Below are 72089 nucleotides of genomic sequence, written 5' to 3'. Positions count from 1 at the left end.
GCCAGTCCTTAAGTCGCGTACGCCACTCTATGGTTGTGCACTCAAGTCAATGTGAGGATTGATGCCTTGCTATTTTATGTATTTCTTTTCATATTCATCACAGTGAAGCATGTTAAAATCGGTTTACTGCTTTCCTTTGATAGAACTGCCAGTTTTAGTTTCAATATTAATATCTGCTGCAATAGAATACCTTTGGGATCTTTCTGAACATGTCTCAAAGCCCAAAAAATGCAAAGCCAAGCACCCGACAAGTGGCCCAAACTGGCGCACCGCAGTGGTTTACCCACGTACGCCAGTCTAGCCCTGACCAGTGGCTGGCCTTTGCATGGTAACTAGGCTTTGGCCTTTGTTTTATCCCCACATTATTTATAGGGTGTTTTATTTGTTTTATGGCTTTGTAGCCCTTTTACACTACTTAGAACTATATATTATCTGTTATATGAATTGTTTGGTTTGTCCTGGGTGTGCACTGGTCATTTCCAGAGCCTAGAGGGTTGAAAATAAGAACTGTGGATTTAGGCTTACTGGCGTACGCAGGTGTAATCAGCATACAGTGACTTGATCAGTGCATACCGGTTTCTTCTTGCGTACATCACTCCTAAACAATGTCTTCCAGTTTGCTTAAAACTCCTACAGAAGTTTGTTTTCATCTTATATTAATTATTTCAATAAAGCTAGCATGCCATTTATCACATCCTGCCAACATGTTACAGTTTTAATCCCCTTTAACTGCTCTCCTGCCCTAATTGGCTAAAAATCGATTAATGAGAGAGAATCAAATGTTTTACAAAATGCCCAAGTAGAGACCAATCTCCGGATTGGGCGAGAGGGATGCCTTAAAACCCTTCCCCTCTTGTAACTTGGCTCCTGAACCTCAGATATCAAGGTGACGATGGACCAGTCTACGCTTTTTCAAAATCAAACAGCGTAGCAAGCTTTTCAAGTTCGGTTTCTTAGGTGGCATACCACAAAAACCCGAGTGGCGACTCTAAATTGAGCATTTTGCCGCGCTTTCCAAAAGGGCGCACTCAACAAAATACGATTTTTAGTGGCCACTCTGAATTGAGTGTTTCGTTGCGCTTTCCAAAAGGGCGCACCCGACAAAATACGATTTTTAGGGGCGTGTACCCACATTGACGACTCTGCTCGGGATTTATTGCATTAGTCTATACTTGGAAATTAATACTTTTGAGAACAATCCCGTAAAAGTCTGTCAAAACAGTACGTTTCGCGCTGCTGAAGAATGGAATGGTGGCTTAATAGGATCCTGAATCCGACCAATCCGAATTGGGACTTTTTCAATTGTTCACTTGTGTAATTTTCTCCAAGTATCGATTAATAAAAGTGAGCCACATTTTAAACATTTTGCAAACGTTGCGATTCTCTCTCATTAATCAATTTTTAGCATTCTTCATGTGCATCGATGTTGGCTAGCCCCGTTGAGTTGTTTTGGGTAACCGGCACAGTTTCTGGAGCCCAGGGTCCTTGAATGCCCAACAACCTTGGATGATTAAGTCATTTTGCCATTCGACTGTTGCACCACAATACGCGGGCAACGGGAGGTATATCTTGGCTTAGTCTGAGGAACCCCCTCAAACCAAAATCGGCCTCTTCATATACAAAGCTCTAGAAGTCTTCACCCTAAGACAGGTAACCATAGGGTAAGATTACTTGCATCTAACCCCCATATGCTGTCTATGTGTTACCACTTTCCCTATCCCATGCACTGTACACACATACCGTTTTGCGTAGGAGCATGATAGGGCGGCTTTTAGGTTGTCTCTTGTCAAGTCTGTCTTATGCCTATTAGGACGCTGCCTTGGCCCGATGAAGAGTCGTGCATCTCGATAGTGCACGTTGTCAATTTTCAAAGTCCTTAGATCAACGAGACTTTGGAAAATCAAGACTTTTTAAGTCCTTGCCTAATGCCCAATCGAGGTCTCAAACAGAAAACAAGGAACAATGGAGAGAATGCCATGATGTTTACACCACCTTGGTTATCGTGCGAAGCACGTACACCGTTTAGGCTCCGGCGATGTGTCATCTACGCCGTCCCGATTCTGGTATCATGTCACAATGTTGCGTGTTGGTCCCAGACCTGCGCGCGCTGCTACAATTCCAGTAGCAGACAGTAGCGATTTGCTACTGCCTCCAACTTGTCATTTTCATTTCCAAGGCCTATTTTGCACTTATATCTGTTCAAGCAAGTCACAAAGGGTATATAAGACTGTGTCAAAGCATCGAATCCAAAATATCACACTTAACGAAGATTTTGGACCCCCGGGGGCATATTTCAAGTTCAAATCAAGGTTTTAAAGGCTCAAAATTCATTTTAGGGCTTTTTGCCAAGTTTTCTCATGCCGTGCAGGTCATATGGACCTAATGTGACTATGCGGGGGTGTCGATTATGTCCATTTTTTTTTGACATTTTTTAAGTTTTTCAGTCTATTTGTCATTTCGGGATACTTTTCTCAGTTTTGTCGATTCATACAGGTTATTGTACATCTATTTGACCTTACACAAGTGTCAGTTTCACCTGTTTAGGGATATTTTGAGTTTTGGCTTATGAATGCCTAAAATTTCATTATTTTCCGTGTGTTTAAGAGTTCATGTCGTATCCTGGGACTTTTCTTTCTTTTTCATTCGAGCTAGACAAGTCTATACATGTAAATGCATCTGTTTGTCGACTCAATTCATTCGTCAATGCAAGTTGGATGTTAGTGGTTGGTTTATACTTTCTTTTATCAATTTTCAAAGAGAATTAATAAACCAGAAAATGCAACTTTTATATACTACTACTAACAGTATCCATGGCACAACGGTGGAATATCATGAACAACGAGGCACACCGGTCCAAAGCAAAAGCATATCTACGGGGCACATCCGCCTAAGAGTCAAAAGGGCGCGCAGACCCAATACTACTACTACTAATGTCAACTAGGGCACGGTGGCCCGCTCAAAAGTCTATCTACGTGGGCGTGCAGGCCCGAATCTCAAAGAAAAGCAAAAAGACAGTTAAGTAATGAGGTTCAGTGATAGTCCTTAGTCACCAAACTCATCCTCATCATCCTCCTCCTCCTTCTCGCCTTCGTCGTCGTGTGGCTCTCTCTAATCAATCTTGTACCCAGGGTTTGAGGCGGAGTCGTCGGAGCTGCTATTGGTAGACGAGTGCCCCTCATCCTCCTCGTCCTTGCTCTCCTCCTCAAAAATTCGAGGCTTCGCTATCTTCCTTTTCTTCTGAGCTGACTCACTTTGGCCCGATCTCTCTCACAGCCTCCTCTGGTATGTCTCCTCTGTCTCCTTGACACGAGTCTCACTCTCTACACACCTCCAGCTGCGGGTCATGTGGTACTCGTGTGTCTCTGAGCTGTGGCTAGAGTGGCAGAGGTACTCGGTGTAGCTCTCGCGATCGTCTGAGGCAGCGCCCTTGTCGTCTTCCTCCTAGGAGTCACCCTACTCTACGCATGCATTGTCAATTTTTACATTCATTTAGTATACACTGTGCATATTGTATATCAAATGTTGAAAGCAGGAAATATCTATCAAAGCAAGTCTATCAAGCATATCAAATGTTGAAAGCAGGAACTAACTATCAAGTGTTGAAAGCAAGTCTATCAAGCATATCAAGTATTGAAACAGGCCTACCTAGTATCGAAAGCAGGAAATGAACAAGGTTTTGGGGATTATACCTGAGGTCTCGTCAAGTCCGGTGTAGGAGTTGGAGCCACCGCTCTGGGGTAGTGCAACTGCAAGGGAAAGCCACTCGCCGCCTTCCGTATCTCGTTCTCCATTGCAATCATCAAGCGCACGACCTCCCTTGCCCACTCCACTGGCACCTGAAATACATTTCGGGAATCAAAATACAGTTCAAGTACAGTGCAAAGGAATTGAATGGTACGAATGCAAGCTATACCTTACCGGACCGGTCATTAGCCCAGGCTCTGCCTTGGCCGGGGTAAGCTGGACTATGGCACGCTCTCCATATGTGTCATTTACGTCCACCGTCCAAAAAAGCTGGGGAGGTCCACCTCTCACCACACCACCTCTCCTTTGCTTGAGGCGAGTAGGATCCCCTTTATGTCTCACGGCTGTTGTACGCCTCTCGTTTCCTGCCTCAAGGGCCTAGCCCAATGCTTGTCCAAAGTCCATCACCCTCAACGGCCCTGCCAAGTACTGCCTCTGGTAAACGGCGTAGTCACGACTAGGCCTCAAGAAGCACGAGAGGTCAGTAGCCGGCGTCATGAACTCCTGCAGCTCAGTCAGCGTGTACTCGCCTGTGTGCGAAGCACGGGGCAAAAGTGGCCCCGAGACCTGAAACTCAGGCAAACCAAGTGATTGTTGCGTCACACAATCCAGAGGTCTAGAGGTTGACAGGGATGGCAATAGCCTTAAATAGGTTTATCAGCAGGTCAAATGATAAGTGCAGGCCCTTTTTCCAGTTACTGAGGAAAAGAGAAGAGACTGAAGAGTATGAATGGGGAGTAGAATGCGAACAAGCTTTTGAGGACCTAAAGAAGTACTTGGCTGCGGCACCGCTCCTATCCACCCTAGAGCCAAGTGAGCCTTTGATTTTGTACTTAGCCATTTCTAAGCATGCAGTGAGCACAGTTTTATTGAGGAACAAGGGACCCAAGCAAATCCCTGTATATGACGTGAGCAAGACGTTGTTAGATGCAGAATTGAGATTCTGCACATTGAGAAGTTAATCCTAGCATTGAGTGTAAAGGGAAAAATCCGCTCTATATGGAACTACACTCTTTGAGATCCTAACGCATGTGACAGCCTCATCGGATCCCTAAAACCTGTAACACAAATACAGTGAGCATACCTCTGCCTCTCGTCATTAAAGGCCCTCCGATGCCTAAGTTAGTATTCGTACTAAACCCAAAATTTGTAAGAAAGACAACAAGTAAAATTATAGCTCAAAGCGTACCTTTTCTCATTAGGTTTATCTCGTATTTATAGATCTCGCATGACTTGCTTTCCAAGTATCCTCGTTGCCCTAGGTTTCCTATCCTGTATAGGAAACCCTTGTTTTTTCGAGACTCTTTCCTCTAATGAGTCGAAGTCCTACTTTCGTTATGAAACTCCAATCATATGGAATTCGTTCCATATAGTAACTCTTATCTCTACCTTTCATGGCAGAATATATATTATTCCCTTATATGCGGGACCCATCCTTATAACATAAGGAACTTATCCCAGAACACTCCAGAGCAATCCAGCCACCCATCTCGTTGGTTAGCATAGCTCAAGCCAATAGTGATCCTACCCTTTTGCTTGGCAATAATGTTGAGCACCGTTGCTCATTATTGTCCATTGATACCCTTGCTTGGCTTTACACACTGTGACGCGGCGCTGCCACACTGCCATGTACACTACCTCGGATGCTCCTTTCGTGGTGCTCCCGTGCTTATCTCATGGTCAGTTACTATCCCCTATGGTGCACCCCTACGTGGTATCTTATTCCGCACATGTTCTAGTTTATTTCCCCTTGTAACGCCCCGAATTTTAGGAACGTTAAATAGACAATTTTATTGAATATCTAAATAAAGTCTGGCTCATTATTACATCATAACCTCCATAAGATTACTTTCATTACAAAAGGGAGGGAAACTAGGGTTCCTAACTACAGCTCCGTCTGCTTCTCCATCCTAGCCAACTCTTCAGCGCCAAAGGCCTCCAAGGTGTAGAGTTCACCCTGTTCATCTATAAGATCTGACACCAGCATCGCCACCAATATAATATGTCAGGGTCACCTAAAGGTAACACCGTGAGCTACGAAGGCTCAATAGAAAACACATACCCACTAACCCTTAAATTACAAACATTAAATCATAACATTGTCACATCTGCATTTACTATTCAAACTAACGTTTGTGTCCATGATTTTTTGAGTTTCTCCTACGCGACTCGTCGTGGACCGTGTCTCCATTTATCAACATTTCCAAAATCGTTTTAACACACCCAACCTCAGTTCTGCCGTTCCGGTCTCCCAAATATCCTCACAATGGTTCTCCCACACTGGGTTCTCATTGGCACACAAAATTTGCATTGGCTCCTCTCCACGGATAACCAAGCCATTCCTCACCATGGTTCCGCCGCTCCGGGTTCCCATGGGAACGCACACAACCTCACAATGGTTCTGCTGATCCGGATTTCCATTGGAACACACACACACATTCCCACAATGGGCAAGTCCGGCCACATTGCGGTTTTCAAAAATATTTCACCTTTTCAAAACACGCCTTTTCTTTAACCACACCCCAGGTGTCATGTTTCTATTTTCTTAAATTTCGTGTCTCGTTTTCATGCATCGACTCCACGGTAGGACTTTTCACATACGTAATCATAAATCATTCATTGTAATCTTGAAACTAAACTTGCAAGATCATCCAACTCAATATTATACCACAAGTAATACAAGCAATTCATGTATGCATGTTCCTAACCATTTTAAAGATCAAAATACGAATGCTTCCGATCAAGTGTTAACATTCCAATTCTTTTTAAAATTCGTCCTTTCTTCCTTTGAGGGAAGTTCAAATAAACATATGTTTATTAAAGTAAAAGTTGTTTATTCAACATGCTCACACTTCCATTAGCACGATAAACTTGTTGACAAACATGCATTCCAACTATTAGAGCATCTCCAATCCATACAAAATAGAGGATGGATGTAACACATTGAAGGGAGATTTTGTAATTTATTTCACTTTTTCTTCACTTTTTGTACTTTTTTGGGAGAATTTTTGAGGGACCCACCGTCCTTTTTAGAGTTTGGAGGAAATTTGTACTCCAAATTTACTTTTGGTCCTCCATTTTTAGAGGACCAAATTTACTTTTGGAGGACCAAACTCTAAAAGGACGGTGGGTCCCTCAAAGATTCTCCCAAAAAGTAGAAAAAGTGAAGAAAAAGTGGAATAAATTACAAAATCTTCCCTCAATGTGTTACATCCATCCTCTATTTTGTATGGATTGGAGATGCTCTTATGAACGATAGATAACCTTATTATCTACTTAGGGAAAACGGTTAAGGATATTCATACTTTGAACTAAGGACATTCTACTTTCCAACATACGGTTCTATACTATACGTAGAGTTAGTGGACTAGGGACTCTACGTATGCTTAGAGATAGCGTATATGGGACTCTACCTTACTTCTTGGCGGTTGGTCGATTTTGAGAATAGGTCGTCGATTTTGCGAATCGGCGGCGTAACGGCTCCAAAGTGCTTCGAATGGAAGAGAGATAGATTTTCTCTTCCTAGAAACAACTTTGCTAACTAAACTAGGCTACTTAAAAGATCTAGGGGTGGTTTCTGGAGGTGGTTTGGTGGTATCTCTCAAGAACTTCAAGAAAACTCAAGAAACTTGAACTTTGGAACTTGGAAAGCTTAGAAATTCTAGAGAGAAGTTGGAGCAAAGAGTGAAGGTGTGAGTTTAAGCTTGAATGAGCTTGCTATTTATAGGCCAAGGGCTCCCTCTCTCCTCCTCTCACCCGAAATCTCTATCTCTCTCCTATCTTTGATTTTTTTTCTCCTTTTGTCATGTCAAAGCATGGCTTGGTGGGTAGGTTGAAGGGTAGTGTACAAGTAACCATCAATGAAAGACTAGATTTTGTACTTTGGGTAGATTTTAGGAAGATTTGATGGAGGAAGAGTGATGGTTCAAAGATTGTGTGAATAAGTAAATATATAAGGACAATGAAAGTATGTAGGAAGATCATGTCATGGTACCCTCCAAATCTCTCCCACATCTTTCCAATCTCTCCCTCATTCTCTCTCTCGGCCGCTCTCTCCCTCTCTCCTCTCGGCTCTCTCTCTCTCTCCTAGCACTAGTACACACACACACACACACACACACACACACACACACACATATATATATATATATACACACACACATACACACACACACATTATATATATACTATGCAATCTAGGTAAATTTTCAAATCAAAATTCCTTATTAAAATAGTCCAAATTGGCACATGTTCTTATTATAATATTGTACCAGTGTACCTAGGAAATCTAGGGTATTAAATCCATAAGGTACATACACACACATATATATAAGTATATCATCACATGGGAAATCTAGAAAATGATTTATTTAATAAACCCTAGTACTTGTTGGTAAGACTAACTCTATTATCCAATGGGTAATAATTTCCCTAATAGTTATTGACCAATGGATAAAAGGGTGAGGTACTATATATACTAGAATAATACCATATGTCCTTTAGGCATGAGTATATATAACGATATATAACTATATATGGGTACTTTAACAAAATCTAGTACAAAATATCTTTGGTAGAAAATCTAGATTTTCTATTGTCCAATGGATAAAATTTTCCCTAACTATTATTGACCAATGGGTAAAGGTTCATCTATGGTTAGGAAATTATAACTAGGTGAATTGGTAAATAGGTTCCTCCGACTAATCGGTTGGAACCTAGCTATATTAGCCAAGTAGGGCTTTTAATCAAGAAACGAATTTTTAAAGGGCTAAAATCTAATTATGACGGATTTTTAGAAATTAAAAGGGATTTCAAAAGCAATCCAAGTAATTAAAAATAAAAATTCAAATTTTTAGCGAAATTTTTATTTACCAAAAATCAGGGTTGTTACACCCCTAGCTCAGGCAAAACCCCATTACAATTGCTCCCCAGCTTTGCTCATTACTGCTGCTCGGCAGCGAGCAATGGGTAAATGCTCTTTTGTGGTGGCAACTTTGGTTGGGCATGTTTTCAAATGCCTTTGTTTTTTCCAACTTCTAGACTCAATCGTACGCTTTGAGTCAGAAAAAATTCCCCTTCGTGCCATATGGCAAGTCACGCCTCCTTCGCATTTAATGCGAAGTGACACTCCCTTTTCTGATTTCAACCCAAACGGCGTCCTTTGGGTGACATTCTCGATACGTCACCCTACATTTTGGGGGTTATAATCATTTCTAACCTATTTCAGCTTGTTCTTTCTCTCTCTATATTCAGACGAAAAACTTTTTCTCCGCCATTGTTGCTGTTCATCCCCCTCGTAAGCGACTTCAACCACTCACTCTCGAGTCCAACTTCTCCGTTCTTTGTCAGAAAATCTCCATTAGACCTCATTTCCTTCGAGTAAGTCCTTTTTCTCATTTTTGTTCATCTTTTTGAGGTTTCTTTTCAACTTTTCTAGGTTTTATGTTCTTGTTTACACTCAAATCGCCCAAACAATGGTGATTAGGACTGGCCATTTTAGAAGGCTCTACCAAAAGGAAGGCCTTTGTGACCACCTAAACACAGGCTACTAATTTGGTAGGAATATAACCTATGGTTGCTAGACTTGCTTTCATACTCCACAGAGAAAAGTTCATGTCCTATATAGGATAAATCAAAGGGCTGTCCAAATCTTTATTCGGCTCTGTGACACCTCTGAGAGGATGCGGATGTTCAGGGAACACTATGGCATCCCTGATGACATCCACCTAGAACTCGCTCTAGTCGATGCTGATAGGGATGGTCACGACAACCAAGTCCTTCGCGTCTCTATTATGTCCATAGTCGAAAGAGGAGTTTGTCTTCCCTTCCATCTTTTACTCTCCTAAACTCTAAATATGTACTGTATCCCCCCCAGTGTAAAATCAATTTCTTTCATCTTGTTATGGGCATCACTATCCTAAATTGAGTTTTGGGCACAAACCCAGGGTTTTGGGATATTCAACACATGTATAGCATTGTCCCAACCAGGGATGGGGCTCCTACTACCTCAAGGCTTACACTTGACTCTGTTTGGGGGTATAACGATGACTTCCTCATTGTTACTGGTAACTAGGAGGAGAGGGACAAGGAAGGCCAACCAACCGAGCTACACGTACTTCACGCCTTCGGCCACCCACATGAGTCCTTCCTTCCCAATTCCCATGCAACTTTTGCTATTTCTTCGTACCATACTCGTACAGTTTACTCATGTGTTTTTCCATTCTAGTTACTTGTGCAGCTTCCAACAAAAATGACAACCATCGCACCATCAGCTCCCTAGTCCACCAGCTCGATATCCGCCGAGCTCTTGACTACGATGGCATTCCCAGTGTGATCGGTGCTAGTCTGGGCCTGCTCACATCCTTCTCGATTATACCCCGACATACACTGGTGGTATTAGCTTACGAGCCGAGGCCCGTACTCAACATCCTTTCCTGCTCTCTAGCTATACACCGAGCAAGCCTGTGATCCTCCTCCTCCAAACAACCGAAGACATAACCGTCGGTCTTCTACCGTTACCGTTGCTACTTAGCAAGGAAACGTAGACCTTCCTGAAGGTGTCCCTTATGTCCGAATCAAAGACATCGGTGCTTCCTCCTTGAGTAACATGATCGTCATCTCCCCCTCCGACTTCTTTGCTGATCAAGACATGTCACGCCGCTTTAACCTTACGACCATGGTTAGTCGTACAGGCTCAACAACCCCTAATGACTCTCCCATCTCTACTCCTCCCCTCCGGGTTTCAGCCTCTAGCTCTCCGGCTTAGCGTGCCTTGGAGCAGGCTCATCAAAACAAGCCCACACGTCGTAAGGCCTTTGGCTTGGACGACGAAGAAGGCCAAATCTCTATCTGTGAGCTCTAAGAGCGTAACCCTGTCCATGCTTGGACCCCTACTCCTCCTCTGGTCGCACCTCAATCGAGCAGCTCTGAGCTTCCCCCCATCTGGGCTCCATCCTTTCAACGGGGGAGCCGTCCCCTCAATGTGGGAGACTTTGTTGGCTCTCTAGACACCGCCCTTGCTCTGGCCCAAGCCCTCCAACTCCCTGCAGACATGGCAAAGGAGAGAGAATCCACCTTGGAGCACCTAAAGAAAACTTCGGTTTCCCACAACATTAGGGTAAAGTTTCCTTCCTTAGTCTTTACCTGTGGGGCCCAGTGATGAGATATGAATTGAGCCATGCGATGGCAAGGGTAACCTATGGGGCCTTATGTTGAAATGGGTTACCTGTGGGGCTAGTGATGAGATATGTTGTGACACTAACGTATAATACGTCATGGAAAGTTTCTCTTCGAGGAAGAGAATGGGTTCGATGAGATGATTATAGTTAGTGAGACGTTAATGTATGATACGTCATGGGAAGTTTCTCTTTGGGAAGATAATGGGTCCCATGAGACAGTTATAGTTAGCGTGGGGTAGTGGATGTCCAACCCTAATGTACGATACGTCATGAGATGACTCGATCCTCCTGTTATGGTCTTAAGTGAGAACATTCTCGGTACATAACTTAGGTGCGCTCACCTCGGACCCTAGTACAGGATAAGCAAGAGGAAGGGTGGACCCATGAGACGGTTGTAGTTAGTGGATGTGGGAGGAAAGGATCTCGTGGAGATGATCCTTAGATTTCATGTAAGATGATGGATAGTAAAGAAAAAGACGATGTGCTATAATTTTGTACCTCTCGTGTATTATCAATTGTGATATTATTGAATGCTAACTGTAGAGTAAGGGATTGGTAGGAATCGGATTATTCTACTGGGTGAATTATCACTCACGGATACATTTGTATCCTGGTAAATCGGTTGCTTCAGCGATCAATTTGCCAGAGGGTGCAGGGTTCAATGATGGAGCAGTTTGACACAGGAGGAATACCAAGGGCGAAGACCAAGTATGCTTGAGATCTGTATCAACACTAGAGTCGCTTTGAATATGTTTAAATAAATTGTTAGATTTTTGTTTAATTTTTAAATGTAAATTTTGTATAACAACAAATAGGGGTCTAGTAGTTTGTAAAATTCAGTGTATTTTAGGGTTAATGCTTTCGAAATTTTGTGGAAAATCGGGGAGTTACAGAATGGTATTAGAGCATAGGTTCAACCCTCGGCCTTGGATAGATTGGGTAGATCACTTTCCGAGAGCGTAAACCTGAGTTACTAATTGCGGTGATTACTTATTTTAAATCTAAACTATAAGTATTATTTAGCCGTCGTCCAACTTAGAATTCGAGAGCGTACTATGAGATAACAAAGATCTTACTTGTTTGACTTTTATGTGATACGTTACCTACTTATGTGAGGTTACTTATATAGCTAAATATTAGTATGATCCTATATTTGTAATCAACTACTGTACTATAAGTTGGAGGGTACGTTGTGAAACAAACAAAAACAATTGGACCACTCGTTAAAATGGACCTTATAATGTTAGCCTCATTGGATTAGTTTTGCATAAAATCCACCAAGCGATTGAATACAAGTTTTGTTACTTTACATTCTTAAAAATTTAACATTTCAAGAATTTTTCCTAATGAAATGAGTGCAGTGTTGTCGTTTGACTCCAATGGTTTTAAGATCTAAAAAAAAATTGCAAATTTTGAATGTAACAACTCCGATTTTCATTAAATAAAAATCTCGTTGTTATTTCAAATTCCTTATTTTCTCTTGATTGGCTATATGATTTCTTGTTAATTTTCCGATGAACCGTCATAAGTTAGATTATGGTCCGTGGTTAGTTTTCGACTAGAAAACCCTACTTGGCCAATTTAGTTAGATTCTAACTAACTAGTTGGAGGAACCAAGCAACCAAACTCACCCAGTTCCTAAATGAGCCTTTTGAACCTTTTGCCATTATCCATTGGATAATAAAAGTTAGGAAATTTATTACCCATTGGGTAATAGCTCCAATCTTCCTCCAAGTACAAGGATTCCTTTAAATAATCCCTCCATGGATTCCCCATGTGCTTTTATGTATTAAATCTAAAACCCTAAGATTCTAAGTACTTCTAAATAATATTATAGTACTAGTACTTTCTAGGGTTTTTAAAGAAGAGAATCCTAGCCTTTTATTTAATTAGGGTACTTGGTACCACTTATATATTAGAATATTGGGCATTTGTACACATGTATCAAAATCCTAGATTTGTAAAAGTACTCTATCTATTAGTTTAATCAAACATGTGCCAATTAGAAATTAGTTTAATAGGAAAATCTACTTAGTACCTTGGTACTTTTTATTCTTAGTCTTTATTATATGTATATATATATATATATATAGTGTACTTGAGAGAGAGAGAGAGAGAGAGAGAGAAATTGCCGAGAGAGAGGGAGAGAGAATTGCCGAGAGAGAGAGAGAGAGAAGAAGAAAAGATTGAGGTGTACCTTGTTTTGATCTTCTTTGATTTTCTTACATTGTCCTTGGCTAAAATATAATCCTTGGATATTCACTAATTCAAGCACATGGTCCTTCTTTGTACATTTACTCTTTTAAAAACCATGTACAACTCTCCTTTCATCCACCAAATCTTCCAAAATCTTCCATAACCAAATCCTTGGTACAAATTTTAGCCATGCTAGGGTTAGGCTTTGATCTTCCAAGATTTCATGACAAGTGTCAAATTTTGAGCTATGGGGGGGGCGGCCTTGAAGAGAGGAGAGAGAGCCAAGGTTTTGCCTATAAATAGCAAGTCATTCCAAGCATTTCAACTCACACCTTTCCATTCTTCAACTTCTCTCTCTAGAAAAATTTGTGTTCTTTCTTGTTCTTGTTAGTTCTTTCTTGGTTCTTGAGTTTCTTTAAAGTTCTTCAAGAAACTCATCCAAAGCCGCCACTAGACCGCCACCCGACCACCCTTCGATCCATAAAGTAGAGTAGTGTTAGTCAAGAAGAAGTTTCGAGAGAAACCATTCTCTTTCGAAGCTCCCGAAGGCATACCGTAGGAAGTTACTCCGTCCGACCATCGACTAACCTTCCGTAGCCGACTACCGCCAAGAAGTAAGGTAGGAATTCTTTATCTCTATTCCTAAGTATAATGTAGGTACCCATACTTACTCGATGAATACGTAGGGTATTTACCACGTGAATCCAAGTATTCGTATTTTGATGTTTAAAGGAGTTATGAACGTGCTTACTTAAATTGCTAGCATTACTTGTGGTGTAAAATAGAGTTGGTTTATGATGAATGATTCATACTTACTTTTGTCCTACCACGGAGTCTATGCATGAAGACGAGACACGAGAACCACGAAAGTAGAAACATGACACCTAGGGTGTGGTTAATGAAAGGGAATGTATTCCGATGAAGGAAATATTTTGAAACTACATAATGACCGGTTTTGGGTGGAATTATGTGAGTTGTATGTGTGTGTGCCAATGGGAACGCGGTGCGGCGGAACCATTGTGAGGATACTCGGGAACCCGAAACGGCGGAATCGAGGTTGGGTGTGTGGCTTGGTCATCCGCGGAGAGGAGCCAATGCAATTGTGTGCCAATGGGAACCCGGTGCGGCGGAACCATTGTGAGGATACTCGGGAACCCGGAAGTGGAACCGAGGTTGGGTATGTTGAACAAAAGATTTTTGAAAGGTTGAATGCTATATGAAAAGGATGACACGGTCTACGACGAGTCGCGTAGGAGAAACACGTAAAGACATGGACACCAACGCTAATCAATGAATGTGGATGTGTTATTGTTATTTGTTGACGTTCATCTTATGTATTATGTTGAATCGTCTGTAAGTTTAAGGTTGGTGGATAAGGTTTATCCTATTGAGCGTTGTAGCTCACGGTGTTGCCTTTTTGGTAACCCTGACATATTATATTGGTGGTGACCCCGGTATAATGTGTCAGACCTCATAGACGAACAGAGTGAGCTGTACACTCTGGAGGCTTTCGAAGCAGAGGAGCTTGCTAGGATGAAAGAGCAGGCGGAAGAGTAGTATTAGGAACCCTAGCTTCCTCTTTTGTTGAATAAATGTACCCTTTTGATTTTGATGTAACAGACTCTCTTATTTTTGTAATAAAATTTCCTATTTAACGTTCCCAAAAATCGGGGCGTTACATTGAATTTTGTAGAACTTTGAACCTACTAAAATATTAAAACTATTGCCACCATTTTTCACTCACCTATCTCCCCATTGTTCACAAACCTACCTCCATCAAACCAAAATCCTAAATCCCATAGCAAAATCAATCAAACATGATTTTACACCCCACTGTCCTTCCTTTCAAATGTGCAAAACAAGACCCTAACTGAGGTGTTTGGTGCTTAACTGTAACAAAAATGTGATTTGAGGTTATCGTAATGTGGACTCTTAAGGTGATAGGGACATAGATTTTTATCAAAGTTCACAACGGAAACGTAGTTACGATTATTAAAACTATAAGCTAGGGGTTGAAATTTTAGGTAACTTGTATTCGTGTGACTTTGCTCAACAGCGGTATATTATACTCTACTTAAATTCTTGATAACAAAAAAAAATAAATTGAAAACTATAATTTCATGTTTGTTATCAAAATTAATTTTCATGAAAAGCTTTTATTTGACATACGGTTACTCATCGTCCTTAATCTTTTTGAACAAATGTCTTTTTGGAATCTAAATATATCTTTCAGGAATTCTTAAAATGAATTCTTTTCCAAAAACTTATAAAAAAAACATTTTGAAAATATCTTTTATCAACGTAAATTAGTTATAATTTTTTTTTATTAAAAGCTTAACAACGTTCGTATATGATCGAACCAACATGACAAATCTCAACATCACATTAGGAATAGATTGACGTTCGTATTTTTATTTTAAGGGGATAGAATGCAATACCCTGTATCTTCTTTATTTTGAAAAAAAAATTTATTGTTTTAGTTTGAAATTCCTAAACACACAATTTCGAGGATGAAATTATTTTAAGGAGGATAAGTTGTAATGACCCGGATTTCGACCCAAATTTTTTTAATACAAATTTATATTGTTAAATTCCTAATTCAATAATTAATTAGATTGAATAATTAAAATATATTATTATGTGTACAATTGATATTATTTACACTATCGTATAAGATATATATTTATACTTTAGATATACAAGGAATCAGAGATTCATATTCATCTCTTATCTTTCTTATCTAAACCCTAACTAGAACTCTATTCAAATTAACTCTACACTTTCCTTTCACACTCTACCACCTCCATCTTTATCTTTCAAACTACACCCCACATTTAACGGATTTTGTTCCCCTATTTCTCTCTCTCTCTCTCTCTCTCTCTCTCTCTCTCTCTCTCTCTCTCATCCTATACATACACGCGTCCACATACATTCTCACCCTATATATACACGCGTCCACATACATTAGAATAAAAGAAAATCCCACCAAATGTGGCACTTGTCCCCTATCCCTAATATCATTATCAGTATCCCTCTCATTCATTCTCCTTCCCCATTCCACCCCTTCCACACTTATCCTCTCACCTTCTCACTACCTCATTCTCTCTCATTATACATACCCACATAAATCCAAAAATTGAACACTAGTATATTATTTCACTCCAAATTCTATTGTTGAGTCTAGAAGAGAGAGAGAGAGAGAGAGAGAGACGAATTTCTACATAAAATCCCTCCGTACATCATATTCAGGTTCCCAATCAACCACTACATCACCAAGCATCCACAAATTACCTTCCAATCATTTCGAGTCAGCCCCGAGTCCCCCGCTGCCACCGCTGTCTTTTTCATTTTACTGAAATCGTCTGCAAACTGGTATCCGCTTGTTCGGCCGGATTTAAGGTAGATTAATCTCTATCCTACCATCTCCTAAGTATATTTAGTTCCTAGATGTTAGTTTTAATGGATTATAGTGCTAGAAATTGAGCCCATGCATTAAAACCCATGAACCGAGATTTTCCTCTGTCTTTCAGAAAGCTACTGTAGCTGAACGTTGAGTTTTAAAAATGTTGTACTAGAATTACACTTAGGTCCCTGTACTTACTTCCGCACTAGATTCGGCCCTAAACTTGTAGTTGACTTATTATCATCATTTACATTTTAAAGTATGAAATGACAAATGCATGTTTGTCCATGATTAATGTTAATGTGTTTATAATTTATATAAGGATATATTAACTAAACTGTAGGTAAAATAGTGAACATGCAAAAATAAATAATAATCTATAAGGGACTTATAAATGGACTAGATGAAAAGAGAAAAACAAAAAAATAGTTAAATAACTAAACTTACTGTTAACTTAAAAGATTTGTATTAACTATTATATTAATGTCTTAGAGCATCCACAGTGGTATAATCAAAACAAAAAGGTTTATAAGATTAACAACATTTACTCAAAAAGAGCTCACATTGGAATAACCAAACTTAGAAACATCTTAGTAACTTATTAAATTTTGGCCCTTGGATAATCAAAACTACCAACATTTTGTCAATAATCAAATTTAATTGTCTTCATATTTCCTCAATCAAGTACACCATCATTACACAAAAACATTCTTTATTCCATTTTAAATATGTTTATAACAAAAATACTTTTAAAAATAGTTTTTTTTTTTTGCAAAAACAGTTTTTTTACACTTTTTTTATTAAAACTTTTTTTCCCAAATATTTTTTTTTGAAAAGTTTTATTTCAAAATAGTTTTTTTATTAAAACTTTTTTTTTTCAAAAACTTTTCTTTTGAAAAAAAAAAAAACTTTTTCTATTCAAAAACTGTTTTTTTTTTAAACTTTTTCTCGAAAGCTTTTTTTTTTATCAAAGTTTTTTAAAAACTATTTTCTCTTTTTCTAATAACCTATTTTTATTAGTTTGAAAACTTTTTAAAATTTTTTTTTTCTATGTCACAATTTCTAGATTTTTATAAGTTAAAAATGTAATGTGGCAAGTTTTGGTTATTCAATTTTGGCTGTACCATTGTGGATCTCTACATTGCTAACCTTAGCACCCCTTAAATGGATAACCAAAAGATGATGTGACAACTTTTGACTATCCACTTTTGATTATTCCACTGTGGATGCTCTTACTAAGTGAAAGTGTGAGGTGGATTGATATATAAAAATTAGGTATGTCCAAGTATCCTAAGGTTTACGAGATACTACAAGATTAATAATCTCAAGTATAATAAAGATGGAAACAAAACCTATTCAATAAAAACATAATAATCCAAAAGGCATCCGCCAAATCCAAAACCCTTATGTGTTTAATTACTTGCATGTATCAATTGTTATATTTTGTTATGTCATTGAAATGTATCATTTGTATGCATTATTTGGTTATTGATAAATCATGTTGGATGTGTTAGATTGGACTTAGGTTTGTTAGGACCAAATTCCGTAGTCTTAATTGTATTGGCAATTCCATATGACAAAACACATATTTTATATCGAGTTATAATTTTATTATTTTTAATAGGCTAGTGAGTCTGTATAGGATTAGAGTAGAAGGAATCGTTATTATTTGTAATCGAGAGTGAGCGTATTGGATAAAAGGAGGTCGGCTATAGTAAGATGAATTTCGGCGAAGACGGATCGACCCGGTTATCAATCGACACCAACTGTTCTAATCGAAAGCATCGTTAAAAAAAGGGGGGGGGGGGGGGGGGGGGGGGGGGGGGGGTTTTTTTATGGACATGGGCTTTTCTTCCTAGGTTTTGGTAGATAGCCTTATAAAGAGAAAAAGAAACGGCAGCCACTTACAAAGCCTTGGGTTTAATATCTCAGAACAATATACCGAGGGCTATATTCATTGATCTTGAAGAGTTATGATACCTGGGTGCTAATCGGTCAACTTCAAGAGGTTTTATTCATTCATCTACATTTGAATCGCAGAAGCAAATCTTTTTCGTGGAGTTTAAAAGGTATTTCAGGAAGGCTTGTGGATTCAAGGCGACGACAATCAAGATCACTGGGTGCGATGTACGTGTGACTCGGCAGGTAGTACTTAGAATGTTGTGAGGATTTACATCGTTTGGATAGGTATATCTGTAACTGCACAATGATTATAGTGATTTGATTCCTTCCCGTGGTTTTTTTCCATTTTGGGGTTTTCCACGTATATCTCTGTGTTGTGCGATTGATTGCTTGGCATAGTTTCTGTCGGTAGTTTTATTTTGTGATTTGCACTCATACTGCTAGGGTTTTTTAAGGGATTGTTAGGAAACCCTGATTTTTCAATTGGAATCAGAGCGAGCTGCTCTTTCCGTTAGGATTTATTTTCCTAGAGCAGATCTATCATGAGTATGAATATGAATCATATGTCTAGAAATTTTTCTATACTTGATATTAATAATTTTAGTAAAGCTGAGACTAATCAATCTAATGATTCAGATAGTAATGATACATATGATATAAAAGCTATGAGTTTGGATCTAAAAAAATTTAAACCTTCTTTGAAGAAAAATAATAATTTAGAATTAGCCACCAAATTAAAACAATCTGAGAAAGAGATAACCGATGCATTACATGAACTTGACTTGCTTAAACACAAAAATATGAATCTTGAAAATGATATGCATAACCTTTTTGAGACTAACAAGCTTCTTGAATCAAAAGTAGCAAAATTGCAAGTTGAACTTGACAAGGCCAATGCTACTTTTAAGAAATTGAATGCAGGTTCACAAGTGTTAGATGAAATTTTGTCTTCTCAAAAGGTTTCATCGGATAAAGGTGGACTTGGGTATAAAGTAAAAGAATCTCCAAAGTCAAAGGCAGGAGGAAAAATATTATTTGTCAAGCCAAATAGCAGTGTACTCACTCCTCCTATGGCCAACCAAGCCAAGTCGCCCGTTAAAGAAAATAATGTCAAACATGCTCGCACAAAGACTCGTAAGGCAAAGATGTGACATGCAACGGTTCCAAAAACCACTATCAAGCATGGTGAGGTAAACGCTTTCAAGTTTAAGCCTTTTTGTCATCATCGTGGTCTTCAAGGTCATATTAGACCTCATTGCACGAAACTGCATGTGACACATAATTCGTACGCTCATTTGGGACATTCTCATAGGTATGTTAAAGATATTCCTACTTGTCATAATTGTGGAGTGATTGGCCACATAAGACCACATTGAAAGAAACTTTATTTACCTAATAAAATAAATTTCTTTAAAAATGCCCATTTTATACCCACGTGTCATTTTTGTGGGATGAAAGGTCACATTCGGCCAAATTGTTTTAAACTCCACGGGTAGCCTACTGCTCCACCCCAATACTATGCTGATAACCATGGGAGTAAAACTCAAACGCCTAATTGTAAAGTGGCACCACAACCTAAGGATAAGAATATGACTTCTAGACCTTGCCTAGATTTCTTAGAAAGGTTGAGGAGGTCAAGACTAGATGTGTTTGGGTAAAGAGGTCGAACTTAATATCTTGTGCGAATTTGCCTACTAATCCTTTAGATGACATCGGATTGTCTCGAGGGGTTGACCTTGCCGTTTGAGACTAGGTTATTGTTCCATAACTTAGGTTTAATTAATTTTGCATATCTCATTGCCTAGAGTTATGGAGTTTCATAGTTTTGTGTTTCTTTTGTTTCGTAGTTATTTTTTTGTCTTTAAAAAAATATTCAAAAAAAAAAACTTTTTGGTGGTTGTTGTGGGGATTGAGCATGATATATAGTGTTTGATGCGTAGTTGAATATCATTGGATTTTATGAACATGTTCATCCATAGTTTTATTGCACTTCTTTCATGGTATTCTCACTGCAGTTAAGTTTAAATGTTAATATATCATGAGTATTCGATATTATGTACACTCATCCATGGCTATTGGTCAGGTTCTCAAATAGGGATCACTCTTCTCATATGCTTCGTTTTATCTTGTGTCTTCCCTGAGCCGTGACCACCTTTTTTTGGTTTTCGTCACTAGAGCCCTCGTTTATTCCAAAAAAAAAGAAGGAAAAGGATAATATATATGTTGGCTTTTGCTTATCCGGGCGTTCATCGAGTAACTGGACAATTGGGGTGAGGTATTCTCTCTCTGAGCGTTCACGTTAAAAAAATGGATAGACCTTGTGAAGGCACCCGTGTTGGACCATTTGCTTAGTAACCGGGCATTGGGCATTGGGTATAAGGTATTCTTATTCTCAATATTCGTGTCAAACAGCGGCGGGGTAAAAGTAAAAATACGGTTATGAATTTCTATTGATTACTTATTAATCAAATGCCTGTTGTTGAGGGGGAGCTTGTGATTAATTATATGCGACTCGTATGTCGAACCTAGAAAGGTGTATCTTGTTGAGGGGGAGTCACTAGATAAACCTAAGCACTTGAGCATCTTGGCCCTATTTTGAGTTGCTGAATTTTTTGGTCATAGATGCACACACACACTTTCCTCTCATGTCGATGATCATGGTGTGTTGCATTCCTTTTACCTTGCATGGTGTTATATCATTAAGCGGTGCCTTAAAATTTGGATGTCTTTTTCATCTCATCTTATGATATAATACTTGCGATAAAACTATCTCATGCTTGTATCTTCACATTTCTCATTTTCTTTTAGCATTTAGTTTAGTTTTCTTTTATTGGTTTTTGCGTGTCTATTAGTTCTTCATTATGTTATTGAATTTAGTCATCAAGCTATTTATGCTAATAGTCACGCTTTGCTTAAATTTTTTCTTTGGGTGCTTCTATTGGTCACTCGTTGTTTAATTTTCCGATATTCGCAATTATTATTTATTGTTAATCCTATTCGCCCTTTGTCATTCCATGTCAAAAAGGGGGAAAATGATGAAAAGGGGAGTAGGTTGCCTATTGTTCTAATGTATTTGAATGTTGAGTTTTGTTTTGCAGCTGTTCTACAACTCGATCTTAGTTCATTAGTTTTTCAATGTAGTGTATTTTGTCATGGAAGTGCCAAAGGGGGAGATTGTTAGGACCAAATTCCGTAGTCTTAATTGTATTGGCAATTCCATACGACAAAGCACATATTTTATATCAAGTTGTAATTTTATTATTTTTAATAGGCTAGTGAGTCTGTATAGGATTAGAGTGGAAGGAATCGTTATTATTTGTAATCGAGAGTGAGCGTATTGGATAAAAGGAGATCGGCTATAGTAAGATGAATTTTGGCGAAGACGGATCGACCCGGTTATCAATCGGCACCAACTGTTCTAATCGAAAGCATCGTTATAAAAAGGAGGAGGGGGGAAGGGGTCGTCTATTTATGGACATGGGCTTTTCTTCCTAGGTTTTGGTAGATAGCTTATAAAGAGAAAAAGAAACGACAGCCACTTGCAGAGCCTTGGGTTTAATATCTCAGAACAATATACTGAGGGCTATATTCATTGATCTTGAAGAGTTATGATACCTGGGTGCTAATCGGTCAACTTCAAAAGGTTCTATTTATTCATCTACATTTGAATCGCAGAAGCAAATCTTTTTCGTGGAGTTCGACAGGTATTTCAGGAAGGCTTATGGATTCATGGTGGCGGCAATCAAGATCACTGGGTGCGGTGTACGTGTGACTCGGCAGGTAGTACTTAGAACGTTGTGAGGATTTACATCATTTGGATAGGTATATCTGTAACTGCACAATGATTATAGTGATTTGATTCCTTCCTGTGGTTTTTACCCATTTTGGGGTTTCCCACGTATATCTCTGTGTTGTGCGATTGATTGCTTGGCATAGTTTCTGTCGGTAGTTTTATTTTGTGATTCGCACTCATACTGCTAGGGTTTTTTTAAGGGATTGTTAGGGAACCCTAATTTTTCAGGGTTCACTGGGTGGTTACGAGTAGTGAATCATGTAGACGATGATAAGTAAATGGAAAATGGTAAAGTGTTGAAAGTGTGAATACCGTGTGGATTGTGAATTGAGTCATGGCGATGGCAAGGGTAACCTATGGGGCCTTGTGTTGACTGTGGGTCCCAGTGATGAGATATGTTGTGACACTAACGTATGATACGTCATGGAAAGTTTCTCTTCGAGGAAGAGACAGGGTTCCATGAGACGGTTATAGTTAGTGAGACGTTAATGTATGATACGTCATGGGAAGTTTCTCTTTGGGGAAGAGAATGGGTCCCATGAGACGGTTATAGTTAGCGTGGGGTAGCGGATGTCCGACCCTAATGTATGATATGTCATGGGATGACTCGATCCTCCTGTTATGGTCTTAAGTGAGAACATGCTCGGTACATAACTTAGGTGCGCTCAGCTAGGACCTTGGTACAAGATAAGCAAGAGGAAGGGTGTACCCATGAGACGGTTGTAGTTAGTGGATGTGGGAGGAAAGGATCTCGTGGAGATGATCCTTAGATTTCATGTAAGATGATGGATAGTAAAGAAAAAGACGATATGCTATAATTTTGTACCTCTCGTGTATTATCAATTGTGATATTATTGTTATTATTGAATGCTAATTGTAGAGTAAGGGATTGGTAGGATTGAGATTATTCTACTAGGTGAATTATCACTCACAAATACGTTTGTATCTTGGTAAATTGGTTGCTTCGGCGATCAATTTGCCAGAGTATGCAGGGTTCAATGATGGAGCAGTTAGACACAGGAGGAATACCAAGGGCGAAGACCAAGGATGCTTGAGATCTGTATCAACACTAAAGTCGCTTTGAATATGTTTAAATAAAATGTTAGATTTTTTTTTAATTTTTAAATGTAAATTTTGTATAACGACAAATAGAGGTCTAATAGTTTGTAAAATTCAATGTATTTTAAGGTTAATGCTTCCGAAATTTTGTGAAAAATCAGGGCTTTACAGTGGGTGTTGGCCTTATAGGAAAATGGGGGGAAAGGTGGAGTTGATTGAGAAGGGTATGAGGTGATGGTAGCATGGTGGTGTACGTGGGGGGAAACAATTTGGCGGCGAGGGTTTTAGGGAGAAACGAAGTTGATGTGGAGGTGGTTTATATACGAGAGTGGGTGAGAGGGGAAGTGTGGGTGCAAGTTTGGAGGATAAGGATGGAGGTGGTTGAGTGTGGGAGGGACGTGGAGGGTTAGTTTCAATAGGATTCTAGTTAGGATTTTTTGGGTTTAGTTAGGAACTATAAGGGATGAGTATGGCTGTGTGTATATCTAAAGTATAATAATTTCCGTATATGATTTGTAAGTAATATCAATTATACACAATAATTATTCACTCTAATCAATGATTGAAAAAATTATAAATTTTTATTTGAAAAATTTAGGGTAAATTTAGGATCGTTACCTTAGGTGTTTTAAAAGGGGAGAGGTATATTGGGAAGTTTAGGTGAATTTTGTGGGTTGTGTGGAGTAAACTTTATATTAAATATATGGGTGGCAGGTTAAGTGAAGGAAACGGGTTACGTGGAATAAATAGAAGGCTACGAATAGTGGCCCCCTTTGTTTATATAGGGTTTGAAGTATTAGTTACATAAGAGCCCTTTGGACTTTGTGTAATAATAGATCGACCATGCAATTTTGAGACAATCTGCACTTAGAACCCAAACTTCTTTTAAATCTTCTTTTTATCCAATATCTTGGGCAATGAGCTCAGTCAACCTATAAACAAAATAAAAGCAAAATAAATATCAAGTAACAAATATAAATGACTAACAAATGTAGTTTGAAGAACCAAAATATCAATATTTCGGCACTTAGTTATACAGGGGTTGAGAGCTTCTCTCTCTAGGAATAGAAAGACAATGCACTCGTCCTTCCAGAAATCCACCATAAATCATTCATTTTTGGATCTCCCCTCAAACAATCGGTTTGCAAGGCTTGACTTATAATCTATAAAAAATTGGTCTAGAGTCCATTATAGCATATTCGTAACCCATCAAGTCCACTTCTAAATTTCATAACCCCTCTAGTCCACTAATTAGGTTTGGTAAGGTCTTTAGTCCACTTCTTTTAAAAAAGAAATTAAACCAAGACAAAAATGTCCTCCTATATAAGCTGTCATATAGAGAGAAACCTAGACAAAAATATGGAGCACAACCTCCTCCTCCTCTCTCTCTCTCTCTCCATCCAAACACCACACTACGACAGTAATCACAATTAATCACTACCACCACTGCAAGGCGCAGGCAATTACTTACAAGAGATATGTGATCAACCCTATTCGTGGAATCTTTGCCTGGGGTACAGCCTCCTCCCTCTCTCTCTCTCTCTCTCTCTCTCTCTCTCTCTCCCCGCCGATCCTTCCTTCCAGCGCCGATCGTCCCCCCTTCCACCCCTCCCCCGCCGTCGCCTAACGCCACTTCGGCATCACTGTCGACCTCAACAATTAGAGCGCCTTCATCGTTGACTGGTCTGTCCGCCACTACCTCTGCCCCCGGCGACGCCGTCCTCCTCCTCCACGTCTATTGCTCCTACTCCATGGATCTAATTTTGGTTGTAACGCGATCCTCCACGAACTTTTGTTTTGTTGTTGGAAACATGTGTTTGTTGAAGATTGAGAGGGATCAGTTTTTGGTTGTAAGGCAGTCCATTGGTCATTTTGATTGTGGTTTTGAATTTCAGTTTGAGGTTATATGTGTGCTTTTGTGTCACAAAACAACATAATCTGTGTGTATTTTTGTCATTTATTCTTTTTGTCAAAATCTGTGTGTATTTTTGTCATTTAGAACTACAGAAACTCAGATATAATGTTATATATTCTATTTTTTTATGAGATTTAGAATTACAAAAGCTCATATATAATGTTATATGTTCTATTCTTTTTTTTTTTTGTGAGATTCAGAGTTGTAGAAACTCAAATATAATGTTATATGTTCTGTTTTTTCTGTTTTGCGATATTTAAATATTCAAAAACTCACATATAATGTTATATATTTTGTATGGACCAGTATACAACGTTAAAGACTAAAAACAAGAAAAACCAAAAAGAAATGTTGCATGTTAGAAAATTTTTGCCCCACATATAATGTTATATGTTAGAAAAAAAATTTCACTCATATAAGATTAAAAAATCAATACAAGAAAAATAGAAAAAAAACAAAAAGAGAAATTTGTCACATATATAACGGTAAATGTTAAGTGTAACGGGTTCAATAAAAAAAATCAAGAAAAATGAAAAAATATGTTTTTTGCTACACATATAACGTTATATGTGGCGTGATGGCAGCGGCGGCGGCAGCTTGATTGCAACAAAAATGAAAAAAAATGAAAAAAATATTCTTTCGTGTTAGCCAAATAAGACCCTTGTTTCTTAGGTTGGGTATTTTTGGGTATTTTTGTCATTAAAATTATTAGTGGATTTAGTGGATTATGAAACTTAGAAGTGGACTAGATGGGTTTGAAAAGTGCTATAGTGGACTTATGCGAAATTCTCCTTATAATCTATATAATCATTTAATTGCAGATTCCTTCGAGTTCTTTTCCTTGGAACAAATTCCAGTCGGCCTCTCGAACTCCTAATTGGGTTATGGGATACTCAAATCGGAGGAGGGCCACTCCAAGGAACCGTGTTCACTGTTTCATACTTGTTCCTCGATTTAGAAACAGAGCTTTGCCTTCCACGGCTACGATTCAGCGAAGGGTCTTTCCTCGCCAGATCTACTAACTCCTACCAGAGACATCAAGATGCCGGTGGGTTCAGTTCAGTTCACTTGCTGCCGGCAAGTAGGGTTCAGTCTGCTTCATCTTCTTTGATGATGGGTGCAGAGGGTTTCAACTCAGATCGGCGGTAGGGGCAACCTTCCAAGGGCATCTCAATCGTTGTCGGTCGGAGGAACCTGAGGTGGCAGGTCTATAACTCGTCGGACCTCCTAACGGCAGGTATCATTCCTTAGACATGTAGATCCATATTGAGAACCTCGAATGGGCAGTCATCTATTTAGACTGAGATCGGGTTAATCTTTTGGATTTATTTCATTAATCCTTGTTCTAGTTAGACTCCCCGGTGTGTCACCGGATTTGGGTAAATGCAGTAGATTGGTTTTGCCAAAAAAGAACAAAGCAGGTGCTGTTTGGTTGCCCAATTATGGGGCTAAGGCATTAGCAAATATGCAGGGCTAGTTCACAATCCAAGTTCTTTGCTTCATTGGGCCGTTGGTTCGAGTGTAGTGTGACTATGACCGTGACTGTCCTTACTTGATTAGTGGTGATGCAATGATTGAAAGGGATTGATTTATGGTTCCTTCTGCAGTTTTTAGTGCTTTCTGTTTGTGACCAGGTGATTCAGAGGTAATGCTCAGATGATGGGTTGCCAAATGATTAGGTGGTTCGGCATTGTTAATGGTAATCAGACTCGAGGCACATGTACTGTCCCTCTTTTAGGTTATAGTGAGACTTGGAAAATAGGCTGAGGGTTTAGTAGACCGGATGGAATGGGCGTGGTGTGCAGGGTACTTTCGGGGGTAACCTTGTCGGAGCCTCTTCTCAAAGCCTAGTTCCTCTGCAGTAATTGTTCCTTAGAAGGGGGTACTACGATTGACACTTCTGAGTTAGGTTGGAGCTCTGGAACCTTGGTTTGCTTATCCCATCTCTGGAGACTACTGGTAGTTGGTATTTGGCTTAGGGCGGATTGTTTTCTGGCGAGCCTTGGGAATTTGGATGAGAGTGTGTTAGTTTGGAAGGAATGGGTGTGGTGTGTAGGGTTGGGCCCCCTATCGGATGCTGTCATCTCCGGATCAAGCCTCTTCTCGGTGCCTAGTTCCTCTGTAGTAGCTGTTGAGTCTCTCCTCGATGCCGAGTTGCGATGGTTCATTAACTGGTCGTTATTCGATCATGACTCTATATCTTAGATTTCATATTATTTACCACTCGCATCACTTCATATCATACCCCATTGTGTTATCTTTTCTCATAGATGGATAGTGCAATAGGGTATGATAACAAAACACACTGCACTTTTGTTATTTACTTTATTCTACCCTATTCTCCATGCGGGTTGTGCATGGGTTATCGCAATTTTTTTCACTCTTCTTTTTTCTTTCCTCCTGGGATATGCCCCTTGTAGGCTGTACATTCAGTTATCCTTTTTTTAATTTCAAGCTAATTTACCCTAAAAAAAAAAATTTATTTCGGCACTTATCACAAGTCATACGAACAAGATTGCAATTATCCTTAATGGATAAAAGCCATAAATGATGAGTTGATAGCTTGTCCAAACTCAGACTTGAATGTTGATTCTATTGTTGGATGGTAAAAAATTTGTTGGTTGCAAAGATGTTTACAAAGTAAAACTCATTTTGATGAGGCTTTGGATTGCTACAAAGTTAGCTGCCGAGAGTTTTTTTAAATAATACAGGATTTGATCATGGGCAGACTTTTGCTCCAATTTCCAAGATGACCAGTGTTAGGCACTTTGATTTATAAGGTTGTTATGCATCACTTGACCTCTATTTTCAGATGGATGCTATGGACGTGTTTCTTTCTACAAAGTTTTATATTGACCTCCTCTGCGTTTGTCTCATCCCTCTGGTCTAGTTTATTGTCTTCGTCCTGCTTTTTTTGCCTCAAAGAATCTCATCATACTTGGTATTAACACATTGTTTCAATATCTCTACCCATTGATTAAGCTCATGATTCTTGTCTTTTTATTTGTTGCACTTCTACCGGATTAGTAATAAGATCATTACTATTTTTATTCTGCTACCATTAGTGAGGTGAACTACATCTGTTTCGCGAATTTGAAATAAAGGTTTGGTTCATATTTGTTACTTTCTTGGCATTGAAGTTGTTTCTTCTTCTTAGAGATATCTTTTACTAGTATAGACCAGATATGAATGTATAATTCTCCATCGTGTTAATCTCATTGATAATAATGTTGTTGATACTCCTATTGAGATGCATGCTGAGTACTCTGCTTCAGATGTGTTTTCCTCGACGATCTTACAAGGTATCGCAAACTTGTTTGTTGCTTAGTAATCTTACTGTTTTGTCCTCTAATTGCTTAGTAATCTTACTGTTTGTTGATTAGTCAGTTTGTTTTGAATCCAGATTCTTACCCACCGGTTGCCTTATTACGTATCTGGTGTTATGTTTGTAGCACACAAGCATTGTGTATCAATGGTTATTAGTCTCTTACACATCGAGTTTGATTTTTCAATCATATGATGATGATGGTTGGCAAATGATATCTCCAATCGAAGTACACTTGTGATTTTTTTTGTCATTTCGTTTCCAAACATTCTTAATGAGGCACTACTGATTTGTCGTTGCTTACATCCTCGCAGCAATTGGCTAAGTTCTTCATTTTCTTTTTTCAAACAGCAAAGAAAATTTTATTAACTAGAGGTTAAGATGATAGAAAGTACAAGGCATCATAATAAAACAAAATGCATCACAATCGATACCCAACCTGCCCGCTAATCTAGGCCTGTCAATGGGCCGGATCCGATCCGGATCCGACAGATCCGGATCCGAATCCGATAAGACACAATCCGATCCGGATCCGATAAGACTCAAATCCGATAGTGAGAATCCGGATCCGAATCCGAAAAATCCGGATCCGATCCGAAAATCCGAATCCGATCCGGAAACTTTTTTTACTTCAAAAATTTTAGCCAAAAAAAAATATTTTTTTCAAAAAAATACAATTTTTTTTTTCAAAAAAAAATTATTTTCAGAAAAAAAAATTAAAAAAATTAAAATAAAAAATAAAAATAAAAATACAACTTCTTAAACATTTTTTTTTTCAAAATAAAAATTTTACTATTTTTTTAAAAAAAATTAAAATTTTTAAAAAAAATAAAGTTCGGATTCGGATTGATAACGGATTTAATCCGATCCGATCCGGATCCGACCCAAACAACTGCTGCCCACAAGGTCACCGGGCAAACCCATCAACACTAACGATGCCATCCAGCGATCTTCGCACCAACAAAACCTGCAAGAGAAATCTCCGAAGAGCTTTGGTCAGATCGCAATTCAACAAACAACAGAAAAGAAAAATTTGAGATGTTAGGCCGAAACCCGAAACACCCAACAGTGTAAACCGTCTGGAGTCACTTCTAGATTATCATTGGCTAAGTTCTTAATATTTACTCACTCTGTTGTAGCATTTTTGATGATATATATGCTTGCATCTAGAGTATTTGGGGGGCAGCCGGGAGGTGTGCATATGCAACATTTTGAGTTATTGTTATTTATCATTTTTTAATTTTATTTTTGTTATTTATCTTTCGGGTATGCATTTTTTATTCCTTTTTTTTTTATTTAAGGAACACAAACATAATACTAACATTTTTTTTATTCTTTAACACCGTTAGAGTTATTGGCGGAGTTATATTGGGGCCCGGGGAGGCCCCGGTCCCTCCGAGCCCCTGAGTTTTAAAATTTTTATTTTGTATATGCCTGATTTTGAATATTATTGATAATTATTTGTATCTAGCTACTTATAATCTTAATATTTTAGGGAAAAATTCAAAAAAAACCGTTGAACTTACACCGCAATATCCCATAGGCCTCCAAACTTAATGTATTTTCAATTTAACCTCCAAAGTTTACAAAAAAACTTACAATTAAGCCTTTGCCACCATCTTCCATCAAGTTACAAATAGAATTGTGAAATTTGTACTATTCATCCAATGTTTAATATTTATTTGGACCCATTACGGATCCTATATAAAGATGATTCAAACTGCAAGTCATTTTTAAAATGTAATTTTATAGGTTCCTTAAAAAATTTAGCCCAATCTGATATCGGTAGGGCTCTCATATGAGTTAGGGTTCTCTTAGGGTGCTTATTTGTCTTAGAGCCAAAATTTCATTATGACCATTTAGGATAAAATTATTTGAAAAATAAAATTTTCACACCAGTTCAAATAGATTTAAAATTAAAACACTTAGTTTTTTTTATCCTGTTCAATCTGTTTGTGAATTTTTTTTTTAAAAATATGGTTAAAAAATTAAGTGCTCTAATTTTCAATCTGTTTGAACAAGTGCGAAGATTTTATTTTTTTGATCATTTTATCCTAAATTGTCATAATAAATTTTTGGTTCTAAGACCTTTCAATGAGCACCTTAAGAGAGCCATAACTCAAATGAGAGCCCTACCGATATCGGATTGGGCTAATTTTTTAAGGAACCTATTAAATTACATTTTAAGAATGACTTGCAGTTTGAATCATCTTTATAGGATCCGTAATGGGTCCAAATAAATATTAAATGTTGGATGAATAGTATAAATTTCACAATTTTGTTTGTAACTTGGCGGCAAATGCTTAATTGTAAATTTTTTGTAAACTTTGGAGGTTAAATTGAAAAATACGTTAAGTATGAAGACCTATTGGACATTGCGGTTTAAGTTTAGCAGTGTTTTTGAATTTTCCCTAATATTTTTGGTTTGATTTGACAAAAAATCTATTACTTTACATACTCATTTCTCAATTTTTTTCATAAATAAAAATAACCATGTGACTGTTAGAATAGCCTAAAGAAAAAACAAAATGATTGGTATACTTTAACTGTATTAAGCTAGAATCATTTCAATGTACAAATATAATGTATTGTAAAGCAAAAACTTTATGATATACAAAGTATTTGCTCCAATAAAAAATATGTCTATTAAGTCGGGCCTCCCGTTTCAAAATTCTGGCTCCGCCACTGACTAGAGTTTTGTCGCATTAAAAGGAGAAAGTCCCAACTGATGGTGACAGCATGTGTTTAACAATCGGATTGGAATGCACAGATAATTTTCTCTTGTTTGTTGATACCCGATTCGCATTAGGAATGGACCCCTTTTTGTGCTTTTCACAAATTATCAAATTCGGCTCCCTCAAACTAAACAGTGCGGTCACTAAAAAGTGTGCTCAGGTCTATTTGATCCATGCCATTTGCCACGGCTTGCAACTTTTGTGATGGATGGAGCTTGCACTGGCTGAAACGGTGTCTCGTATAATGTTTTCTTTGTCCTTCCTCCAGTTTATCACCGGCAAAAAAGGAACAGGGACTCCCTCATCTTTTTCTTCTCTTTTACTTCTTTCCATTTATTTGTTCTTTTTCTGTTTTGTATGACAATAAAACTCAAATCGAGATAGAAAACCGGTAATAGATGCCTACTAGCTCAGTTGGGAACAGGTAATGAGTTCTTCATTTGGTGAACATCTATGAGATGGGTAACATAACCGGTAAGTGAACGTCTATGAGGCCAATCCTTGGTCTTAAAACTCCCCATCCTCTGCAAGCATAAAACAAATGATCCAACTTTTACACACTTCCTCCATTGAACACTATAAAGAGATACTAATCTCTAATACCGCTAAAATCTTTGTGCAATCTCCTACTTACGACTGCCAGGCAATAAACAAAGAAGAGAAAAAATGGCTACGACTAGTCGATAATATTTTATAGAGTTTAAGGAACTTCAACAAGCAACTTGGCCATGTCCTGAAGTTCAGTCATTCGATGATAAACTTCAATGAAGTTATTACTTATATTCTGCTTCTGTAAGTTGCTTGTAGTTTTTACAACCAATGGAGTAAAGAGCATATTGTACATAGATAATGAGTAATAATGTCAGGAAATGAATCCTGGAGAAATCCCAATATCATCTTTAATTTTGAATAACAGATATTGACTAGAGAAACAAAGTAACAAAGTAAACGTACCATATCCATGTAGGCCCCCAAGAGATGATCAATGCTTTTCCAATTCTGATTTATTTCATTTGGGACACAAACAATTAATACAACTCAATGCACTGCGGTGTAGGTTTCCCAACTCCAAATGAGCCCATTGCAGCTATAAGACTTTGAAAATAGTAATGCCAGTTAGAATAGGAAAAAGTTATCAATTGTCTATGATATCCAGGTAACAAAGAATTGAAAGTACATACAGGGAGCATTGGAGAAATTTTAGGAGCTCCTCAAAGGTTTTTGTTATAAATCAATGATGTGTTTGCTGTTGTGGATATTGGTGAAAAGTATGGGAAGAATTTTGCACTCCAGGGTTGACATATTCCGAACTAGACTGACCATTGACTTCATTTACCACTGTCGCTACACCTACACTGCTGCACATCCCATTTCTTGAGTTGTTTACCATGAACCCAGAACCATTTCTTTTCTGGATCCATGGGGGCCCTACTTGGGGGTTGTTCCATTTTTTCTGCCTAAAGTACCTCCTTCCCAAACTATGCTTTCCATTACCTCGTTGAAAAGTATGTTGATTTTTTGCTCCATGTATTTGCACATCCAATGGTATCCTTGCACCACCAGAAGTGCTTGTAGTGTTTTGATCCAAGTGACAAATCTGTTCACCCATATTCTCTGTCACTTGGTTACGGACACAAGGTTGAGACAATACCCTCTTGCCATGAGGGTAAGGGGGTAATGGTGGGAAGGGTTGGAAAGGCATACCCGGAGCAACAATCCAACTCTCCAGAGTTTCTGCTTGAGGTATCCCAAATTGATGAGCAACTGGCAACGGAATCCCATAAGAAGTGGCCAAACGGTTGTTGAATCTTCCATTAGGATGACCCATAACAACTTCACAAGGGAACTCAGAAGGGATGACATTTTCGCAGTGGATATCAGTAGCAACTGAAGAAGCGTTAGATAGAACTGAAAATCCAGGAGGAACATCCTCATCAATCTTTTGTCCCATATCATCAGGCGAAAATCCAGGCGGAACATCCTCATCGATGCTCTGTCCGATATCATCTTCCCTATCTTCCACCTTGAGTTTGACCTGTCTGATTATCCCAAACTCATTTTTTGGGACTGCATGTGATTTTTGTAGCAAACTAGGCTGAGTTTCGGGTACCTTCTGCTGAGTAGATATTAAATCAAAGCTTATCTCTCCTGGCTCATCCCATCGGCTTTTACGTTTGCGAGTTATTGTCCCATTGGTTGGGAAACCACTGGTACCAGATGCAGAACAGCCTTCTGGGGTACAATTGTCATCTGAATTCGGAGCAATAACTGATTGCTTGATGCTATTAATAGCTTCTTCAGTATTGCCAGTTTTATCATGTCCATTTATGTATGATGGGGAGTATCTATTGCCATCTGAATCCCGGAGAAACTCCACCCTGCCATCACTCCTATCCATGCAGCTGCTTTTTCTAACAGGCCTAGGAATCCACCTATCCCGGAAGTTTCTTGCAATTTGATGGACCTGTGTAAAATAATAAGAAAAAAAAACATTCTTGAAAACATATTCAACCAGTACTCATTTTTATGAGAATGGATCTAGTTGAAAGAAAGATTGCAATTGGTATATACCAGCTGTAAATTTTGATGACAGCACAATGAAGGTAAACATAAAAATCTAGAGAAAATAAAGAACTGAGGATATGTACCAACCGATACATCTGATCTGACATAGACAATTCTCAACACATTACCACCCACCCAAATGAATTTTCACAAATCATTAAAGTATATATGCCCATCAGGACTCAACATACAACTAGTTTGCTACAAAAGGCAAAGAGAACCATCAATCCACTGGAGTAGAGAAAATAATGGTATGGGAAGCTCGACAGATTCCGCCAGTCAATGTCCAACAACCAACTTGCATGTGATTACAACCAATTAGAAACTGTATCGTGGGAAGAGAAACTAAGACCTCTGTAGACTGGAATGTGCATAATCTCTGCAATGTGCGCAATTTCGGTCCCTAGGATGGTCGGCAATGTGCGCAATCTCTGCAGACCAGCCGACCAGAGCAGTGACCGACCCGATCATGCAGGGAAGGGACTCAACCTCAGCTGACCACATAATATGATGCTAACCATGTTCATTGGGAGAACGTGCATGAAACACCACGGGCATGAACGTGCATGAGACTCCATGCAAAAGGTAAGGGGATTGAAAAACTAGGCACACAACAGATAACGTACATTGAAACATCATCAGCTCGATGGGACATCCATCCTGCTCAGGCGTCACTGAAGCTAAGTGTTAAGTTATGGGTGCAGTGTGTAATTAGTTTATAATTGATTTGTGTAAATAGATTAGGAGATAAGGGTCTTAGTGTAATTACTCCTTTACTCTTGTATAACTTCAACATAAATGAGAAAATAACCCTAATTTTTGGGTCTCAATTCTATCGTCTAAATTAACATGCTATTAGAGCTCATTGACGTTCAGCCTGGTCGTTTTTTTCCCAATGCCGACAGGCCTTTTTTCTCGTCAATCTTTCTTCCTCGATCCGTATGCCTCTCTTTTCTTTCTTGTTGAAGAACCCAGTTGTATCTGATCAAAAAAAAAAAAGAAAAAAGAACCCAGTTGTATGCTTCTTTTTCTTTCTCGTTGAAGAACCCAATTGCTGTCGTCGACCGAGTACTTTTCCAACAACAACCAGTGACACCCAGTATGCGGATCAAAAAAAAAAAAAACCAGTGACACCCAGTACTTTTCCGACTTCATCTGACCACGCTGGAGACTCGCCGGACCTTTACAAACTCCGACAACCACTCTTGCAACTCTGGTGACCTTCTGTTGCACTCGAAATCCACTGGGCTACCTCCTCCAGTGCTCATTTTGCTGTTTCTGTTTGATGCAGACAAGACCCAGCCTGTTCCAGCCCCTTCCAGTGCTCGTTTTTGCTGTTTCAACACTGTTTCGGCAGTCAATACAGTGGTAAGAGCTTCAATGTCTTTGGGGGCTCGAATTTGTGATTTTTAGGCTTGATTTCAGCTGGATCCCACTTGTTTGCTGTGATTAGTGTGGTGTTTTGAGGCTGATTAGTGCTGAGTTGACTGGGTATCGTGTATTTGGAACTGTTGTTCTGCTATTAAAATGTCGGATGATCAAAAGAAGGCTTCCGCTAGTACAACGGATGAGTTGAGTCGTGTAGGGACTCTGGATAACTCTTCTTTGGATATTTGCCATATTAAGTTGGATGGTACCAAATATTTGCTTTGGTCTTGCACTTTTACTTTGGTTATTGAGGCCAGAGGGATATCAGAGTTCATTGAGGGTCCTGTTACTCCACCTGATGCGGCTGTCAAACTTAAGAAATTTAAATCTTAAAAATCTTTAGTCATGACCTAGTTGTTTAACTCTATGAGAGCTGATATTTGCCATACTTTCTTGCTTCTTGATACTCCACATAAGATTTGGACTACTGCAGCCCAAACCTATTCTCAGCAGGGTAATGATGCTCAGTGTTTTGAGTTGAGGAAGAGACTCCGTACATTGGATCAACACCATCAATCTGTCGCTGTGTATTATGCTGACTTGAGTGGAGTGTGGCAGGAATTTGATTATTATCAGGGATTTCAGTTTGTCCTGTTGATGCTACTAATTGGCTAAAGTGGTTGGAGAAAGAGCGTGTTTATGACTTCCTTGCTGCCTTTGATATGGAATATGATCCGATTAGAGTGCAGGTGTTGGGTCGTGTTCCGTTTCCGTCTTTGGAAGAGGCCTATGCCATTGTTTAGCAGGAGGGGTGTTATGTTGAATACTCTTACTTCTAATTGTTCTGCCTTGGTTGCCATTTCTCAGGGTTAGTTTGGCTCTAGCAGTGGGCTCATTCCTCCACAAAGCTGTAAGTCACAGTCTGGTACTAGCAGCGGGCCTATTGATTGTGAAGTACTCCGGTGTGATTATGGCAACACCGGCCATACCAGGAATTTTTATTGGAAGTTACATGGTTGTCCATCGCGTGGGCGGGGGATGGACTCAGTGGTCGTAGTCGTGGTCCTATGCGTTCTCAGGCCCAAGCCCATATTTCGGAGTCTACAATTGCCACTTTGCCTGATTCTAGGTTCAGTACTAGTGTTCCGGCGTCATCTTCTGATCATATTGGTGATTCCTCTCAGGGGGAGATGCAAGCTCTCAGGCGCCTAATGGCTCGGGCTAATTCTCCATCTACTATAGCTCCCACTTCCATGGCAGCCCCCAATTCATCCTATTTTGCTCATGCATGTATCCCAGCTAGTGCATTTACCGCCTCTTTTGCTTTCCTCTTGGATTATTGATTCAGGTGCTTCAAATCATATGAGAAGTTGTTCATCTGTGTTTGATTCTTACTCTACTTGTTCCGGTAAAGGATAAGGTCAGAATAGCAAATGGGTCATTCTATGCTATTTAAGGGAAATGTTCCGTTCGCTATTCTCCCTTTATTTCTCTCTTTAGTTCTACATAATCCAAACTTTGTTACCAACCTTTTGTCTGTTAATAGTCTTACTCACTCTGCAAATTGTTCTGTAACTTTTTTTCCTACTCATTGTGTTTTTCAAGAGCTGGATACAAGGAAGGTGAAAAGCACATGGTGGCCTCTATTTTTTGGAGTTTGCACCTGGTCCTTCTCTTTCACCCATGTCATGTGGTCAAGCTCTGCAAGCAGATACGCGTTCAGCTCTTTCTATGTTCCATCATTTTAGCGAAACTTTTTCCTAGTTTAACTAAGCATTGTTCTCGGAGTCAGTTTTTTTGTGAAGCCTATGAGCTTGGGAAACATAAACGTTCTTTTTATGCACCTATTAATAAACGGAATGCTTCTCCTTTTATGTTTATCCATTCTGATGTATGGTTATCCATCCTGATATTTGGGGTCTGTCCCTTATTACTTCTCTTAAAGGTTTTCTGTGGTTTGTCACTTTTATTAACTGTTATTTTCATGTTACTTGGGTGTAGTTACTCAAGTCAAAAAGTGAAGTCTTTTCTTATTTTAAATCTTTTCATGCGATGGTGCACATTCAATTTGATGCGAACATCAAAATTCTTCGTAGTGATAATGGCACTGAGTATATAGATAGGAATTTTAGGGTTTTTCTGGATGACAATGGTATTCTTTTTCAGACGGCTTGTGTTGACACTCCACAGTAAAATGGAGTAGTTGAACGCAAAAATCGTCATCTTGCTGAGGTAGCTTGCTCTATTTAGTTCACCATGAATGTTCCAAATTTTTTTGGGGAGAAGCAATTTTGACTGCTACTTATCTTATCAACCGTATGCCATCCAGTGTTCTCCACTTCAAAACTCCAATTGAGTGTCTCCCTAGCAGTTATTGCGTCACAACTCTTCCCCTGAGAATTTTTTGTTGTGTGTTTTGTGCAGTCTCCTCACCCCTCTGGTGGTAAGTTAGGTACTAAAGCCCATAAATGTGTTTTTATTGGGTACTTTCCTACACAAATGGGCTATAAATGTTATGATTCTCACTCTAGGAAGTTTTTTGTCTCTATAGATGTCACCTTTTGGGAAACATAGTCTTTTTACTCTCCCTCCACTCCAACTCTTCAGGGGAAGCATAAGCAGGAAAAAATGAGGGAGGAAGAGATGTTTACCTCTTATAATCATGGGGAGTGGGAGAAAGAAAAATCTGGAGGAACCAATATCTGTTGAAAGAGCAACGCATGACATTAGTAATGACATCGAGATTTTACAATGGCTGTAAGGGCCTAACTTGAAGGTCTACACTAAAACTAAACGGAAAAATGGGAAGTCCTCCTGTGTGATGCCACCTTGTCAATCACAATCGCCTGCTCTAGTTCTAGAACCCTCAGTTGATTTGTCTGGTAATGAATCTTCTCCCATTGAACCTCCTTTTATTGATTCTGATAATCTTCCTGTTGCTCCTCGGAAAGGTGTTAGGTCATGTACTCAACATCCCATCTCCCAGTTTGTCTCTTATGATCGTTTATCTCCTTCGTACCATGCCTTTGTTCTGTCTCTTTCTTTTATATCTATTCCACAAAATTTGTAGGATGCATTCATGATACCTAAGAGGAAATGAGCTATGGTAGAGGATATGACAATTTTGAAAAAGAATGGCATGTGAGAGCTGGTATCACTTCCAAGAGGAAAGAAATTAGTGAGATGCAAGTAGATTTTCACTGTTACGCAGAATGATGTGGTACAGTTGAGAGATACAAGACAAGACTTGTTGCCACTTGCCAAGGGTTTTACTCAAACCTATGATATTGACTTTGCGGAGACGTTTGCTCCAGTAGCAAAGATGAAAACTGTGCGAGCTCTAATTTCTTGTGCTGCCAATTTGAATTGGCCTCTTCACCAGTCTGATGTGAAAAATGCATTCCTTCATGGTGAGTTAGAGATGGAAGTTTATATGGATATACCACCAGGTTTTTCTTCCTCTGAGACTGAGGGAAAGATGTGTAGGTTGAAAAAGGCTCTTTATGGGTTGAAGCAATCACCTAGAGTTTGGTTTGGCAAATTTTCAAAGACTATGTTGAGGTTTGGTTACAAACAAAGCTATGCAAATCATATATATTCATCAAAGGAGGTACCGGTAAGATTGTTGTCCTTAATGTGTATGTTGATGATATAATAAAGACATGCAATGATGTGGATGAGGTTTTCAACCTTAAGTCTGGTCTAGCTCAAGAATTCGAGATTAAGGATTTGGGACCACTAAGATACTTTCTTGGAATGGAAGTGACAAGGTTTGATAGAGGTATTTTTATCTCCCAATAAAAGTATATACTTGATCTTTTGGAAGAAATATGTATGTTGTGTTGTAGACCTCCAAATTCTCCTATTGAGGCGAATCATCATTTTAATAGAGATGTGGGGGAGGGCACTGATAAGGAGAGGTATCAACGACTTGTGGGTCGACAGATATACTTAGCTCACACCCGACCGGATGTTACTTATGCAGTGGGTGTTGTTAGTCAGTTAATGCATGATCCTCGTACTTCCATCTGAATGCAGTTTATCGTATCTTAAGGTATCTCAAATTAGCTCCAGGGAAAGGAATTATGTTCTCTAATCATGGTCACCTGCGGTTGGAGGCATTTACTGATGCCGACTGGACTGGTTCTGTGGATGGTAGACGCTCTACTTCTGGCTACTACTGTACTTGGGGAAAATTTGGTTACTTGACAAAGTAAGAAGCAATCAGTGGTCGCAGGTCTAGGGCAAAAGCGAGTATAAAGCTATGACGCATGGTGTTTGTGAGTTCTAGTGGCTCCAAACCTTGTTACGTGATTTGGGAATTTCTGATAATAGTCCAACGAAACTCTACTGTGACAATAAAGTTGCCATAAACATTGGTCATAATCCTGTTCAACATGACAGAACGAAGCATATAGAGATTGACAGGCACTTCATCAAGGAGAAGCTGAGCTAGGGTTTGATATGTATGCCTTTTGTGAGATCTGAAGATCAATTAGTTGACATATTCACATAAGGACTTGGTAGCAAGGGTTTCCACCCCATTGTGTTCAAGTTGGGCTTGATAGATATATTCGCACCAACTTGAGGAGGAGTGTTAAGTTATGGGTGTAGTGTGTAATTAGTTTATAATTGATTTGTGTAAATAGATAAGGAGATAAGGGTCTTAGTGTAATTACCCCTTTACTCTTGTATAACTTCAACGTATTAAGAAAATAACCCTAATTTTTGGGTCTCAATTCTATCGTTTAAATTAACACCTAAGTAAGACATCGGAAGGGATTTCCGGCTAAACACCATGGGCTAGAGTTTCCCTTATTAGATGCTACAATGTGCAGGTGACAGGGTTCAAGGTTCAGGCTTCTATAGCAAACAAAAGCGTTCTCCAAGAAAGTCCTATTTATACAATTCATAGCCTCCTACACTAAGTCCGTCCTATCCCTCCATGAATTCCTTTATCATTAGACTATACAACGATTAATCTTCTGATGCTGAAGTGTTTTAAACCACAACCTTCACCCGAAAGAAAAAACTATATAAATGATTAGAGTTAATTAAACTTGTCCATTCATAATTTTACACCTTGTTTCCCCCATATCCATTTTTCTTTGAGTTGTTATCCATGAAGCAAGGATACTAATATGGGATACAAGTACCATTGTACACGCTCGGGAAGAACATACAATTACCATTGGACACGCTCGGGAAGAACACAAGATTTCAACATTGAGTGGGTGAACATTACAAAATAAGTGTAACAAATATGAGACACAATTTGAAAATAGGTTATCAAAGATATTTTTGATCAACCTACATGGCTACAAACATATGATCATCAAAAAATGTCTAAGACGCATACATTCTTGTTCATCCATATCCATCGTACAAAAGCAAGATATAGAACTTCGTGTTCATATCCATACAGAAGTTGGGAATAAATAATTGTGCTTTGTTAAAGCATCCAACTCAAAACCTCAAAACCAATTGGCAATGATTGGAGAGACTGCCCAGGTTCATATGCTAGTTTTAGATAATTAACCAATGTGGGACAAACTCCAACACCATGCATGGAGGAGTAAACAAACGATCTATAACACTTAGATCTTAACAAACAAGAGTGCACTTATGGCACAAACAAGGAGGAACAAATTCTCAGATACCCTAGCTTTGATATCATCTCAAAGCATCCAACTCAAAACCAATTGGCAATGAGTGGGGAGGCCGCCCAGGTTCATGTACTAGTTTTGGAGGAGATAATTAACTGATATCAGACAAACTCCAACATGCTTATGCTCTTTCATAATATAAAACACATTTGTAATGGAATCAATATCGAAAAGTTGACCAATGTCTCTCAATGGGGGTGACTATATAACACGCGAAGAGGCTGTGGTGTGCCGAACCCGATTGCCTGTATGGGCCAAATCCAAACAGCTAAATGGGTTGACTGGACATCGCATGTAAGTTGGGCCAAACAAAGTGGGCTGAGCCCACTCATTCCATTTGGGCCTGACAAAGGAACAGGCCTGTGCGGCAGGCGAGATGGGCCCAACGGTGGTGGGCCGTGCTAAACAGTCAACCTGTTGGGCAGCCCACCCTACGACGGTTCAGCTTGCACCATGGGCCGGCCTGACCCGGAATGTAGACCCGAAAGGAGATCCCTCCAGGCGGCTCCAGATGCTTCTAGAAGAGCCCATGGCGTCACTAACCAAGGCGGTTATGTGTGACGTCATGGGAGTGTGCCTTGCACGCCTAACTTGGGGAGCATGTACGCTTGCCTATAAGTACAAGAGCATAAATCCTAAGAAGGTACGCCTATAAGTACAAGAGTATAAGTCCTAAGAAGGTATGCCGTTTCTCCTAGCCTATAGTACTTTCCCTCTCCTACCTGTACTTGATCGTCAGAGGGACGTAATGCTGTCGATAGCCCTACGTCTTGGTGCAAGTCACACGGAGGAGCAAGGAGAGCAGATCCGAGAAGAGTTCCCAGAAACCACCACCCACAGAGGCCATCTTCCATCTTATTTCGTAGTCTAGTCTTTGCAACTTCATGAGGAAAAATACCCGCTTGGTTGTCACTGTAGAAGCTGGTAAATTTAACTGAAGACGAACTATTCTATCAACAAGGGAATCAATCATCGAATTTTCTTATTTTTTCAAATCCTTAGCTTGACTCAAAAATTGTGGACAACTTCTGAAAACTTCAGATGCTTCACAATATCAATCTCATAGTTTGTAGCAGAAATTTCAAATTTAATTTTGCATGTTCATATACGGAAATTTCAAAAATAACAATCTCAATGATGTTTCAATATAGAACTTTGTGTTCATATATATACAGAAGTTGGGAATGGCATAATAACAAATATGCAAATGCCTTCTATACTGAAACATCTATGACCATGAGGAGTAAAATACAACACAAGAATGTTGAATACGGCTATGGAGGTAGCTACTTTCCATCAGCCCCTTGGTCCGTCCTTGAATACAGATATGACGACACAGTCACAATCTTAAAAATAGGTTCCAAGTAGAGTAAAGATAAGTTAGAAAAAAAAAGAGATAAGTTAGATAGAAAAAAAAAATTATAACATTTTTAGCATTATAACACTCATAATCAGAAGAATAGTAACAAACCATTGTGTATATCTAAACGCAAAATACTAATTTTGAGAAATAGGCAATAATTTAGGAACCTTACTTGGTCATACTCTTGCCGACATTTTATTCTGCTATCAAGTTCAATCGTTTTTATTAAACCAGTGACAGCAATGACATTATTCCCATATGCTCTTTACTTTTTACATTCAAGTCTTGCAAGTTATCGTTTCCGTGTCCGTACTCATGCTTCTTGAATCCAGAAATAAAAATAAGAGATGTTCTATTAGGGATCAACCCAGGACTAAGATAACTTCAAAGTTCGAACTTCTCCCACGCCTAATCTCAACCAAGTACGTCAAGTCTTTAGCTTGCACTATGCCATATGTCACTTGTTTTCGAAGTAGGATGACGTAATAGACAGCAAAGTAACACCCCACAGAATCTTTTAGAATGAAGGTATAGGAGAATGCCTTTTTTAGGTGTCTCCAGAACCGCCCCGTATATATATATATATATATACACACACACACACACACACACATCTTCCCATAAGGACCACCTTAACTTAATAAAATGCGGACCTCCCTTTTCCGATAGAATTTCGATGATCCGAGCCGCTCAATGTGTACAGAACATGATTTTAAGGGTACCCGCGAGAAATCAGCAAAATAAATGACAGGGAAGGGCTTCATCTGAGCAGTTTTTGTTTGTTTTTTATTGAACCGTACATACAAAAACTGCTCGGATGGAGCCTTTCCCAATTTTAAGGGTACCCGCAAGAAATCAGCAAAAAAAATGATAGGGAATGGCTTCATCTGAGCAGTTTTTGTTTGTTTTTAATTGAACCGTACAAACAAAAACTGCTCGGATGAAGCCCTTCGCCCGGTCATTTTTTTTGCCGATTTCTCACGGGTACCCTTAAAATCACGTTCTGAACACATTGAGCGGCTCGAATCATTGAAATTCGAACAGGAAATGGGAGAAATGGGGAGGTCCTTATTTATTTTAGTTAAAATAAGGACCTCCTCATTTGAAAATGACTGTGTATATATATACGAGCCAGTTCTACCCACACAAATTTACACTCCATCTCAGTCATTGAAATCAATGGCTAAGATTAGAACACTCTCTATCTCTTCCCTCTCCTCACCTAATCCCTCCCTCTTCTTCGAGAAATATTTCAGTGCCAAGTAGGTACATCCTACGTGGTGCCTGCTCGGCACTCCCGAGCCGTCCGATGCATTTTTGGACGGCTCAAATTGAAACCTTCTCTCTCCTCTCACCCCTCTTCCTCTTTCCTTTTTCTCTCTCCGAATCCGAGCCGTCCAAAATCGCATTGGACGTCTCGGATGTGCCGAGTGGGCACCCCGTGGTACCCATCCGGCATTGAAAAATTTCTCCTCTCCTTCCCCACCACACAACCCCACCTTTCCCAAAACCAGCTCCGGCTGGTAGCCGGCACCTCCGTCTCCGGCGACCTTCCCCCCCCCCTACAGTTAATTTAGTTGTTGGCAAATCATATACATACACGAGAGAGTGTGTTCTCCTCTCCCGTCCTCCCCCTCCGCTGCCGACGCACGTCAAGCACCCGATCTCGCCGCCGCCTTCACCTCTTAGCGACCACCGGAACGCACCGACGATGGGAGCAACGACGACGAGGACTCTACTGCATTGGGCTTGCTACTGCTAGATCCCATACTCAAAGATCCTAAATCAAAATTCTCGGTCCACTTCAATTTTAGGATATTACTCTGACACGTAGATGTCATTAGGATTGAGAATGTAGAGGTGGTTATGAAGTGGGTGTTGCTTTTTAGCAAACTGAATTGATGAATTAATATGGGGGGACTGTGGTTTGGTTGGTCCGTCTCTCTGTGTCTCTCTGCAAGTGTTTGTTTGAATAGGAAAGGGATAAGGTTACAATAACAAGGCTTTCTCCAACCTCCTCGTTTCTATGATGGCGGCGCCGCCGACGAAGAATGGCAGGAGGGGATCTGGAGCGGCGGTTGTTGTAGCGTTGTGTCGAAGGATGTGATGTTTTATGTGGTTAATTTATTGTTTCAGTAACTGAAAAAGACTCGCCGGAGAAGGTGTCGTCGGCTGCCGGCCGGAGTTGGTTCTGGGAAAGGTCAGGTTGTGTGGTGGGGAAGGAGAGAGGGAGGGATTAGGTGAGGAGAGGAAGAGGAAAGAGATAAAGTGTTCTAATCTTAGCCATTGATTTCACACCATTAGACGAAATCTAAGCAAGCATCCCCAGAGGTGACCAATATTCTCACACAAACCAACATGTTTATTGTCAAGTTAGAGATGGTACCTGTTTGTCGTCATGTTCTGTCAGCGTCAAAATTGACTCCCTAAAGCTGCATCAAAATAAACATCTCAAAAGGATAAACAAACAGCAAATCTCCAGTAATAACTGTGCAGTACTAGATACGAGTAATAAATTTTAAGAGGAGCAAACGTTGTCTGAAAACTGCATTGTAGCAATTAGTAATCTAACAGACTAGCTAGACTTGAAATCAGTGCTAAAGTAAGCAGAATCTGTTGTAATGTTCTTCTCAGGTATATATCCAAAAGAAACTGGATGGAAATTAGAAGATTTCCAAAGAAAGAAACAGTAATGAGGATATCATACAGACATCAGTCCAAAGGGATCATACTTAATATGTTTATGTCATCTAATAACAGTTTGTCCACCCTAAAATAGAACATTTGAATAACTGTTTCGATGCAAGTAATGAGGATCAAATTAGCTAGGGCAATGGATACTGCTCTTCTGTGTTTCTTTCATGTTGAATCATAACTGGCAAAAGTCCATGGAAAGTCTCCCATCACCAGCACCCAGCCCACAGGTAACAAGGCTCTCAAGCATCAAGCTTCCTAGTTCACACAGAGTGTCCAGGGCACTCAAATCATACCATACCTGGCTTCCCTCTCCATGTTATTTTCCCAAGTCTCATAAAAGTACTTCCAAATAACCACCTTTTCCATTAACCATCCCACAAAAGGTTTGATGGCTTCTAGAAAACAACTAGACACTATTGAAAGAGAAGAAATCGTATCAAAGGTAAAGCAGTACAATAAAGACTTATTTCTCACCTCTCCACCCCAAGGCAGCGGGGACCTCCATTAATGTGTTCCAAGGTCAGTATCTCCCTCACAGCTAGATACTCCAAAACCTGCAGACGAAACAAGAAAGTAGTTGTTGTGTTTGCTTTTAGATTCTCAATCATAGGTTCAGTTCCAGCAATGCCATCTTGCACATGGAGATCCATATATCCATACATAAGAGGGAAGAAATGGAAAGGGAAAGAATTGAACCCAAGACCTCTCCCAACCTGGGCTCCAGTACCATGTTAACTTACCATTATCACGAAAGCCAAACTGGGCAGGGTCTGAGTGCATCATTTCCTAACCCCATGCAGTCACATTTAATGTCATTACCTGTAACCCTATAACCCATCCCAGCAAAAGCCTTTGTCGGCCTTAAGCACAGACAACACACCATATGGGATCTTGCCATACCAATGTCCAAATCATCTCAAGTTGAGTTGTTTATATCTAGAATGTGAAAATCTGAAGCATTAAGATTATAAGCCCTACAAAAAAGGAAATACCTTTAGAAGCTTTCGAAGAATTGGAATCTTATTGAAGTTCCTTCTGTACCGTTTCATTATGTTATGTAACATCTGCAAACCTACAAGGAAGAACAGAAGTCATATTGCGTGCATGGTATCAAAGTACAGTTTAGTTATATCCACAACATAAAAGAATAGAAATTTGCATGCAACATAACAGATACAAGAAAACTACCGTTTTTACTGATTATATCAAACAATACAATCCTTGATCTTGTTTTCAAAAGCGCATCAAGGATCATAGAAAGATCTCGATTGCTGCAAAAGATATAGAACAAATAAATTATACCAAACAATTAATTTTCCTGAAATAATCAGTTATCCAGGCTCAATAAGTGGATCACGATTAGAAACAGTTTCCAAATGAAGATGAAGATAAAGAATAACCTTTGAATTGCTTCACCATTGCCACTATCACCTGAAGTTGCAGTCAAAAGAAGTAGCTTCAAGTAGCCTTTCGTGGCATCCTGTCAAAAATTTAAGACGTGTTTACAAAAATATTGACGGGCCTTACTAATAGATATTCATTACGCATGGACATAATGATCTGCAAGTGTTAGTTGTGTCCACGAACATGCTCTACAGAAAGAAAAATACCTGCTAAAGACCCATGCCCAGAAAAACAATAAGAAAGAATCTTCCTTTGAAGAGAAGAAGCTAAGCTACCATGAAAATTCAAAGAAATGCATTGCATCAACGAAAGAAAAAATGCAATATACGAACAGCGGAGAGAAACAAAACAGTAGTCTCTTATAATTTGCAGCTGCAATAAGAACTATGACCTCTACTAATTTTTTCAGGGTGAAGTCAAATGGACCTCTGAATTTTTGACTCATAACCATTAAAAAGCGAATGGAAGGACACAAAAATGTGAAGCACACAAATCCAATTTCCCGAGTTCCATAATCCATAAAAATGTCTGAAAAAATTGGTAAAAACCAAGAAAGAAAAAACATTCTGTTATACATGAAAAAAACTGCTTACTTTCCGCTTGCTAATTCCCCCGTCAGCATCTAGCAGCTCATTGAGTTTCTCCTCAACTACAAACATTAAGGGGCAAAACTACATCATCATAAGAAGTTTTGGTGACAGCCTTTAGAAGAAGAAGAAGAAGATGATGATGATGAAGATGACATACCAGCTTCAAAACGATTATTCAAGGAACTTTCCATTATCTTTCTGGATTTGTAGGGTAGCACATTAGATTTGTTTACTATCAACCCAGACTTGTCAATTTTCAAAGAATTACTACACGATTTTCCCTTCTTAACTGAAGATGGTGAGCGAGAGGTTTTGAGGCGGGGACGAGCTTTTGACTCGTGCGTATCTTCAGCGTCGGATTTGAACTTTTTCTTAGTATTAACTGCATCAGACAATGGTTTGGACACTACAGACTGCAGAGAAGTCTCTAATCCTTGAACAAACCCTTTCTGAGCTTCAGATATGGGCTTGTTCGACTTATGATCCAGCTGTGAACGAGTTTCTTCTTGTAGAACAGGCAGTAACCCTTCCACCGAGTTATCCACTACCAAAGAGTCATGCAATTGTGCACCAGATGCAGATTTGATCAAGGAACTTCCTGCGGTAATCTCCAAGGGATGAACAGCAGTTGCAGATAACCCTGCAATTTGCAGTTCTCTGATACTTTCCACGTGTCCACCAACAATTGCTGACTTACCCATCTTATCTTTGTTTCCTAAGCTATGGTCGGCCATTTTCTCAGTAGTATCAAAGGAACTGGCTGCAGATATTAAATGTTTCCAGTTGTCATCAATTTCACCATCTTCATAAAACATTACAGGCTCAGGATATTCTTCATCAGAATCATCCTTAACAATTGCTTCAGTATTTTGTGGATCACCACCTAAATAACCCCGACACTGAGACGAACCACAGACACATTCTTTCGCAGCAGCTCCAAACACCCGGACATAATTATAGTCAAATGTCAATTCTTCACCCTGTCAGAAAAAGCCAAATGCTTAAGCACAAAAATACCAGAGACTCAGAAAGTGACCCAAAAATGAGGAGATCAAAACAAATAATTGTCAGTGAAATTTTTATCTGTCCACCGACTCCAATTGATTGAGACATAAGGCTTGGTTTGGTGTGGTTTTGTTAGACAGTAACAGGCAACCTTTCTTCAAAGACTAAATTCTAGAAAGTTCTGTTACTACCAATGCAAACTTAAGTCCCATATGTCGTCATTCTTTATATAAAGGCACGTAGGAACAGAATAGAAAAACTGGATTAAGCTTGCAATTGATTATGTTGCCAAGCAATGGATGCATGTAAAAACAAAGTAAGGGCTCCACTAAGAAGCTCAATCAAACAGCCAAGGAATTGATGGAGTCAAAATTCTTCAAAGGTTGAAGTTTCAAGGTATGAATACAGCAGACCATCTCAAAATTCAATTTGCACAACTTTATTCGTCAAGGAGGAAAAGAAATTCTGTTCTCGAGATATTTTACTTATAGGAGATATTATTGCTTATTCTACTTGACCATCAAACAGGATATACAAGTGGTGTTGTGACCCAGGGGGATAATGGCAGCGAAAAATAAAAAGAGAAGAGGAAAGTTCTACCCAACACCAAATTCTTCGACGCTGTGGCATTCAGACTGTCATTTGCAGTGAGCCACAAGCATGCATGTCCTTTGGGGACATGGAGCATACATTGAAGTAAAAGGCAAATATATAACAATCATCATAAAGAGGAGAATAGATTCCCAGTATATTAAAGAAACACTAGAAAGGTCGAAATTAAATGGATGCACATGTACTCTTCTTGCTTGTGGACAACGTGGTTGAAAATAAACATTTGGAGAGCCTAAGAAAGGTGTTGTCGACCAAGATGTAGCAAATACATCTCGAAATAAATTCTCTATTACTATGGGCCCATGGCATTGGTCTTCATCTAACCCTTCCTGATATGATTTACATTTTCCTCTCTTTTCCAATATTGCACACTACTTTTCGTTCCCCGTCCTCTCTTCAAAAAATCTATAGCCAACAAACGGGAGAAAATACATTGTGGAGAGATCAAATACTGACACGTTTCAATGAAACAGGACATTTGAAGAAACTAACACCGACTATATTCAGAGACATGAATCCCATAAAAAATAAAAAACAAAGTAACCAAAGGTTTCCCCTGACTGAAAGAGAACTAAAGAGATCATGAACCTATCTCCAGGCACTGTTTTCATAAATTTTGTCGCACAAGGGAACTGGTGAGGTCGAGAATAACGCATTGCTGCTTTTGATGTGATAACATGCTGAAATGGAATTATAAAGCTTGCTTGGTGATTTAAAAAATTAACCTAAAAAACTAGATTTTAACTAGGGCTCACTCTCGTCTACCATATTCTTATACATGGAAATGGGGTTACATTTCAATAGGAGAATAATGAATGAGAGTATCAACTACTTAGTTCTTACCAGAGCAATGCACTGCAGAGCCATATTCTTTAGTATCAAACTTTCATTCCTGTTGTTTCTGGTCACATGCCCAGACTCCGGGATAGTTTAGTAGTTTCTAGTGTTTTAGAAAGTAATACATGTCGGGCCTTAATATACTAGTAGATGTTAATGTACCGCTGGATAGGATTGGTATTCATTGCTATAAACTGAATTTAGACCAATTAGTTAACCCTTTTCAAAAGCTAAGGAAAGAAGGGAGAAGCGCTTTGGCAGCTATTTTCCAGCTTTGGCATTACCTTCAGGCTTCAGGTGAAGATTCCCATATTCAAAATTTCAGTTCAGAGTTATAAATATAATATTAATCTTCGGGGCATAAAACTCACTCAGAAATCATTTCATGATTTACCAGTGAGCAGCAACAAGTGGCGGAAATAAAATATTTTGAACACTTCACACTTATTTTACGAGTACATTACATATCATCAAACAGCACATAAGTTCCCCCAATAAAACTGAAATCGAGAAAGAGGTCTTTCTTGAAGAAGCTTTGCACCTGAAATAGGACTAAAGAAGAGTATCAAGAAGTCTGGGTAACAGGAATTGTTGACTTTGTAACCTTACCCAAGGTAGGAATCATAAAGTGGAGTAACAATTCATTACAGTAGCGATATTTCATCACCAAGCAACCCTCAAGCCATTCCCTTGATTTCAAAACAAGTTTTAGGTTTATTGTCAAAACAAAAACAATAACTTGTTCATTTGGAAATAGAAATCAGAAAGATATGCATTTAAATGTATAACCTCCCCAACACAATCTGATGATTGCTATATCTTCGTCACAGGGTCCTTACACACACGTGATATTTAATATGAATAGTCATACCACATGCCAGGATAGCACATCATGTTTTCGAGGCTGGTTCTTCAATTATTTTAACCAGTATACAAAACTCACAGAAACGTAATAAATTTACTACCCTAAGAAAATTTCTCTCCCTTAATTTAGCCCCCTCAAGTCCAATCCCACTACCGCCCCTGGAGGCAATTCTAATATGCCCTCATGTTACAACAGTAGACATTTAAAAAAAAAAAAAAGCTATGCTGAAAACAACTAAGTCAATCTGGGAATATATACCTTCTTAATATCTCTTAATGCAAAGAGTCCAATGCAAACTTCTCCATTCACCATCCACTGTTTGAGCAAAATCACAATAAAGTCGTGAGTTACACAACATGACCATAAACATGCAGATCTGTTTCATAGAAACTCCAGCAACCAGTAGAGGAATTTTTCAAATATAAAAAGATTAAGCAGCATGAATTCCTCTTGACCGAAAAACGAAAATTGCAAGTTCACTGTTACGTGAGGAAGTCAACGCATGCTACTATGAACAATCATACTCTGGCAATATTTGTTTCTAGAAGAAAAATCATCATATGTTTGAAATTATTTATAAGACATACCAAAAAAATATCTAACCACACTAGAATCACTTAAATAGTGGATGAGATTATGAGTTGACAGAAAAATAAGTACAACTAGGGAACACTGATTCTGGAGCTTCTTAGAATCAAATTCTCCAACTTCAAACCCATTCCCATATACTCTGCTTAATTCATTAACATTTCTTTCTCCACCCAACACCCATCCCCCATCAAAAAAAAAAAAATTGGAGGAAAAATCGGATAGAACAAATTACAAAAACAACCAAAAAGGATCAGTAAGCAAACAGGAACCCTGTGATATTGTGGAAATCATCCTATAGTAATTCGAAGGGCAAGGCAACCGTTTTTACGGATCCATATCCATTACACCACAATCATTTAATTTCGATCAATCCACTCCAGCTATCCTTCGAAGAGAATCTGATTCTTACCATGTAAACGAAGAAAAAATCACCTTGCACCAAATCTATTTTTAATGTAGTTTAATACAAGGGGGAAGGGAGCAAGTCAAAATGTAAGAGGCACTTGGCCAACTACTACTATACATGCATGCACATAGCTCTTCCTTCTCACCTAATTTTATTTAGAGCTTATCAGAAGCTTTCCGGAAAAGTACATTATTATTTGACTACAAATCTTTACTTTAAATTCCCAAGACATAGTAATCAAGCCCATTGATTTGACAGTTTCACACTAAGAATGAAATATAAACTGGTAAACCAAGGCAAAAACAAAGAGGGAGTGCAGATACTCCACTGATGGATAGAAACAATATTGAGATCCAGCAAACCTAGACACTACCTTAGATTAGCGGGCCTCATAATAACACTATCACCGTGTGACAAACACAGAGATATCTAGGGATGGCAATCTCGACCGAACTGAATGGGTACCCGAACCGTAACTGTTTTTTTTCCCCCAACCATAACCGAAAAATTCCCCGTTGGTGCGGATATGGTAGAGGGTGGGAGATAACCGAACGGGTTCGGTTCGGTTACGGTTCAGCTGATAACCGAACCGTTCCCCGAACTGAACCGAAACAAGTTATTTACAAAAATACCCCCGTATATATATATATATATATATATAGGTTTGTATGAGTTAGGGTTTTCCATTTCATTTCATTTTCCCTGCAGCCAACTCCTCTCCTGCTCTCGGCTCTCCAGACACATCAGGTAGGCGATCTCTCTCTCTCTCTCTCTCTCTCTCTCTCTCTCTCTCTCCCTCCCTCCCTCCATCTGGACTCTCTGTGACTGTTGCACACTCTCATCCATATCTCTATAAATCTGTTTTTGCAGGCGACTATCGATTGAGGCATCGAGAGGTCGTGAGATTTCTCTCTCTCTCGATCTCGTCTCTCATCTAGTCATCTCTCGGTTTTTGCAGCCAATTGATTCAAGCACTCCGCACTCCGCAATCGATTCATGTTTTATCTTGAGTTTGCTTTTCACCTGTTTTGTTTGTTGTGAATGTTGGTAGCAATTGTGAATCGAGGTTTTATAAAAATGGAATGGTTAATCTGCCCTTGTTTTGCTGTTTTTCTGTTTTGCTGTTTTAATTAATTCTGCCAGATTCGGTTTCCGTTCGGTTCGGCAAATACCCGATATCCGTTCGGTTCGGATATGGTTACCCACTTTCCTCCCCGTTCGGTTATCGAGGCGGATATGGGTGGTATATCGGTTTCGGGGATCGGGGACGGAAATCCCCATATCCGCCCCGAACGCCCCGAATGCCATCCCTACAGATATCCCTCAGATAATGCAAATCTAAGATCTAATATAAGAAATACATTGCAGTGTCTTAAAAGAGGCGTAACAAATAGGTGCAAAAGCAATAAAATTGGAGACACAAGAAAAAACAGGACATAAAACAACCCAGATATAAACTTATGAAGAATATTTTCTCATCGGTTGCTGACTCAAGAAAAAACAGGACATAAAACTCATAATCACGGTGCTATACTTATTTATCAAGTACAAATTCTACTGGATTTCAGCTGCTGATTAAAAATAGTAACAACCTATTCTGGACCCAGATTTCAAGCACTCATTTATCCAAAGTTGGCCAGATGCACTCATTTATCCAGATTAGTTCATGTGGATAAAACTTGCTTGGGTTGAAACAAACTTTAGATGACATAAGAACAAGAACTAGCTCTTGGAATAGTTGTTACTTGTTAGAGACTTGTCATGCATCTGTTCTCAAGCCAGCAAGCCTAAAAGTAGTGTAGAAGCTACTTCACATACAGCCAATGAGGCACAGTTCAGTAGGATTCTTCGACATGGTGTCACTAAGATTTTGGGACTTCTTGGTCAAAAAGAAGGGTCAACTTCCGGTTTAACAGCCTATCAAAACCACCATGTAGAATGTGCTTTTGCAACCATTCTCTCGCACAAACAGTTGGGTTCATCAAAACCACCATGTAGAATGTACTTTTGCAACCATTCTCGCACACGAACAGTTCGGTTCATGTTTTCATCTCTCTCTCTCTCTCTCTCTCTCTCTCTCTCTCTCTCTCTCTCTCTCTCTCATATTTTTAAGTACTACTGACAGTACAGCGACGAACAAACACTCTCCCACTCTGTCACAAACAGTTATCATGTCCAAGAATAAAACTCAAAACCAATTGACTAAGAGTGAAGAGGCCACCTAGACTTGTACCTTAGGTTGTATGTGTAATAAAGCGATGCGAGGCAAGCTCTACAAGAGTGAGCACGCACAATCCTATTCGAAGGTAACTTTGTTTGACGTGGAGAATCTATGCTAAGATTTTAGAACCTAAGAAGTTGGCTTTGCCGATAGGAGACTTGACTGCTCTTCAGTGGTTTGTTGAATTGATTGGTGGTGCCTTGTTGTGTTGACAACAGTGTGAGTTTTTTTTTTCTGTGTTCCATGCTTTGCCTAGATGGAGTGTGGTGCTGACCCTGGGAGCCCCAGTTTAGCTTTTATGCTTGCTTTGGCTTTATAACATATTATTTACCAGGCAAATAAAGGATCAAGGGTACTAAAAATCCTGCAACCACCATTTGGCACAACCAAACCTGAAGTCACACCAATTTGTCCTCGAGTTCCGTCAAACACTCTCTAAAGGGTAACATTTCTTTTTGACAGTTACGTCCATACCCATTTATCTTCTTTCTTTTTCTATAATGTCATATCAAAGTGCAACAGAAGAAAGACAAATGCCTCCAAAGAAATGGACACAAGAAACAGGTAAAGGAAAAAAAGAATGAGAGGGAGAGAGGGAGAGAGAGAGAGAGAGAAGTAAAAGATCATAAGAAAAGGTGACTCATTCCCTGACTACAATCCTCTTAAGAGATCTGTCGCATAAATGTTTATCTTGCTAGAAAATTCATTCTGAACTGGCTCATTCACATATCTTTACCGCTACCTAACCCTCTATCATCTTGATACAAATCTTTATATGCATGTGCAAAAATATGTGTAGTTATGAAGTAAAGGACCCAATGAAAAAAAGAAAATGCAAAGTGCATAAGAAATTCATGCTCGCAAGTATGTTCACCTTTTCCGTACGGCAATTTGGATCACAACTATGGTTGATGAAACGCCCTAAATTCCCTTTAGCGCATGCATCTATTACCTGAAAAGGCAGAGTAACAAATGACAACATTCCACAAGGAAACGGAAACCGAGGTAAAAAAAACAACACAAAGAACTTCTTGGAGCAAATTAATAGTCCAAGTCAATCATTTAATATATTGATGGAAAAATGAATGCAGTACACACACGAAGGCATGACTATAAGATGCTTCAAATTGAAATGCAAATATTTTGCACTAAAAACATATGTAAATAAATGACCACACTGCTGCCGCACTTGCACCATGCAGGAGCAAGTAGAAACAGAAAAGAAAAAGACAACAAGAATAAACGAAAATAAAGGAAAATTCAAATGCATTTCAGTATATGCAGTGTGTGGGCATTGGCTCACATGCTACTAGTTAGTAGCAACAGCACGGGATTTACAACTAAGCTCAGAGTGATGCCACTTAGAACAAATTGACCTCATAAGAAGTGAGCTCTAAGTAGTTTCAGCAGCACTGCATGCTCCAAGGAGTGGTGCTTCCCTCCATGTCGTTTTGGTTCAGAAAGAATCTTTTGTTCACTTCATTGTTGAATGATACATAACTCTAGATTTCAAGGATTGGGATTACATTTTCGCCATGACTTTAGTTTTACCTCCTTCAAGACGCATCCTTTAACAAATCTTGCGCATCAAAAAAGGAATCCAAAGAGACTAAACAGAAAGAATTCAAACAACATACAGTCAGCAAGTGTAAAACATTGCAAGTTTAAGAAGGTCAAGATCTCTCAGCAAACAATTGAGGAGTTCCAGCCAATGTTACCTGGAACGTGGATCGTTCCGGACCTCCGGTACAAGGAATGAGAACAAGAAAGTTGTACACCACATGTCCTAAATTCCAGAACAATAGGGGTAGGCTTCTATAGCTTACAAAATAACGAAGTTCTTATTTCAAGAGAAAAACATCCAATGAAGTAGAGTCTCGTTCTTATCTCGAAGCATTATGACAAATTATTCTTATATTTTTGTCTTTCTAAGCTCAAATATCTTGTGTTCATAGTGTTCTAAAAGGTGGCCGCCTAGGCCAATTAGTTCCCGCCTAGGCACTAGGCGGTGGTCTGACGCCTAGATTAGACAGCCGAATAGTCGGGCGCCTAGTCCCCGCCTAGGTGCTAGGCGGCCGACTAGTTGGCGACTAGGCGCTAGGCCCCTAATTTTCCGCCTGACTAGTGCCTAGCGATTTTTAGAACATTGCGTGTTCATAGGAGAAATTTTCTAATCGCCAAATTCACTGTATTGGAACACAGGTGAACTGCATTTTGGAACGCTCATTCCAAAATGAAGTCGCTATGGTGTTAAAGCATTCAACTTAAAATTAATTGGCAATGAGTAGAGAGGCTGCCCAAGCTTATATACTAGTTTTGGAGGTCATAATTAACCAATGTGGGGCAAGCTCCAACACTCCCCCGCACCTGGAAAGTTAAACTAAGGATCCATAACATAGGGATCACAGCGGGCAATGAAACAAGGTGCGCTAAAGGCACAAACAATGGGGCAATCAATCAAGATCACAGCGAGCAATGAAACAAGGTGCGCTTAAGGCACAAACAATGGGGCAATCAATCAAGAGAGTATTGTCCAAAGCCTCCAAAGGCCTAGCTCTGACACCATGTTAAAGCACCCAACTCAAAACCACTTGGCAACGAGTGGAGAGGCCGCCCAAACTCATATAGTAGTTTCGGAGGTTATAATTAACCACTGTGGGGAAAGGCGGAAAGCTCTAATATAGGGTATTAGCAGTTTCTGGTGTCAAAGGACTTCCAGCCTAGTGTCACTATTATTTGCTAGAGGAGAAGGAAGAAAGGAACTGTGAAGATGGTAGAACATATTATAGTACTACTACTTTCACATTGCATAAAAGTGTTCCTGTTTCTAAGAAAGAAAAATCCAAGGAGTTTTTCCCTTCAAATACAATCATCACACAAGTTCAGCTTAGTTCGAGTTAACATTGGAAACTTCCAAAACTTGACAGGCCTTGTGTCAGCCACATGCCTCTCCATGAGGACATATGACGAGAATCAAAACATATGCAGGAAAATAACAAGAAATGGGAAATCTATTTCAATGATTACGTCTATGATATAATAACCTATGGTATTTGATTTATAGATTTACAGGTTACAACAAATTTCCAAAGATCACAAGCTCATACACTAGATAAAAGTGCATTAGACAAAAAAAAAAATAGAGTCTCCAACCAAATAAGGGAAAAGGCTTACAAATATCAACAAAAGCATTACAAACAACAAAACAGCCAACTTAGTATCAGTTACAATACGATCCCTAACTCAAGTCCATTAAGCACCTTGAAATGTATAACATAAAGAAGAAGAAGTTTCCAGATCTTCAGTCTTCCTTTTGAAGTGCTCTTAAGTCTTCCTTTTGCAGAGTGGAGCTTTTCAGAATAGTTAACTATTTTGTTGATACGTGGCTATGTGGAATCATTTGGTCATCTGTTTTCTTTTCCTCTATTTAGATGAACAGGAAACATTTGAATCATTCTCTTTAGTCTATGTAGCCGATTGGCATAGGCATCCTCAATTTTCTTTTTTTTTCTTTTCTTTTCGTTTTGTTCCTACTGGGGTATGCCCCTTGTAGGCTGTATATTCGATTAGCCTTTTTTTAATTTCAAGCTGATTTACCCCAAAAAAAAGAAGTTTCCAGATAGTATTCATTATCTTAAATCACATCCAACTCTCAAATCCACTCCAAAAATGGTTTAACTTCTAAAATTAACATTAGAGCAACATCTTAACAAACCTCGCTGCCATTCAGTGTCATGAAGTAAAAATGCTTATGACCCATCGAAGCGTACTCTCTTTGTCGTGCCTCATAAGCTTGCATATCAAGCACCTAGAACAGCCAAAGTTCGACACAGATTAACAGAAGACAAGTTCAAGATGGTAGAAACATCTGAAGATGTTTAGAATCTAAATCCATATATGGATGTATGTGGAGTAAATCCAAATATGAAATAACTAAAAAGGCCATCAATACAAATGGCGTACCAACAATGCAGAGTATACTTCTCACAAGGACATACTAATGATTAAATTTGATCCCTCAGAAAGGTTTTCCTTGTCCAGTTATACCCAGTATATTATCTATATGATCAGTTGCAGAAGATTGGACCTCCAACTCCAACTCTATTATACATTAATTTTCAAAGTGATGTTATTAGAGAACCAAATATACTGAATGAAATTGCCATGAATTCAGTCACTTTCAGATCCCTCTATTTCTGTATGCATGGGGATATTGGTTTTACAGAAATAGGGGGCATTCATGACTCTGAATCTAGTAACCAGCCTAAAACGTCCATCTTTTGCTTCATTCGCTTACGTCCTAGAATTTGGAGGCACAGATACCTTCCAAAACGAAGTTGCAAAAGTTACCTCCCCAACATATTCGATAAGAAATCGTCCTTCACGTATGTCTTCTTTTGTCTCTAGACCATAGCCTTTTTTCCCGCATCGTACACGGTTCAAGTTGGCATACTTGCGTTTCTGAAACTGCAACCAGATAGTCGCATAGAGGTTATACCTTTCTATGTACAAAAATAAATCAAACAATTCATAAAAGAATCTATGAAAAGGCCAACCTGTTGATTTGAACAAAGGTCCGCACATGGACAAGTTCCCCGGACGCATTCGATATTGAGCATCCGATTCAAGCATCCATCCGCACAACCCATTTTTCCATCTTGAGGTGGCTTGCAGTGGCAAACCATTATCTGGCATGAGAAATCACCCAAAAAATAAAATCAAATCAAGAAATGACAACCTGAAGATGGAGCTTTAGAATCCCTATCTCATAACAAGAGAAGAGTGCAACTTTCTGCTACAAAATCTTCTCATACTAGAATAGGCCTGATGAGGCTCACTGTGACTAAGTGGAGGAAGAAAGGGGAAAAAGACAACACTACTCCAGTCTCCACATAACAAGGAGATTTTTGCACCAGGAGAGGATGGCCCCAAGGTCAATATTTATGGTGTGAGCACTTTCCACCAAAACAATAAATAAATATCAATGAACCCAAACCTTTAGAATTGACCGCATTTGCAGGGTTACTCACAAGCTTTCTTTTTTTTTTATAAGTAATTTATTAACAAAAAGGCATAAAGGGAATGCCACCCGTATACAAGAAAGGCCACAAGACAAAAAGGCCCTATACACTCTCCTAAGGAAGGAGAAGTTCAAACCATTCTAAAAATTGGGCAATCGAAGGATTACATTCTCTCTTGTCCCAACTATACAAGCTATTCATCAAAAAACTTATAATTCTAATCAAGGACTTTTCGAGCCCTTCAAAACATCTCAAGTTTCTTTCCCGCCATAATATCCACATCAGACAAAGAGGAATCAAAGCCCATATAAACATATAAACGAAAACTCTACCATATCAAGTACGTTCAAAACCTGACTAGGATGTTTTCATTGATCACAACTGCTATCCAGATGTCAAACTGATCCAACCACCAATTATTCCCACTTATAATCATATACTATAAGACTGGAGATTTTTCTTCAACCAGTAGGACCAAAACTCAGAACCATAGTTCTCAAAATCTTACAACCAGTCTGAACAAAATACTCCTTTGGAAGTGGAACAACACGTCATGGTTATTCCCGAACCTCCCCAAAAAACCATACATGATTGACACAATCCAGACATCTATTAGCAAATATTCACTTCCCAATTCTACTCACACAACAAAAATCAACTTCCACCTTTCAATGGTTGTTATAGACAGATTATGTTCTTCCTAAACCAAGTAGGGATACCATCAAGTGCAACAAAATATAAATTTCAGCATGATGATAAGTCTATAAGTCAGAAATGTAAACTTTGCTGGGCATTGACCTCATCAATGGTCTGTCTTTTACGGGTACGATGTAGAAACAAATTCGACTTGATTAGCATCCAAGAGGACCGTGCGTGAACTGCAAGGCATATAAAATTGTGTCAGACATACAAACCAAGAAAAAAGCATGCAGATCTAACAGGCAGTCAAATACCATCTTGAAGTAGATGGTATTAAGAAGCTACAACTAACCAAAAAAACAAATACCTGCTGAATGTTTTGATTCCAATCTGTTGGAATTCAAGTGGGCATCAGAACCATCTTCCCCGCAGGAGACATCTGATATTTGCAACTCTGCATTAATTTCTGAATTTGACATCTCTTGAGCAATTGAGCAGTCAGCAAAACCTTTATCCATGTTGTCGTGGCAGATCCTTCAAAATAGATCACATATACCACAAGAAGTTAGCTTAAAAATACAAGAAGATATACGCACAACTGTCCAAAAAGGGCTTAATGCTTTTACAATCTTGATATAATGCAACATTAAAGTTCTGCATTATAGGTAGAATAAGTAAAATTGCAGACGTTATATAACTGATCCAATATTGTAAAAATCGGAATTAATCAGCGATTAATCGCTGGCAGGGCCTATCCGACTAGATTTCACTAATTACTATGCGCTGATTAATCGCCGATTACTAATTACTATGCGTCGATTAATCACGGATTACTAGGCCTCGAAGCTCGAAGGTGGCCGACCGTCCGACTAGCACCTAGCGACTTTTAGAACATTGAACTGATCTGATCTTCCATCCAAAGGGAAGGCTGGGACTCATGTTGGCCTTCATCAATTTTACACCAGCAAAGTCTCGGCGGGTATGGCAAAGTTCTCCCTTCTCCCCAAACTGCAAGTGTCACTAACTGATATTGATCCACTCCCTTCAAAAGTTCCTACAACAGTATACTAGTCCTCTTGACCTGTCTGATGTACAGGTCGTTCCCCCCGCTCCCTCTAGTTCCGCCCTCATTCCTCTTTTTCCCTCGGTCTACTCACAACACCGTGCAACTTCTTGTTGCTCTTGATTGATGACTTTGTACCGCTATTATCCTAGTTGTGATTGTCGACAGTGGTAAAACTTGGTTTCATTAATTCATGTATTTCTTCTTCCTAACATAAATTTTATCCAGTATAGATACAGCTACTTTGAACCTGGCTCCTACAAAGAAGCTTGTAATAATCGTAATTGGGTGAAGTAAACCCCATGATTGACAAGCTCACTGCTCCTGCCAAAGCTCAAACTGGGAGTTGGTCCCTCTCCCGAATGGTAAAAATCTTATTAGCAGCAAATGGGTTGACAAAGTTAAACCTCATTCTGATGGTTCTTTGGAGTGGTATAAAGCCAACTAATTAATAACGCGCCATTTTCCCACATTGCAAAGATGACCAATGTTCGCACTCTATTTTTTTTTTTTTTTTGTTGCCCTGTCAGCTTGATGTTGAAAATGCTTTCTCCTCATTTATCTATCTCTGGAAGTTTATATATTCCCACTACCATGCTTCTCGTATACTTTTGACTTTGTTTATCTTCTACGTCTTGCCCTCTATGGCATTAAACAGTATCCTCGTGCTTGGTATAAACAATTTCAAGACATTCTCGAGATTGGTTTCCAGCCTAGTACTCATGATTCTACACTTAAGTGTAGTATGTAATAGGGGTACTACTGTCTTTTATGCTCTTTAGTTGTGTTGAGTGTTTGTGATATAGGATGGTTTTAGGACACTTAAGAGTATTGCCGCCTACAATAGGAATCGTGGTGGTTTTGGGTGGGAAAATAAGAATATTACTTGGTAAGTGCACAAAGAAGAAGAAAGGAAAGAATGAAAAGAAGAGAGATAGAGGTGCTTCACCCTCACAAGGGTTAGGCAGTTTTTGCAAGGAAGGACCGCAGCCCAAACCCCAATCACAATGGCATAAGCCTCGTCAAACCCAATTCATTAATCAACTCTGTTCTCAATAAGATATATTACATCCCAATTTATAATCCATGGGAAATACTCTTCTAACTCCTTTACGCTAAATGAAATGAACCTAATTAATGCAAACATCCAACAAGATATGTGAATGAACCTAGATATAAATGCATACATTGAACCTACTAACAATTAGATGTAAAGAACTAAAAAATGTGTTTAATGCATACACTGAACAAAGCATCAGGGCTAATGAACCTAACTAAATAGCAAATGCAGATTAATGCACCAGAAGACCTATATGATGACCCTTGAGTGGCCCCTGCAACCCATGAGTGACCCCATGACCAGAGCCTTTCCGAACCTATCAAAATACCCTTGACCGCTTCTCGTGGACCACATCAAAACAGATGAAATATAGCCTTTATACACACAATTTCACAACAAAAATAGCCTAACAGAGAGAGACGAGAGGAGAGAGAGACTATACATAGAGAGAGGATCATTGGTCAATTTGCAGCAGCAACGAGCAAAGAAGACAAGGTTTAGATTTATAGTGTATTAAATATAAAGTATAAATTATTATACTAAAACTACACTAAAACCCTAAAAATTTAATACCACAACATTTAACCCCTTGATTTGCAAAAGTACGTATTTAACCACCCACACCCCCCCCCCCCCCCCCCCCCCCCCCCCCCCCCCCCCCACACACACACATTAATGACGCCTAATTCTCTGATTATTCCCAACTAGCCGCCTAATTCTCCGATTAGTCGCGGACTAATCCTACCTAGAGGCCAAATAATTGTCATGCTGCCTAATTCAACGCATAGGCCCCTAGTCGAGGCGGCAGATCACCGCCTAGCTATGGAGTTACCGGTCCCTGAAGTCACCCCATGAAGTCTCCGCAAGTGTGAAAGAGCAAGCAGGACATGGCAAGTAAAGGGTCAGTCCCATGTGTCAGTTTGTGGATCGCAGTCTCGCGCACTAATCCCTACAAGTGCCCGTACTATGCATGGATACTCTATTTTGGCCTCCGTATCACGTATCGTACGCATATAGTATACAGATACGTATCCGATACGTTTTTTAGAACAACCTGTTTTTAAACCCGAGACGTTTTGGATATGCTCGATACGTGTTGGATACGTTTTGGATACGTGCGGGAGTAAAAATGTTATTACTTAAAATATATGGGTCAAAACTGCAATTAGGACTACATATTCACTTTTCCTTCCTGGAAAAGACGGAAGGCAGAAACAGAGAAGAACGAAAGGCAGAAACAGAGAAGAAGATTTAGGGCTTTTTTTTAACAGTATAATCTGAACTTGTGTAATGGAAAACTTTAATCATTAATGGAATTTTATTTTTATTTATTTTTATTTATTTTTATCCCCAACATATCGTATCTACTTTTTGGAAAAACCACGAATCCCTGTATCCGTATCGTATCCGTATCCCGTATCTGTGCTTCTTAGCCGCCTAGTGCCGAGGCGGCCCCTAGGCTGGTTTTTAGAACACAAAATTGACACGCGTCGAACATGAACACAACTCTCTGGCATGTGTCAAACATGCCTAAATATGGGTTTCATTTTTTTATCATTTCTTTAGTCAGGCAAATCGTGGACACTTTTTATGTCTAAGATACATCGGGGACACTCTTGTTGGGTATTTTAAGGATAAATCAGGTCAAAAAATGAAAAAAAATTCAAAAGTTGGCCTAAAGTCAAAATTTTGGTGGATTACTAGTTCATGAGGACTTCTATGGTGACCCTTCATTTGTATCTTCAAAATAACTAATGTTATTTGTGTTAACCGTCTTTGTTGGTATGAAATATTGCTTCTAAGTTTCATGGGAAATCATATGATGTATCTATATTACAAATGTGTCTTCTAGTTGGCAAATCCCCAACATATATGGGCTCGTTTGATTGTTGGACTAGGAAAGTGGGATAAGGATTAGGGGGAACACAAGGGCCTTCATGTTTCCCATTATTCCTTAGTCCCATGTGCAGTAGACTGGACATGGTGGGACTATTTGTCCATTTAGTACCCCATGTGGGGGATTAACTAATACAAGCGGAGGGGTGGTATTAGCTAGTCCCCCTCCACCAGGCTATCTCCCTCCACATCCAATGTTCAAAAGTAATCTCCATCACCTTTATCCCATTTTTATCGCACTCTAACCAAACAAAGTACAATCGTTGTATTCATATAATCTCATCTATTATCTTGTGGACCCCACTTGTCCCATCTATCCCCATTCGTAATCCAATCTATCCTCCCTAAAAATAATCCGACAATCGAACTGCCCTATGTGTTCTAATTTTTGGAGAAATGAGGAGTCCGCATGTCCGTGTCGTATCGATTATGTATCCATGTCCCATGTCCATTTCCATATTTCTTAGGTACATAAAACACACAATATTTTCAAATAACATTTGCAATTACTTGACAAGCTCAAACAAAAAAAATTATACTACTGCACTATCTATATCTTTCCAAAATAGATGGGTGTGTGTGTGTGTAAAAACATACAAGCTCCAATAGGTGGTCCCAAACAACGACAGTTCTATACCCTCTCGCACCCGCTCCCACTTTGTGCAACTAAGACACGGACCAAAGTCCCTCCATGTTTGCTTATTAGAAACCAAAATCTCCTCTCTTCCACAACATGTTAACCCTAAAACATCCACGATTTTAATATCTACTAGCAAGTAAATTTGACTAATTGGCCAAGAAATAAACTCCTTCATAGCTTAACGAATCTTACAAGAGCATGTTCTTCGACATTTTCATCTTACATCATCTAGGCTATGAAGTTTAAAACTTAATTAATTCATAGCTTTAACATGCAAAGAGGATTCCCCACAGACCGTATAAAAGCATGGTTACTAATTCTAGCTAAGGCCCTACTATGGGAGAGCACACCAGATTTTTTTATCTTCATAAGGATATGTTCCTGCCTTTTACGGAACTATAATAAATTCAACAAACTATCCAACTAGGGCAAATTGTCCACAAACTAAACACTAACACTATTCGACATCATCAATAACAAAGTTGCAACAGAAAACAAGGAGGATCATGGAAGCATACCATCTGCCATTTGTCTCGTTAATGACATCTGCAAGAGTAGCTGGTATACGCCTCCACTTTAAGCAAGCATCACAACACACCCATGCACTCTGTGGTGGTAGATTTTGCTCCCCTATGCATTTAGGCACCGTGTCCAAGTCAAATACGTTCTTGGTTGTACTTTCATTCTCAGTTTTAACTTTTTCAGGATCAGCTGATGCGTGATCTCCTACGAAAATTGTTTAATGTAAAATCAATTTCACTCAATAAGAGCCCATAAAATTAAAATGATGCCCCTTTTCTGGGCTAAATGTGCATCTCGATGTTCGAGGAGAAAAGAACTAGATAACAGGAAAAACAGAAGGAGTTGAGGACTATGATATTTAGCGTGTATGAATCCGTCCATGTATGATAAACTATCTTGAAACTTTCTGTACCTGTTTCTGGGTAATTTTGCACTTTGCAAGTGACCTCGCCACAAGGACCCTTGTCTTTGCCTTTCCTCCTGCAGACTGATTTCACTGTGTTTCCCTTCTGTTTACAAACATTTCCTGTCTGGCCACTGGGTGAATCAGAGGCTTCCGAACCAGTTTTGCTTGCTCTAATGGATTTGGAAGTTTTAAAATGCTTTCGGCCCTTAGTTTTTCTATCCAGATGTAATTTATCACAAATATTTGAGTCTACTGATTGGATCCCCAAACCATGCCTGAAGTATATATCTTCTTCTCCACCTTCAACTTTAAAATTCTCGAATGGGACTCTGCCGTCAGTACCTCTTGATGGAGACAATGGTCCCCTAGAGAATCCCTCACTGCTTGATGTGTTGCCAGACACGTTTGCTACGATAGTTGAAATAGAAGGCTCACTGGAGTAAAAGACATCTCCCATTTTCTCTTCATGTCCTTGTATTTCCAATCCAATTTCGTTGTTTATGATTTCTGGTAAAGGCAACCTATCTTCCACGCTGGAATTATCCACATGAAAGTTTTTATTCTTGTTCTTTCCTTTCTTACTGCTTATCTGTGACACCTCCAAATCTGTAACATCTCCTGGAGCGACACAAGCTTTGGAGGAACTCAGAACATCATACAAGTCTTCTTGAACTTTTCCATTAACTTGGGCTTCTTGAATCAGGTTAATGACTTCTGAATCAGGTGAAGTCCCTGAATCCAAGTACCTGTTGTCAACTACAACCTGAGATGAAAGAGTTTGATGATTATCTGCATTAACTCCGGTTGACTTCTCATCGATCATGGGGATCTCCAAGGCCTTATTTAAGACGCACAAACCAAGATGGGTAGCATCTGATGACATCATCACCTTCTCCTGGTCCTGATTGCGGAATTTATAACCATTAATCCCAGGCACTTCCTCATTGATCTTATTTTCACTACCCTCTTTTGATTTAAGAACTTCTATACTAGTTCCCCGGTAGTTTCTAAGACTATTGTCTGTATTAGAAACCATATCTGTCAGGCAACTTCGAATCACCTCTCTGCCTAATGTCACCTTCAATCTAATATGACCAGAAGAAGTGCAGCTTTTTCCCCTTGAACTTTGTGAATGATTCTTTTTCCGCTTGCCACTTCCTCCGACACCCCTTGCTTTTTGTGACTTTGTTCTTCCATTTTGATTGACATCATAGCCACTATTCTTCTCAAAAACTTGAGTTATATATCCCCATGATCCCCAAACAGAAGAACGAGCTGGTTTGCAAAGATAGCTTCTTCTTTTTCTTGCCACTCTCAACAGAACTGAATCTAGCAATGGTTTCTCAACAATTGTCTTACCACGTTCTCTTGCAGTATTTCTTGTCAGAGTCTTCTGGTTCGATTTAGCTGTGAGGGCACTTCTCCCTGATGAGACTGGACATGAAGTGTCAGGAAATTCAACTACAGGAACATCATCAAATTTAACATTATCATTTCCTTCATCACCAATCAATCCTGAAGAGTCAACTATGCTGATAGAGTTAAGAGCGCCTACAAGAACCTCAGTACCCGAGATATCTGGTGCAACTAAGCTCTTACAAGGGTCTTTATCAGTAACAGAACAAGGCTCACATGATAGCAAAGAGCCCGATAATTCTTCACCAGCACAGCTAGGATCCATGGTGGATGATCCTTCCTTGAAAATGCAACCATTTTCTTCTAAAGGCAACCTTGATGTCTCAACAACACAATCAAGATTAAATGTGGATGATCCTTCCTTGAAACAGCAAACATTTTCTACCAGAGGCAAAATCCCAGTCAACATATCGACCTTTGATCAGAGACAGCAACCTCAAGACACTGGGACACTCGCTGCAAGATGCTCTGATAGGCATCCAAAGGCTCGTGTCTCATGGAAGCAAAAACCACTAATTTTCTGGAAATTTTTACAAAAAACAGGTGTATTTGTATAGTGACTGAGGAATTTATAAACTAACAGTGATAACTATAGAGAACAAGTATTCACAAAGCCAAAAAACGAAAAATGACCGACGTCAAGAAATTACACTGCATGAATGACAACTTAGCAGCAGATGGAAAATGTCACGAGATCATAAAATGGACCACCAAAAAATTTCAAGTACTACCGAAAAGGTAAACCACAAGAGCGAAAATGACGACAATTTTGGAAGCATAACTTCAACAGAAACCTAAAAGGCTAGACAACAAATTTTGAAAGCTAAAAGAACATAATTGCTTCTACAAGTAAAGATCATCTATTACGTGGAGAAATTTACCTGCATTCTTAATGCTAAATTGCTAATAAGTCAATTTAAACAACTCACATGAAGCATAAACATAGGGCCCTTGAATTCCTAGTTTCGCCAATATGGTGAACAATCTATATTTAAAATAGGAGGGAGGGGAGAAAATGGAGTCAGCGAATTACCTACCCGTTCATCTATCTATATACATACATATATATACAAGGGCCGGCCCTGGCCACCGTTTCAGGCCCCCCAGCAAAAATACCAAAACAAAATGTTTAATACTCCTATATCAGCATTGAATGGATTCACTCGATTTTCTAGATATATGTCAAAGCAAAAAAATTACCCATAAAAAGAAACACAGAGAGAGAGAGAGAGAGAGAGAGAGAGAGAGCAGGTAACCTGTGTTATGGTAGCCGGAGCCTCTAATCGATTAGTAATTCGCGCTGATACGCAGCATACATTCTTGACAATTACAGAGAAAACCCTAGCATTTGACCCGTGTCAGAAATAAACGCATGTGATGAGAGAGAGGTGCATGTTCTTATTGTTGCCGGAGATTCGTTGATTTTCGTCTGACCGACATGTAGTTTAGGGCTGATACCTATGTGCTTTATTTTTTGAAACACCCCATCATCTATTACTTTGTATGACTTTACCCCCTTATCTTTAAACTGTCTCACTTTCACCTCCTCAAATACGGAAATTCATTCAAGCATCTCCAGCCCTTTTATCCTAACCTTTTAATATTATTATTAATTATTTTTTATTTTATTCTATATATATATATATATACACACACACACACACACACACACACGGTCCAGCTCTTAGACGGACCACTGCAAGTTAACCAAAAATGCGGACCTCCTCCGTAGCCGTTGGATTAGATCCAACGGCCAAGATCTAAAACGCCTAATTCGCGGGTCAAAATCACTCAAATAGCCCCGAGTATATGAAAATGGGTCATATATGGAAACGGGTTAGAACAAAATGGGGTCTCCGTGGCCCTTTCCTTCATTCCACGCGAACACACGTAGAGAGAGAAAGGGAAGGCGATTCAGAACACGAATGAACAACGAAGAACGAAGAAGAACAGGTCCTCCCTCTCTCTCTTCTCGAACTCTCTCTCTTCTTGAACCCTCTCACGAAATCTGTCTCCCTATTCTGTTCTATATCCGCTAACGCGTTAGGGTTTTTTTTCGTTCAGCTCTTCAGATCGAAGACGACAAACCAGACTCAAATTCACAAAGAAGAACTGAAGATCGAAGGTATCTCTCTCTCTCTCCCTCCCTCGTTTAGATTGAAGTTAGGGTTTCGAACCAGTTAGGGGTTTAGAGTTCGAACCAGCGGGTCAAAATCTCTCTCCATTTTTTTAGATTTATGTTTCAAAATTTACAACCCATCGACAGTGGATTTACTACTATGTTCTTGAAAAAAAAATTTGTTTTTTGAAGAAATTGATGAGTTGTTGAAGAAAAAATGTACAGGTTTATTTTGTACAGGGTTTAGGGTTCGAACTAATGAGTTGTTGAAAAAAAAATTGCCTACAAACTTGTTAAAAGCTGATTTGTTTACCTAAGTTCCGTGGTCTTGTAATGGGGCTGCACGTTCAGCAAAAACTAGCCCGATAGGAAAACAACTATAAGCGAACCGATATGTTAACTTAGAAAAATTTAGAGCTCAATCATACTTAGTTGGTTGGTTTATTTGCTAAATGAACAAATTGAGCTAAGTTTCCGAGCTCGTTTGGTAATGTTCAATACTCGAGGTAATTTTTGACTCATTTATATAAGTTGGGCTTGAGCTTTTCAAATAGAGAAGTCCTTGGGTCGTGGGTGAACTTGCAAGCTGACATTTTTCGTTTACATGGAGGAAACCTAAGCTATTCAATTTTTATCAAACTTTTTGTTCCATCAAAGCCACATAGAAATTATATTGCAGCAACTATTTATGAGTCCACAATAATGGAACAAAGGGGCTTACAAATGGGAAACTTTGTAGCTATTTATGAGTCCACATAGAAATTTTGTAGAATAAATTTCTCCACAATTTTGTTTTCTTTGCTAGTATAATTATTGGACAAATTCCTATGTTATTTATTGTTTTCTCTTTCATTTTGTAGGATGCAGTCGTTGGATGATAAACAACTATCGTCACTGTTTCCATCTTTACCGGCTCAATCATCTGAAAATCCGGTTCAATCTTCTGCGAATTCTTCTGAGGTACTTATCAATCCTCAAGTTAAAGACGAATTGATACCGAAAATTGAACAACTGTTTGCCAACTTAGAGGAAGTTTATACATTCTACAACTATTACGCATATCAAGCAGGATTTAGTGTGCGAGTCCATTCTAGAAAGAATAATACGGATGGTCAAACCACTAGGAAGGAGTTTGTTTGTTTCAAACAAGGGAAGAAACAACCAACAACTACTAGGCCCATAAACGCAAGCGGGGTATAATTAGAGAGAATTGTCCCGCAAAAGTGACCGTTGTGAGAATTAGAGAGAATTGTCCCGCAAAAGTGACCGTTGTGAGAAGAGGTGAAGGATATGAAGTCTCCCAATTTGTCGAGGGTTATAACCACCCTCTAACGACCCCAATGAAGGTGCATCTTTTGCACTCTCATCATAAAGTGACACATGTACAAAAGTGTTTAATGCAACAACTTGGAGATGCCAATGTGCCACCTTTTCAACAAATGAGTATTTTGGAGTTGCAAAGTGGAGGTCTTCAAAATGTTGGATTTACAAAAAAAGATCTTTACAATGATAGAAGGGATAAGAAGAAATTAGTAAATGGACATGACGGGAATATGATGCATGAGTATTTGCAGAGCGAAAAAGAAAAGAATCCCGGGTTTGCGTTTACATTCGAGACAGATGATGAGCAGATGGTGACGCATTATTTTTTGGCCGATGCGACTTGTAGAAAGTCATACAAGTATTTTGGAGACGTGGTGGTGTTTGATAGTACCTACGACACTAATAAATATTCTTTGATCTTCGCACCCATAGTAGGGGTTAATCACCACGAACAGACAATGCTTTTCAGGTGTGCATTTTTAAGTGATGAAACTTGTGAGTCGTTTGAGTGGTTTTTTAAAGAATGGTTGAAAGCGATGCTTAGAGGCCCACCCAAAATGATCATAACCGATCAGGATCCGGCAATGGCAAAAGCAATTGCTTCTACACTTTCAAATACCTATCACAGGTTATGCATTTGGCACATTGTGAATAAATTTTTTCAAAAACTAGGTGCACTTGCATATGTACAACATTATGAGACGTTTAAAAAATGTATATGGAATTCCGAGAACCCGAATGAGTTTGAAGCAAGATGGTTAGAGATTGTGCAAAAAGCACACTTGTCTAGCAATGAATGGTTAAATGACATGTACACAATCTGTGCGAGATGGATTCCTGCCTATACGAAACACATCTTCTCAGCCCATATGACAAGTAGTCAAAGAAGTGAAAGTGATCATGCATTCTTCAAGAGGTACGTGTCTAAGAATAATTCATTGTTGGAGTTTGTGACACGGTTTGATAGGCACTTTCAAATTTACGGCATAATGAATTGGATTTAGATCATAAAGATGTGAATGAGAAACCTGTGTTGAAAACCTCGTGGTTGTTAGAAAAGAGAATGAGTGAATTGTATACGATGACTGTTTTTTACAAGTTTCAAGAGGAAATCCATCAAAAGGATGCCTATGTATTTACGAAGACGGATGAGGATGAACATTGTTATTTGTGGAATGTTCAGAGGGCGGAAATAGAAGGTTCGAGATTTCATGAGATTTTGATAAATAAGTCATCATACCATGTCAGCTGTAGTTGTAAGATGTTTGAATTCGAAGGAATTCCATGTCAGCACATGCTAGCATATTTCGCTAGAATGCAGATTATGGCACTGTCTGATTAGTACATCTTGCGGAGGTGGACTGTTGCAGCAAAAGCTAGCAGGGTTTTGGATGACTTGGGTGGGGAAAGGGGGAAAGAAATATGTGGCAATTCAATGTTAATGAGGTGACAGCGTGTATTTCAACTATTTTCGAATGTAGTTGATGACGCCCTATTAACTGAAGACGGACCACAAGTTTTGGAAGAAGCTTTGGAATCAGTTACAAAGAGGGTTGCACTCATGAAAAGTTCTCGCGAAGATGGCGAAGGGAGTGGCATTTGTGTTCCTATCTCTCTTGGAAGCCAACTTAGTTATAAAGAACCACTTCCAGTCAGGGCAAAGGGTTGTGGTAAACGACTTAAAGGAGGAAAAGAGAAGGTTGTCAAGGCATTAAGGAAATGTAATGGTTATGGGTTAACAAGCCAATCACAGGACAAAAGGAACTGTCCAAAACTTCTCAACATGTACGTGTATGCATCTACGTATGTTCATGTAAAATTTAAATCCTATTGCTATACCAAGTGTAAGTATGTTTATGTTATTGTTTTTTCATTAGGTCTTCGCAAAATGCTAGGTTGAATGATGAGGACGACACTGACAATGAGTGAAAATTGTAAGTGTTTGCAGTTATTATTAATTGTTTAATTTTTTTTTGTTACAAGTGTTTGTATTTTTTCTTTCTTTTATTCATCTTATGATCTATTCATGCTTCAGGGATGGAAAAACGACTCATGAGAAGAAAGGGTGAGGGAGATAGGAGTTAGCAGATACAACAATAATGTGTTGGCTGTATCTTTCTGTTGGCTCTTTTCTTTCTGCACTGTTGCATAGCTTAGGTTTCCTCCATGTAAACGAAAAATGTCAGCTTGCAAGTTCACCCACGATCCAAGGACTTCTCTATTTGAAAAGCTCAAGCCCAACTTATATAAATGAGTCAAAAATTACCTCAAGTATTGAACATTACCAAACGAGCCCGGAAACTTAGCTCAATTTGTTCATTTAGCAAATAAACCAACCAACTAAGTATGATTGAGCTCTAAATTTTTCTAAGTTAACCTATCGGTTCGCTTGTAGTTGTTTTCCTATCGGGCTAGTTTTTGCTTATGAACGTGCAGCCCCATTACAAGACCACGGAACTTATGTAAACAAATCAGCTTTTAACAAGTTTGTAGGCAATTTTTTTTTCAACAACTCATTGGTTCGAACCCTAAACCCTGTACAAA

General features: G+C 39.0%; 2 protein-coding genes across 3 annotated transcripts; one reads left to right on the top strand and one right to left on the bottom strand.

Moving 5' to 3' along the window:
• Nucleotides 1-26021: 26021 nt before the first annotated feature.
• LOC131330320 (histone-lysine N-methyltransferase ASHH2) lies at nt 26022-67551 on the bottom strand. Of its 2 annotated transcripts, none has more exons than XM_058363858.1 (19): nt 67360-67551; nt 64694-66623; nt 64278-64485; nt 59468-59634; nt 59260-59339; nt 57997-58128; nt 57791-57907; nt 57156-57248; nt 54315-54392; nt 50481-50537; nt 47061-47883; nt 46907-46962; nt 46310-46389; nt 46098-46180; nt 45902-45981; nt 45384-45463; nt 44599-44644; nt 32205-33714; nt 26022-29482 (listed from the first exon to the last, which is right to left on the bottom strand). In XM_058363858.1, the coding sequence occupies exons 2-18, from the start codon at nt 66510-66512 to the stop codon at nt 32482-32484; spliced, it is 5232 nt and encodes a 1743-aa protein (XP_058219841.1). In that variant the 5' UTR covers nt 66513-66623; nt 67360-67551; the 3' UTR covers nt 26022-29482; nt 32205-32481. The 2 variants fall into 2 exon arrangements, with proteins under 2 accessions (XP_058219841.1, XP_058219842.1); XM_058363859.1 differs by lacking the exon at nt 26022-29482 and having other exon boundaries at nt 32230-33714; nt 64694-66121; nt 66257-66623.
• A 2068-nt stretch (nt 67552-69619) lies between these two features.
• On the top strand, nt 69620-70549 carry LOC131328451 (protein FAR1-RELATED SEQUENCE 5-like). The gene has a single exon (XM_058361395.1). The coding sequence runs from the start codon at nt 69620-69622 to the stop codon at nt 70547-70549; it is 930 nt and encodes a 309-aa protein (XP_058217378.1).
• Nucleotides 70550-72089: the final 1540 nt, after the last annotated feature.

This window comes from Rhododendron vialii, chromosome 6a (genome assembly GCF_030253575.1).
Source record: "Rhododendron vialii isolate Sample 1 chromosome 6a, ASM3025357v1".
Classification (NCBI taxonomy): domain Eukaryota; kingdom Viridiplantae; phylum Streptophyta; class Magnoliopsida; order Ericales; family Ericaceae; genus Rhododendron; species Rhododendron vialii.
The sequence above is the reverse complement of the archived record's forward strand: the minus strand, read 5'-3'. Positions and strand labels throughout refer to the sequence as shown.

Excerpts from the sequence above, each read along its gene's own strand:
- LOC131330320 (XM_058363858.1), bottom strand. The coding sequence starts at position 66,512 with ATGTTGACTGGGATTTTGCCTCTGGTAGAAAATGTTTGCTGTTTCAAG. Across the intron at positions 59,340-59,467 it reads GGAATCAAAACATTCAGCAG|TTCACGCACGGTCCTCTTGG; the intron begins GTATTTGTTTTT and ends TATGCCTTGCAG. Across the intron at positions 57,249-57,790 it reads TTATCGAATATGTTGGGGAG|GTGCTTGATATGCAAGCTTA; the intron begins GTAACTTTTGCA and ends TGGCTGTTCTAG.
- LOC131328451 (XM_058361395.1), top strand. The coding sequence starts at position 69,620 with ATGCAACAACTTGGAGATGCCAATGTGCCACCTTTTCAACAAATGAGT.